The following is a 72,089-nucleotide window of genomic DNA, read 5'->3' as shown; positions in this document are numbered from 1 at the left end:
ATGCCAGCATTTGGCTTATTATAGCGCTTCGGTTAGATTGGCCCCTCCGGAGTCCGTACACCCACAATGGGCACAATTTCTGGCAATCATTTACATTTGGGCTGGATCTGCCCTAGTTCATTTGCATTTAGCTGGATCTGCCCTGGTTTATTTGCATCTCGGTTCATTTGCATTGGGCTGGATTTGCCCTGGTTTATTTGCATCTTTGGGCTGGATATGCCTTGGTTCATTTGCATTTGGGCTGGATGTCACGACCAAATTTTCCCTCTGTGTGACGTCGTGACGGCACCTAGTCTCTACAACTAGGTAAGCCTAATATTACTACGGAATAGTGAAATAAAAATATAAATTTAACCAACTATTCAAAAACACACAACAAATCCCAAAACCCGGAATATCGTGAATCACAAACTACAGAAGGAAAAATCTATTGTCTCTATACATCAGAATCTAACAAGGAAAAATATAGAAGATAATGGACATGAGAATGAGTAGAAGGGGACTCCGAGGTATGCGGATGCGGCAAATATACCTTGAAGTCTCCAAAGCTGTCCCGGCTCGCTGATAGTGCGGCTGATAAGGTGCACCTTGATCTGCACACGAAAAACATGTGCAGAGAGTAGCATGAGTACACCACAATCGGTACCCAGTAAGTGCCAACCCTAACCTCGGTCGAGTAGTGACGAGGTCAGGTAGGGCCCTACTGGAAAATATATAATAAAAACAATATAGAGTGTAATACTGCAATAAAATGAAGGCTGAAATTTAACAACAATGAAATCATAGAAGGTAACAACTTAGTACACAGAAATCACAACAGGGGATCTCTCGAGATACCGTCTCGTAATCCCAAACGTAAATGTACAGGGGAATCTCCCGAAATATCGTTCCGTAGTACCAAAGTAAATATGCAGTACAGGGGGATCTCTCGGAATACCGTTCTGTAGTCCCAAAGTAAATATGCAGAACGAATGATAGAAATACAACTACATCACGAAATTCTTACAATTTAGACTAAGTACCAGTCAGGGAAGAAGTAGAAAATTCACTAAGCATGATGCACAGAATTCACATAAACAATTAAGACACGCAAACATGTTGTATTAGAATAAACATGATAGCTACACATATTGTAATAACTCTATTAAGAATGAAAATAGATTAGTACTCATTAAAATAGTATAACTCGAAATAAAAGGAAAACATGTTGCTGCTCAGTAAGAAAATCGGGTTTTACCACAACTAGCCCGTGTACGTACTCGTCACCTCACGTACACGACGCTCACATATCACAATAGTTCCAAATCATAAGGGAATTTCCTCCACACAAAGTTAGGCAAGCCACTTACCTCGAACCAACCTCAATCAATCGGTAAGAATGCCTTTCCCACGAATATCCTGCTTCGAGTGGCCCAAATCTAGCCAAAAATATTACATCTCATAAATATAGCCATAATAGACTCATCTTATCAATTAAATCAATACTTTAACAAAAAATTCGAAATTCACCCTAAAAGGTCGACCCGGGCCCACGTCTCGAAATCGGATAAAGATTACAAAATCCGAAATCACATTCACTCACTAGTCTAACCATATCAAATTTACTAAAATCCGACACCAAATGGTCCTTCAAATCCACAATTCAAACTTTCCAAATCCCTAGCCTTCAACTCCCAATTTCCACCTCAAATACACACTAACTAGATGGGAAAATAAATGGGGAAGAAAGATTATTGATCAAAAATAAGCACAAGGAACTTACCTCAAGAAATCTCTCTAATATGCTCTAAATAATCGCCCTAAACCAAGTTTTCCAAGTCCAAAATGACAAAAATTACGAAGCCCTTCGGTTTTAACCACTGCCCAGGTATTTCCACACCTGCGGGTGTGGTTGTGTGGCAAAATGTGCGCATCTACGCAGCTCACTTACCTCTTCTTCCTCTGCACTTGCGATAAAAAGGCCGCACCTGCGCATGCGCGCCTGCGGAAATCCCTTCCACTTCTACGGACCTTGCGCACATGCGATGACCCTAACGCATATGCGGGCATCGCAGATGCGGAATTCACCTCGCACCTGCGACCCCTGGCACTCCTCCACTTTTTCGCTTTTGCCCTTGCCTCTCCGCACGTGCGATCCCGCACCTGCGGTCTCTCCACCGCAGGTGCGAAAATACCAGATGCCTGAAGACTTCAGCAACAACACAAATCCAACTTTTTGATCCGTTAAGCACTCAAAATTCACCCGAGCTCCCCGAGACCTCAACCAAATATACCAACCAATCCTAAAACACCATACGAACTTAGTCGAGCCCTCAAATCACATCAAACAACGCTAAAATCACAAATCACCCTCCGATTCAAACTTAATGAACTTGAAACTATACACTTCTACAACCAATGTCGAAACTTAACAAATCACGTCCGATTGACCTCAAATTTTGCACACTGGTCATAATTAACATTACGAACCTTCTCCAACTTCCAGAATCGTAATCCGATCCCAATATCAAAAAGTCCACTACCGGTCAAAATCTCCAAAAATTCAACTTCTGCCATGTTAAGCCTAAATAAGCTACGGGCCTCCAAAACACAATCCGGACATGCCCTTAAGGCAAAAATCACCTAACAGAGCTAACAAAACCAACACAATTCCATTATGGAGTCGTCTTCACATAGTTCCGACTACAGTCCAAATCCTAAGGCTTAAACCTTCATTTAGGGACTAAGAATCCTCAAACACTCCAAAAAAACCAAAACGAAACCTCCTGGAAAGTCACAATAGCAGAAATAGATATGGGAGAAGCAGTAAATAGGGGATCGGGGCTATTACTCTCAAGACGACTGGCCGGTTCGTTACACTGGATCTTCTATGTACAGTACTGAGTGATTGAGTATGAGTGAGAATACGAGACAATGAGATGGAGTACTCTAAAAGGGTGAGTACACTAGTTCATCATTGAGATGCATCGCAGTTGACATGCGTACTTGAGATACATGCATAGAGATGTATTTCCTTCTGCTACCCGGCTTTGGTGACATTCATGATTTCACATGTATATTGACATGTATGCATAGAGATGTATTTTCCTCATGCTATCTGAAAATGAAACATCTTATTTATTATTGAAAGGTTTTTGGGAAAAATCACGGTTTTCAAACTTATTCATATGCTTTTGGTGCTTTCAGTGAAAGATTTGGGATTTACTGTTATACTTGAAAAACATGCTTATCTTTCCGTAACTCTGAACGAGTTGACCATCTTACCTTGGATTTATTTTCATGTACCATTTTATTATTATTGTTATGATTGTTGCTGGTTATTGGAGTTGGACTCTTACCCTTGTCCCAGCTCGTCACTACTTTCAACCTATGGTTAGGTTTGTTACTTATTTAATACATGAGGTCAGTTGTACTCATACTACACTTCTGCACCTTGCATGCAGATGTTGGATGTTGATGTTTCTACGTACGACGGGAGCTGGATCGGAAGATGTACATGCATTCCAGGTATGGGTATCACTTGTCCTTGGTAGCATTAGATTCGAATTCGGTTCAATTATATTTAAAATAGATGTTGTATTTATTTTAATTAAGTTTTGTAAGAATCAAAATCTTGGACATTCATGCTTTGTACTACCAGGCCTTGGGGAGTTGTATAAAATTCAGTTATCTCATCTTTGACTCACATCAGTATTATTACATTTTGTTTTATATTTAATTATCTTACCTAGCGGGTTGGGTTAGGTGTCATCACAACGTTTTGGATTTTGTGTCGTGGCATATATATTCTCTCTCAAACAATTGGCCCCAAACCGTCTGCTTCCCGCCCCCTCTCTTCACCGCTCACTTCTCTTCTTGTTCACAACTTCCCTCCCCATTTCTCTCCTTGTATTTCTTCTTCTATCTCTTCTCTTTCGCTCTCATAGTTTAGCAAATATTCTTGCAAATTATGTAAAAAATTCAGTGGGATGAAAAGGTAATATTGATCTCACATCAGAGAAAATAAGAAGCAAAAACTAAGAGAGAAAAAATACATTTCAATTTTGTTTTTCTTCTCTCTTTTTTTTTATTGGATTGAATGAGTGGGTGTGATTGAAATTGATTGAAAATACCTAAACGAGGCTATATACAGAATTTGAGCAAGATTAGAAGTGATTTAGACTGGTTTCGGGTAAAATAATCAGACCTAAATATCCAATTGCGACATATGTATATCATATTGTATATTGTGTATATCACACCTAGGGTTTTAAGGATGTCTGTATATATCACTTTGTATATCGTGTATACAACACAATTTTGTTATGGACGCCCGTGTATATCACATTGTATATCTTATATATATTATAAATTTTTATAGATATACACAGATACACATGATATATATGAGATATCCTTGATGTACATAGAGATATTCACGGGATACAATAGGGGATAGACATGTGGAGTCATCTTGAACATGGGTTTTCAATCTGAAATGTGTTATACAAAGAAGGAAAATAAAATTTTAATATACGTTTTTGATAAACACATTATTATTATGTTATACACTGTGATATACAAATAATATAATTATTATTGTGTTATCTATATTTGGATATACAGATAAAAAAATTAGAAAAATAATTAAAAAATATTTGGGAGTTTTTCCGGATACTGCTGAAGGAAATGGAACCTAATTTCTAGGATGATGGTTGTTATGAGAGAAGAGAGAGAGGGTTTTAAATATTTTTTTCTATTTTTAAGGAAAATAGTTTTGATGAGGCTTATTTTTAGGATGGTGATTGAACCATTAGAAGAGATAGAATAACTTTAGGACCTAGTTGTCATGCCATGCCAAATGCCCCTTACCCTTCAAGAAACATGAAAAAGTAAAACTCTTGGACTCCAATTGGGTCCCCAAAAGATTTGGGCCCAAATGAGAGTGAGCCAAAGCCCAATGTCTACATGTATAGTCTGGAATTCTGGCTTTTGGTAAATTTGGCCTTTCCTACGTCTAAAAAGTTGAATAATGATTAAATGTCTTTGCACAAACTGCTTAAAGAGTTGGACAAGTGAAATTCTCTTGTTATACTCTCAAGTCCTTGATATTTTGGAATGGAAGGGATCTTTAGAAAAATAGCTATTCATATCTATTGTTTCTTTTTCTAGCCATATGTATAGTTTATACATTGATTATACATATATAATACATAAACTATGCATATATTATATATCTACCGGCTATTTTTAGTTTAAGAGGTTGGATGGGCGACTATTTGGGTTAATTCTTCATCAAACTATACATATGAAAATGTTACAATTATGAAATATTTTGGGTTGTACTGCCTACTTCAGTCTTTGGGCTAAGCATGGTCCCATAGCACTCTTAATCAGGCTTGATCTACTATGGCACCAGGTTACCTGAGTTAGCACGCGAAATATACAACAACAACAATAACAATAACAACAACAACCCAGTATAATATCACGGGTGGGATTTGTAGCAGGTTAGCACCGAAATATGTTTGAGTCAATTGTAGCGGGTTCATTCGAATTTAGTACTTATAATGGAGTGTATATATGTTAAAATCAACGAAAAACTTAATAAATATTAGAATTAAATCATAATTTTAAAAATACAATAAGTTCAGTACTAAAATTTTTAAAGGTCAAACACATCAAGCTATTATTCTGCCTCTAAAAACTTTAACAAGAGCATAGACTAAGGTCTTTTTATTACTTTCAAGCGATGTCCGTTTATTGTATATATGCATATTATTTTTAAAGTAATATTATTTACATACACGTTAGAAGAATTTGTTTATAGTGCACGTACCAATACTTGGACAATCCCAAGTTACAATAGTACTTTGTGATGACTTTTCAATGAGAGAGAGACTTTTGCTTTTAATTCCTAGCATATGGGATTAATTAACGGCTCAATAATAATGGTGATACTCATAGCATTAGCATCGGGTCTTTTTCAAAAAATAAAATAAATGCATCATATAGTTGATAATTGAATAGGTACGTAGTGTGGGACACAAAAGTAAAATTTTAAACCTACCTAGTGCAACAGTAGTATGTAGAAATTATTGAGCATAAGCATAGCGAAATAATTCTCTTCCATTATGTTGTTTTATGCACATAGCTCAACAAACTCCAATATTTTGAGAAAATAATTATTTATTTCTCTAATTATGATCCCTCTATCCAATAGACTATTTTCAATGGCGCAAGCGACAACATTTAAAAATTGAATAAAATAAACAACAAATTGTGATGACATACAATTGGAATCTTATTAATAAAACTTAAGTCAAGAAGTTATTATATTTGGCATTTATGCGCCCATAAAAATATTAAATAGTTCTTCTTCTTTATTAAAAGGCATCGACTAATTCAATGGTCGTAAAAAAAAACAGTTTATTAATTCTTAAAATAAAGTTCGCGGGACTCGATACGATGACCATTAATTCATTAAAAAACATTGTTAGACAGATTTTGACAACTCATGAAAGGTACAGTCAATAAGTGTAACGATCCGGCCGGTCGTTTTGAGAATTTAAGTCCCGTTCGGTGGATAGGGCCCTGAGCAGCTTCGTATTATGTGTATTGACTTGCGTGTGTGGTTGAATTCAGTTACCGGATGATTCAGAATGATTTGGGACACTTAGTCCCTAAATCGGAAGCTTAAGTCTTAGGATTTTGACCGTAGTTGGAACTGTGTGAATACGATTCCGGAATGGAAATCCAGCGGTTCTGTTAGCTCTATTGGGTGATTTTGAACTTAGGAGCGTGTACGGATGGTGAATTTGAGGTATGTAGCTCATTTAGGCTTGAAATGACGAAAGTCGAATTTTCGGAGATTTTGACCGGAAGTGGACTTTTTGATATCGGGGTCAGAATGCGATTCTGAGAGTTGGAACAGCTCTGTAATGTCATTTGGGTCTTGCCTATAAAATTGGACATCATTCAGGGTTGGTTTGATTGGTTTCGGCACGAATTTTCGAAATTGGAAGAATTGAAAGTTGATAAGTTCGATTCGCAGTGCGATTGTATTTTCGACGTTGTTTGATGTGATTTGAGGCCCCGAGCGAGTCTGTGTTAGGTTATAGAACTTTTTTGTGGGTTTAGACGGGGTCCCCGGGGCCTCAGGTGTGTTCCGGGAGGGCTACAAGTCCTTTTCCACTATTTTTTAACTATTGTTCCTACTTTTTGGTGTTCTTCTTCACGATCGCGAAGCGCATTTCGCGTTCGCGAAGTGTTACTGCTGACCACCTCGAGATCCTTCTTCACGTTCGCATTCAACCTATCGTGTTCATGAAGGTTTGCCTTTCCCCTTCACCGCGTTCGCGATTAGCCACCCGCGTTCGCGAAGCTCTTCCTGGCAGGCTCATATTTCTTCTTCGTGTTCGCGTTCGCGTAGGTTCCATCCCTTGTTCTTCGCGTTCGCACTCCGCATTCACGATGCTTTCAGACCTGAGCAGAATATAAGTTTTCCAAATTGAGGGTTAGGCCATTTTTCATCATATTTTGACTTGTAGAGCTCGTTTTTTAGCGATTCTTTATGAGTTTTTCAAGCAAATCGATTGGGTAAATGTTCTTCACCTAGAATTTATTATTTTCATGATGTCATCTTTATTTTTATCATTTAATTTGTGTTTTGAGTTGAGTAAAATAAAGATTTTTGAAGAAAACTTTCAAAATGAAAAATCATGATTTGATGGACGAATTGGTATCGAATTTGATAATTTTAGTATGGTTGAACTCGTATCGGAATGAGTGTTCGGATTTTGTGAAATTTTTCGGGTATCAAGGTGTGAGCCCGGGGATTGACTTTTGGGTCCGATTTTTAGATTTTGATAAAGATTGAGCTTTATGAACCAGAATAGTTTCTTATGAGTTTTATTTGTGCTCTGTAGTTATTTTGATTAGATTTGAGCCGTCCGGAGGCCATTTCACCGAGAAGTTCATTTTTGAGTATCGGTCTGTCTACTTTGAGGTAAGTATCTTGCCTAACTTCGTGTGGGGGGAAATACCCCTTAGGATTTGACTCTTCTATGCTAGTTGTAGTCCGTGTACGCGAGGTGACGTGTACATGCTCATACTTATTTGTGGAAAATTAGACTTTTAGGGTCCTTAGGCTCTTGTATTCACTGAATATGCAGTTGTTCTTGTTATGATTACGCTTCTTAATTACTAGTTTCACCTCTACCTGCTTAATTGGAATTAATTACTTCATGATTCACTCTTATTGTTTATTTGATTCATATGTGCCTTAACTGAAATTGTTACCTTTCTATTGCCATGTTATCCTTTCCCTAACTGCTTATCTTTAATTGAAATTATTACTATCACTTCTGTAATTGTTCAGCCTTAATTGAGGTTAAGGTTACCTTTTCCTCTGCTTCTTCTTATCTGAATTTGTTACTTCTTTTTCCTAATTGCTCAACCTTAAAAGAAGTTAGATATCCTATATTTTGGTTGACTTGTCCTTATTTGGAATTATTCGACTTGTGTTAGCTTCCTCGTTGTCGAACTGTATATTGTGGACCATTGTTACATAGTATTTCCTTTCTTGTTGAGATGTTCTTATTATGACTAGCATTCCCCGATTGTGGCTACTCCTTGTGAATTAGTTCCTCCGTTTCTTTAAGTTCTGGAATCTCTGATTTGACTTATTTGTCGTAACCTTCTATTATTGTCATTGTTGTTGTTGTACGTGTTGTTGTGATGTACGAGGTTTTTGCCATACGGTTGTTGTTATTGTAAAGCACGAAGGGTGATGTCTTGCCATTTGAATTATATTATCATATAAGGGAGAGTGTAAAGCACGAAGGGTGATGTCAGGCCATTTGAGAATGTAAAGCACGAAGGGTGATGTCGTGCCATTTGAGAGTGTAAAGCATGAAGGGTGATGCCGTGCCATTGAGAGTGTAAAAGCACGAAGGGTGATGCCTTGCCATTTTATTTATATTAGCAGGTGAGGATGAGAGTAAAAGCACGAAGGGTGATGTCGTGCCATTATTTTTATATTATCATATATTCATGGCACGAAGGGCGTTTCCTGCAGACGAGGACAAGAGACATACATTATATTGTGATCTTTTTATTGTGTATACATTCATGCCTTCTTTATCTTGATATGTTATTGTGCACTTATGTTTTCTATGTGACTGGTAGTCGTTGTTGCTTATTGTGTGCCTCTCGCTTTATTTCTTTTATTGTTATTGACTTTTCTCCCACCTAGTTGGTATTGTTATATGTTTGCACGGTGAGGAAGAGTATAAATGCACGAAGGGTGTTGCCGTGCCAATTGATTTGGTCTACATATGTATATATTGGGTGAGAGTGAGACAAGGGCACGAAGGTATTGCCGTGCCATTTCATGTGATGCGTTGAATATATTTCTCACACTAGGAAAGTTAAATGAGGTGTCAAATGGTGACTTTTACTTGAAATAAATTATATTCGAAAGATATTTATTTGAAAGAATTATAATAGAAAGATATTTATTTGGAGGAAGTATATTCGAAATATATTTATTGGAAAGGATTATATTCTAGAGACTTTTATTTAAAACTTATAGATAAAAGATGTATATTTGAAAGACTTGATTAATTTGATGTACCTGTGTTTATTATTCGTTTGAGAAATATTTTTGGTGTTCTTGTTGCCTTGATATTTAAATCACTAGTTGATTGGTGTTTCTAGCATTGCTATTTGTTTTCTATTATTTTTGTATGCTATATTGCACATGTTATTTGACTAGTGAGTGTCTTGACTATTCCTCGTCACTACTCCACTGAGGTTAGTCTTGATACTTGCTAGGTACCGTCGTGGTGTACTCATACTATACTTCTGCACATTTTTGTGCAGATCCAGGCATTTTAAAGTCAGTTGATCATTAGCTAGCTGTGCGGATAGTTGCTGTGGAGACTCAAGATAAACCTGTTGCTGCGTCCACAGGCTTCGGAGTCACCATATGATTTGTATTCATATTGTTACTTCATTTCAAACAAGTGTATTTAGAAAATTATCGCAAACTCTGTAGAGCTTATGACTTGTACTACCATTTTGGGAATTGTAAATTTTATAGAGATTTCCATTTAAAAAATTATCAGATATTATTAATTATTGTTGTTGTTCAGAAAATGTTAGGCTTACCTAGTCCCTAAGACTAGGTGCCATCACGATACCCAACAGATGGGAAATTGGGTCGTGACAATAAGTAATGATTAAAGGCTGAATATATACGGAGACACTTAAAGTTGATACGATTTTTCATTTAGGCACCTGAACTTAGGGTCGTTCCTAATGAGCACGTACATTACACGAACTTTGTTCCAATTAGACACTCTTTTGACAATTAGCGAAACTTACAAAGTGTGTACAATACACTCGCTGCTAATATGGCAAATGATGAATAAAATGAGGACATATATCTTTTTGAGTTAAAAAAAAGAGAGGAAAAACTATGTTAAATCTATTCAATAAACAAAATAAAAATAACATTCTCAAAAAGAAAAGAAAAACTTAATTTACACCCAATCAGGAAAGAACACATTTTAAAAAAATAAGACATTGTTGTTTTGGAAATTAGTGTTCTTGGTGTTCTTCACTATCTTCATGTGTGTTCTTGTTTGAACCACGATTTTAATCCAAATTTTTAAGAGAAACTCCTCCAAATTTGTTATAACTTCATCTAAAGATTCCCCACGATGACCTGAAGACAAACCCAACATTAATTTCTCAAACTTTTATCAAATCAAGTAGCCCATTTTAAACCTTCAAGCTTTTTAAAGATCCCATTAATGGTTTTTCGATTTGAAATGCAAAACTCGGACTCATTTCAGTTTTAATCAATAGGGACGATTGCTGGTTCACACTTTCGAGCTAAATCAATGGTAGAGGCACAACAATGGTGAAAGTGGAGGAGGCAATGGTGGTGGAGAGAAAGAAGAAGGAAAAAAAAAGAAAAAAAAAAAGAAAAAATCTATTTTTTGGGCTCTTCCCGCGCCTATATTGGGTGAAACTCACTCTATGTGCCAACTCAGCAAGAAGTGCCTAGTTGGAACAAAGTTCATGTAATGTACGTTCTCACTAGGAACACCCTTAAGTTTGGGTGTCTAAATGAAAAATCGTGCCAATTTTAAGTGTCTCTATATGTATTTAGCCATGAATAAACCTTAATGATAAAAATGTCGCATACATATTCATTAAATATATTAATGAGATTAACCAACAAATCCCAACACATACGCCCCGCTGGTAGAAAAGAAACTCTCCACTGAACATTATAAGGAACACACCTACGTAGATTATTTCACAGGAGATAATCCACCTGTTTAGCCTCAAATTGGCATCTTGCTATACCCTTTCGCATCCACAATGACCACAAAATTACTTAATATTTCTGAGTTTGAACTTATCAACACGACATGAAAATCTACTCCGCTCCACAATTAAACAACATGGCATATCCCTCAACTCACTCACAACTCAAGACTGTACGTCACATCAAAATAGGAATCAATTACTCAATAGCAGACTCTAGAGTCGCAAGTAAACTTTATTCGTCTCATTCAACCTACCTGAACACATCCCGCATTCACATCATACTCATCATATTGTCATTCAACCGACAAGCGACCCACAAATTCCACTCATAGGGATACTACTGACGCATAAGTACAAACTCACAAGTTCTCACATCCGAAACTTCCGAGCTTAAGCTGCGGTCTAACCTTGGACTCAAGTCCTCCAGACTGGCCAATCACCAAAACATAGAATACTCGTCTCGACCATGGAAAGACCACATAGCCTTTCACCATCCAAAAAGAATGACTTTCATTCTAGACAGGTTTGGACAACCGGAAAATGCCGTGTATTGGGTACACTTCTTTAGCAATTTGACTGATGGCAAGGTCCATTGGATGTTCGAGTGGTTCCCTTCTAGCGAGTTCATCATCAGGTCCAGGGATGTTCCTCACTTAGTGCTGATCGGTTTGAGGGGTATCTACCCTTATGCTCCTATCAGGGTCATAAGACAGGCTGAGAGAAAACAAGTCATACCTCGAGTTTCTAAGATGGTTCACTACAAATCAGACTTTCTAAGATGGCATCTGAAGATTATTGTGGAAAAGGATACCGTCGAACCAGATCGGTACCATGTCGGTCATGTGTATTTCTACCTATCATGGTTGGATGATGACATAGCAGGAGAAGTCGAGCCAGGGATTAATCGAGGAAACATGGTCATAGACGAAGCTTCCAAAGCATATGTAAAATACAAGAGGTTGCGCAAGAGAATCCTTGAGTATGAGGCCAGACACTTGGAACAACACAAGGTAGACATGGAATCAATCAATGAATGGAGGGAAATTGCTACAAAATCAACGGAGAGGTTGGAGTACTTAGAGCAGTGCCTGATGGAAATTGAAGGGAATATGAGGAAAAGGATCGTGGATTGGCAGAATGCATAGGGCAATGAAGGAGGACACCTAGCAAGGGCGTATCTGCTGCTGGACATGCGCAACCTGGGGAATGTGATCGATGTGGAAAAGAAGGCCAAGCTTGGAGAGGGTCCCTCCGGGACTAAGTAGATTAGAATTATTATTTACTTGCTTTTCTAGAGTCGTTTTAGAAATTGATTGTAATAAGGCAAATGCCATTAGCAACTCCCTTTTTATTATTGTCGTTTTAGAGGTTTGACTTATTTATTACATTAATGAAATGAGGCAATTATCGGGATTAAGTTTCTCCAAATCTACGTGTCTCTAGGCCTACCTTAGGCACAATGAGGTGCTCAAAATTAGGACGCGAATTTATGATACATGTTTAAATACTGCAAATATCGTTCCCAAAATTCCCTACTGACTTGTTTACCTTTTTGCTTTTTTTCTTTGTTTTGATTATTCCCATCCCCTAAGGTTGGTTCTTGCATACTGACATCATCAGCGTATCATACAAGATCCAGAGGCCCTCCACCTCCTCCTCCTCCAAGTGATCCTAAAAGTAAGGGAAAGGCTAAGATGGATGACATGAGTGGTATCAGGAAAGATAACGCTGCGCATACAGAAGATGTTAAAACTTCAGATGGTCGGAGTACTCCGACACATAATGATTTGGTTCTACGGTTGCAGCAAAAAATACTGGAATTGCAAGGGGAACTTGAGCAGGTCCGTAACTTGACAAACCTCTCCCTCACCTTAAATGTCCCAGATATTAACCAACAGAACACCCAAAACCCAGCACCTCCTCAAAACACACCAAAACAACATCCATAAAATCCTCCCCCACCTCCTCAAAATTCTAACCCTCCACTAGTGCCAACTCCTCCTCAACACCAACATCTTCCGACACAGTATCCACAAACTACTACCTACCATACTTCTCAAAATACACCGCAACCTACCCATAATCCGCAGAATTCAACCAATAATCATCACTATACCCAAATCCCCAGTATCCACCAAAGTAACCCCATATACATAGAAACTTTACCTCACCCCACTCAACAAACCCCATACACACCAAAATCTGACGAGAAGGACATGCTCATCAAGAATATGGCAGAGGAACTTAAGAAGCTCACAAACCGAGTCCAGGGTATCGAAGGGGGTAAAGGCATTGAGGGTTTGAACTATGAAGATCTGTGTATTCAGCTAGACGTAGAACTGCCGGAGGGTTACAAACCTCCTAAGTTCGAGATGTTTGACGGAATAGGTGACCCAAAGGTACATCTAAGGACATACTGTGACAAACTAGTAGGAGTTGGAAAAGATGAAAGGATTTGCAAGAAACTGTTCATGAGAAGCCTCACTGGAGACGCCATATTGTGGTACATAAGCCAAAATCCAATGAAATTGGTCAGTTGGGTAAGCATGGAATCAGATTTCATGGATCTATTCAGGTTTAATACGGAGAATATGCTAGATGTCTTCTATATCTAGAATATCAAGAAGAAGCCAAAATAGACTTTCCGCGAGTATGCTACTCGATGGAGATCGGAAGCTGCAAAAGTAAGGCCGGCATTGGAAGAAGAGCAGATGAACAAGTTCTTCGTCCGGACCCAGGATCCACAATACTACGAAAGATAAATGGTTATCGAGAATCACAAATTCTCCGACATCATCAAATTGGGAAAAAGGATGGAAGAAGGGATCAAGAGCGGAATGGTAACTAAGTTTGAGTCATTACAGGCCACAAATAAAGCTTTGTAGCCAGAGGATATATCCAAGAAGAAAGAAGTAGGGGCCGTGATAGTAGCCCAAGGTCCAAGATCTCCTCTTACATACCAAACACCTTCACCCACATATCAGCCTTCACCTCCCAGATATACACAACACGACACTACCTACCACACTTATAACACCCAACCAGCATATTATCACTCACCGACAGCCCGCCAAAACTATCAGAAACTGAGACCAAATTTCGACCGCAGGCCACCTAGACAATACAACCCTATTGTTGAACCCATCGATCAATTATACGAGAGACTGAAAGCTACTGGATATGTCATCCCTATTCCCATTGTTTCCATGGAAAACTCCTCTAAATGGGTCAATCCAAACAAGACATGTGCCTATCACTCAGGCATGAAAGGTCATACTATTGACGAGTGTCGTACTTTGAAGTATAAGATTCAGAAATTAATTGACACCAAAGTTATACAGGCAAAGGAGGCTGCACCCAATATCCGTAACAATCCTCTCCCAGATCACAGGGGTGGAGGGGTAAACATGATAGAGACCGATGAAGAATGGGACTCAGAGGGGTCAATTGGACTCATTCGATAAGGGGATAATCCTGAAACATCTCCAGTCACTCTCACACCTATCATGGTACATATACAACCACCAGTCGAAGTTGAAGTAGCCACACCGACGTCGTTCAAGGTGGAAGTAACAACGCCTATAGATACACCTACTCCGTTTGAAGTAGAAATGACCACACCCTTCACTGTGACGGTAACACCTACACCATTTTATAAGTCTAAAGCTATACCATGGGATTATGTTGCAGAAGTAAGAAGGAAAGGGAAAAATGGAAGAAACTAGTGCATTATGTTGCAGAAGTAAGAAGGAAAGGGAAAAATGGAAGAAACTAGTGCAGCACAAGGTATGACCAGAACTGGTAGGGTTTACACGCCCGAGCATTTAGGGGGAACAAGTAAAGAAGCCGTTTCCAAGCAGCCCATCATTGAAACCGTCCTGAATGATATTTGTAGAAAGGTGCAAGAAAGGGAGTATTCTGTGGTTGATCATTTGAACAAAACCCCTGCTCAGATATCCATTTTATCACTACTGCAGAATTTCATGAACGCATTGATGAAAGTGTTGAATGAGGCTTTTGTACCCAACAACATTACCAATAGAGATATGGCCAATATGGTAGGACAAGTGTTGGAAAGCCACAAGATCACTTTTCATGAAGATGAGCTACCACCAGAAGGACTAAGTCACAACAGGGCACTGCATATCAAAGTGAAATTCGAGGATAAGTTCATTGCCAGAGTCCTGATAGATGGGGGTTCGAGTCTTAACATATGTCCACTAACCACTCTGAAAAGATTGGGTAAAGTCCTGCACGAGATACGAGCAGGAAGTATAAATGTGAAAGCATCTGATGGGTCTCAAAGGGCCACAATTTGGATGACCAACCTTAGCCTACAGATAGTCCCAACCTGGTTTGATGTTGAGTTTCAAGTGTTGGACATATCTGCTACCAACAATCTATTGTTGGGACGACCTTGGATACATGCCGATGGGGCCGTTGCTTCTACTCTACATCAGGTCATGAAGTTTGAGTGGAACCATCAGGAAGTGATCATCCATGGGGACGGAAGTAATCCCATTTACACCAGTCAAACTGTTTCGGTCATCGAGAATAGAAGGAAGTGGGGTGGAGAAACATACCATCGCATCGAGCGCGTCAACGCAATTAAAAAGGATAAATGGTGGAGCAGTAAGATAGAAGGCATATTGTCATGGACAGGGTATGTGCCTGGCAAAGGTCTCGGCAAGAATCTCCAGGGGATCACCAAACCAATACAGCTAGAGCGTCACGGCATAACCTTTGTGCTTGGGTTTGAATACACCTAGCACAAGTATCAGAATTGGTCGCCACCATGGCGTGGTCCTTATTACCCTATAGAGCAACCGGTACCACATTTGAGCCAGTCATTTCACCAAGATGACATGATGTGGGAGTCCGAAGAAGATGAAGTTCTAGATGGTATAAGAAATCTGTTTCTGGATGATGGAGACATGGATTACAGTGCGATAGTCGAGTAGGAGGAGGAGGAGGAGGAAGGCCTCATTATTCAGACCGTGGAGAAAGGAGCCGTTCTCAAGAATTGGACTGCTACACCATTAAGGGCCCATCGAGTTCCTGGGTAGCCTGGCAATTAGCATCAATTATTTTTAAAAGCAATTTTTATGAGCATTTAAGACGTTTTCAGCATTTTGTTTAAATCATGTTTTATTTTGAAATAATTGCTCGGGTCATCGAGCCGTACCTGTTTGACGTTTTAAAGATTTTTCTAAATGCATCGATTTTTTTAGTATTTATTATTATTCTTTACGTTTGTTTTTATCTACAACATTCTTATTACCTCTCCCGATGAACTTACGACTGTGATATGTAATGAGACAATACAACATAAGGATAATGATTATAGGATCTGGAAGAGGATATAATGCCCGAGGAAATTGTCAGAGAAGTGGAAAACTTTAAAAACAAGACTAAGTCCAATTTGGATGAGACTAAAACAGTTAATCTAGGAGACTCCGAAACAATCAAGGAAACACATGTCAGCATTCACCTGTCACCATCAGAGAAAGAAGAATACACTCGTTTCCTGAAGGAATATGAGGATATCTTTGCATGGTCCTATGATGATATGACCTGTTTGAGAACATCCATAGTGGCTCATAAACTACCTACCAACCCAATGTGTCCGCCAGTAAAGTAGAAGCTCAGAAAGTTCAAGCCAGATATGAGTCTAAAAATCAAAGAAGAAGTCACCAAACAGATCAAAGCTAAGGTTCTCAGAGTGGTTGAATATCCCACTTGGTTGGCTAACATCGTGCCAGTTCCGAAGAAGGATGTGAAAGTCAGAGTATGTGTCGATTATCGAGACCTAAACAGAGTAAGCCCCAAAGATGATTTCCCGTTACCCAACATACACATACTGATCGACAACTGCGCAAATCATGAACTCCAATCCTTTGTGGATTGCTTAGCGGGATATCATCAGATCTGGATGGATAAAAAGGATGCCTAAAAGACAACTTTTATCACATCATGAGGGTTGTACTGCTATAAAATGATGTCGTTCGGTCTGAAGAATGTTGGGGCCACTTATATGAGGGCCATGACAACTATTTTCCATGATATGATACACAAGGAGATAGAGGAATATGTGGACAACGTCATCATCAAATCCAAGAAGAGTACAGGTCACTTAGCAGACTTGAGGAAATTTTTGGATCCGCTACGGAGGTACAATTTGAAATTGAATCCCGCAAAATATACCTTTGGGGTCCCCGTAAGAAAGTTATTAGGGTTCATAGCCAGCCGCCGAGTAATTGAGTTAGACCCATCAAGGGTCAAGACTATCCAGGATTTGCCGCCTCTAAATAAGAAGAAAGACGTGATGAGCTTCTTGGGACGTCTTAATTACATCAGTCACTTCATAGCACAATCAACCATGATCTGTGAGCCGATTTTCAAAATGTTAAAGAAGGATGCCGCAACCAATTGGACTGAAGACTCCCAGAAAGCTTTTGACAGAATCAAAGAATATTTGTCCACACCGCCAGTCCTGGTCCCGCCAGAACCTGGCAGAACACTGCTACTCTATATCTCCGTATGAGATGGGGCTTTCGATTATGTCTTGGGACAACACGACGAGACAAGAAGGAAAGAACATGCCATATACTATTTGAGTAAGAAGATGACACCCTACAAAGCACGGTATTCTTTGCTGGAACGCACCTGTTGTGCTTTGACCTAGATAGCTCAGAAACTGAGGCACTACTTCTGTGCCTATACCACATATCTCATATCAAGGATGGACCCTCTGAAGTACATCTTCCAGAAACCCATGCCTACAGGAAAGCTGGCCAAATGTCAAATATTGTTGAGCGAATTTGACATCATCTATGTAACTCAGAAGGAAGTTAAAGGACAGGCATTAGCAGATCATCTTGCGAAAACTCCTGTATGAGGAGAATATGAGGCTTGCATATTTGGGCTCAATATGGCCGTTACCATGAATATCAAGGAATTACTGGTAATTGACGATTCAGGTTTGCTGGTACATCAGGTGCAGGGAGAATGGGCTACAAAGAATACCAAGATATTACCATATCTATATCATGTGCAAGAGATGATGAAGAGGTTCACGAAGATAGAGTTTAGACATGTCCCGAGAATCCAGAATGAGTTCGCAGACGCATTGGCCACTTTGTCCTCCATGATACAACACCCGGACAAGAACTTCATCGATCCCATTCCGGTGAGAATTCATAATCAGTCGGCTTACTGTGCTCATGTTGAAGAAGAAACAGATGGGAATCCATGGTTCCATGATATCAGGGAATATTTAACAAAAGGAGAATATACAGAGCATGCAAGCCACACCCAGAAATGCACACTTCGGAGGTTGTCTAACTATTTCTTCCAGAGTGGAGGAATTCTATATAGAAGAACTCCAGATCTAGGTCTATTACTGTGTGTTGATGCCAAAGAAGCCTCCAAACTACTTGAAGAGATACACGCTGTAACCTGCGGCCCATATATGAATGGTTTAGTCCTAGCCAAGAAGATACTCAGAGCCGGATACTTTTGGATGACTATGGAAACAGACTGCATCCGGTATGTTCAGAAATGTCATCAGTTCTAGATACACGCAGATATGATACGGGTACCTCCAAATGAACTTAATACAACTAACGCACCTTGGCCTTTTGCTGCTTGTGGAGTGGATGTCATTGGACCAATCGAGCCCACCGTTTCAAACGGGCACAGGTTCATTCTATTGGCCATCGACTATTTCACAAAATGGGTTGAAGCTACATCTTACAAAGTTGTAACCAAGAAAGTCGTCGCAGATTTTGTCAGGGACCGTATTGTTTGTCGATTCGGTGTTCCAGAATCCATCATCACTGACAATGCCGCTAATCTCAATAGTGATCTAATCAAAAGCCATGTGCAAAACCTTCAAGATCAAGCACAAAAACTCCACAGCATACCGACCCCAAATGAATGGAGTTGTGGAAGACGCCAACAAGAACATTAAGAAGATACTAAGGAAGATGGTAGAGAATCACAAGTAGTGGCACGAGAAGTTACCATTTGCCTTATTTGGATACCGTACCATAGTCTGCACGTCAACCGGGGAAACTCCTTACCTATTGGTCTGCGGTACTGAAGCTGTCATCCCCACCGAGGTAGAAATTCCTTCCTTGAGAATTATACAAGAAGCTGAGCTTAGTGATGCGGAATGGATAAGAAGCCGCTAGGAGCAGTTAGCTCTCATTAATGGGAAAAGAATGAATGCGGTGTGTCATGGTTAGCTTTATTAGAACAAAATGTTCAGAGCTTTCAACAAAAGGGTCAAACCTAGACAATTCACATCAGGGCAGCTGGTGCTGAAACGGATCGTTCCACATTAGGATTAAGCCAAAGGAAAATTCTCACCCAACTGGCAAGGGCCTTATATGGTTCACAGGGTACTAACAGGAGGAGCACTCATACTCGCAGAGATGGATGGAGAAATTTTGCCAAAGCCTATTAATTCAAACGCAGTCAAAAGATACTATGTATAAACTTTTTGCATTTCTTCATATGATGTAATTGTGGAGGACCCTCAAAATTCTCACTCAACTGACCTGATTCCCATTTAAGAAGGGATACGTAGGCAACCCTATGGGTTCAATCACAATACAATAAAATTTCATTTACCCCATAATCGGAAACTGGGGCAGAATTTTGAGGAGGACCCTCAAACTTCCGGAGCAAGTTCAGCCAACGACACCGCATGCGAAATAACCAGAAATTTGTCTAGATAACAGGGGTAGAATTTTGAGGAGGACCCTCAAACTTCTATGGAAAGAAGGTCGCAATGTCTCTGATGATGTCACAGTTACCAGTTCATCTAATCAATTTTTAAATTGCATATTACTATGTTTTGAATAACTATACATGCATATTTTTCGAAAACTTTATTCTTAGCCAGATGCTACCCATGGTAACTCATACAGGATTTCAATACGGAACAGAGCAAAGTAAGGAGACAAAGGCACGAACCAACCTCCCCCGCAAAACTCACTATTTTTCCTTGAATGCAGAAACAAGAAATAGTCGCCAGTACGTGCGCACATTAGAATCAATGTCTTCATAACAACAAAGCTACCAAACTTATCTCCAGCTAAGAAATACTCTGCTATCACTTATTATTTATTCATTGCTTGAGACTAAGCATTGTCTCAAAACTTGCATGAGGCTAAGCCTTGCCTCTTCAACTGCGTGAGGCTAAGCCCTGCCTCCTTAATTGCATGAGACTAAGCATTGTCTCAACCTTGCATGAGGCTAACCCCTGCCTCCTTAATTGCATGAGGCTAAGCACTGCCTTCCCACTGCATGAGACTAAGCATTGTCTCAACTTTGCATGAGGCTAAGCCCTGCCTCCTTAATTGCATAAGGATAAGCTCTGCCTTCCCATTGCATGAGACTAAGAAGTGTCTCAAATATTTGCATGAGGCTAAGCCCTGCCTCCTTAATTACATAAGGCTAAACTCTGCCTTCCCATTGCATGAGACTAAGCACTGTCTCAAATCTTTGCATGAGGCTAATCCCTGCCTCCTTAATTGCATAAGCCTAAGCTCTTCCTTTCCATTGCATGAGACTAAGCATTGTCTCAAATCTTTGCATGAGGCTAAGCCCTACCCCCTTAATTGTATAAGGCTAAGCTTTGCCTTCCCATTTTATGAGACTAAGCATTGTCTCAAATCTTTGCATGAGGCTAAGCCCTGCCTCCTTAATTGCATAAGGCTAAGCTCTGCCTTCCCATTGCATGAGACTAAGCATTGTCTCAAATCTTTACATGAGGCTAAGCCTTGCCTCCTTAATTGCATAAGGCTAAGCTCTGCCTTCCCATTGCATGATACTAAGCATTATCTCAAATCTTTGCATGAGCCTAAGCCCTGCATCCTTAATTGCATAAGGCTAAGCACTACCTTCCCATTGCATGAGACTAAGTATTTTCTCAAATCTTTGCATTAGGCTAAGCCATGACTCCTTAATTGCATAAGGCTAAGCATTGCCTTCTCATTGCATGAGACTAAGCATTGTCTCAAATGTTGCATGAGGCTAAGCCCTGCCTCTCAAATTCATAAGGCTAAGCTCTGCTTTCCCCCGTATGAGACCAATCATTGTCTCCCCTTGCATAACCACAAATGTTTCTTTTCCAAAACCTTGCATTATTCTCTTCTCTCGAGGCTAATCTCTGCCTCCGATCTTACACAAGACTAAACCCTGTCTTGTTTCATCTCAAGCATCATGTCTTTGCGTCTCATGGGATGATACATAGCCAAATTTTTCGAGGGCGTCATAGTCCGAAGGCATCATCTTCATAGTCGGAAGACACCATGCCATGGCCTGAAGATCTCTTAATATTGCACATCAGTACTCAAAGGCATCATGGTTTAGAGGCACCATCTTCATATCCCGAGAACATAATTTCATCGCATGCGAATTCCCTATCTCACAACTCATGGCCCAGGACGTCATGGTGTAAGGACATCATCCTCACCGTCCAAAGACGATCCTCCTTTTTCCAGAGGGAATTGCATCATGTTTAAATTTATGTGATAATCTATATGCATGCATCTTATTTTGAATTTGCATGTGATACAGGAAGTAACCATTTTCTTAACGGGAGCAATCTTCGCTCCAGTTTCCATACCCGTTCAAATATCCATAACCATTCTAAGACACATCCATTCCCAATCCTGATTTGTCCTATCCAAAATATTTTGTCTTTTCTTAGTACAACTCCATTAGTTTATTCCACCGTTGGATCCAGAACTACACATGTCCTGATTCCTATAAAACCAGGGATATGTAGGAAGCTGAGAGACCAGGGTGTGGCCTATATTTTTCAAAACACCCCATTCGGTCAAAATCGGTCATCATTTCTGTACTCGACAACTCTTTCATCCTCCCCGGGTAAAGAGGGTCAGCTGTAGATAGCCAATTTTTTTCTCATATTTCTCAAATATATATACTTTCATAATAGTGCATATGCATCATCATTTGATTCACAAGCATATACACGTATTTGTCATAATTTTCCATAATTATTAAAGGCTTTAAATTAATTTATTTCTGCATTTTTATTATATAAATACCTATTAATTACCTTACAAATTATTTTTATGATGATTTTATCTTCTAAACTTATAATTTACACCCATAAAAGGTTTTAAATATTTTAAATGCATTTCGTATAATTACATTTGTATTTTAAAGGCTAAATTGCATATTTTGGAATAATAGCCTATATGCATGTATAATTACATTATTTATGCAAAAGAATAACTTTTTTATATTTTTATAATGTTAAATAATTGTTTTTAATCATTTTTATGCACAAATAATATTTTTTTTATTATTTATCTATTATTGTTTATAAATTATTATTTACTAAAATTGGGTATTTAAAATCTAGCACTAATTTCATAATTAATTTCGGACCTAAACTACCCAAACATAACCCAATCACCCCAAGCCCAGCACCATTAGCCTAGTCCCTTACCCATTTAATGAAAACCCGACCCAATCCCTGCTAAAATCCCAGCCGTTGATAAAAAATGATCAACGACTCATAAACGACCCCTCATTTTCCTTATATCACCCATCTCCCAAACCCTAACCCCATTTCCCCTAATCCTCCGCCTCTATACTCCCTTCCCTCTGAAGAACCCTAGCCCGCCGCCTCTCCAAAATCCTGCCCTAATCCCGTTACTAATGGGATTTTTTTCCCATTTACTTACCATTTCGACATATTTCCTTTATTGGTTGATTCTTTTACGGTATTACTTAGTACTTTCCTAAACATGGAAAGTACCCTACTCTGATTCTTTCCTAATCTATCTACATCTCTTGAATCTGGATGATATTAAGTCCAAACACGTTATTTTGCACCGTGTGAGTCCGATTGGTTTGTATCTTACTGATTCATACTTAACCCTAAGGTTAGGGTTTACAAATTCTCTTTGATTCGAAGCAAAATTGGTTTAAGCTTTAATATTAAGTACTATCTCCTCTATATTCGCCTTGTTATGTATGAATCTGTCTATTTCTGTCGATTATTTTTACTTGCCTTAAATTAGGGTTTCAAATTCTTTTTATTTGAACCAAATCTGGTTCACTTATGTGTTTTATGAATAATATTCATGTTTATGTTCATTTTATACAGTATGCGCTTCTTTTCCTTTATTTTCTGCCGATTTTGTGGAGTTTACCTAAAAACTAGGGTTTCAAATTTTTTCTTCTTTACTGATTGTTTGAATTAATTATATATCCATATTTATGTGTTTAGTTCCTACACTATTTAAACCCCTCCCCACTCCCCTTTGAAGAAAAGGTTTAGAACTCAAATCTTTTCACTCCTAACAATACTACTCTATGCTTTTAATTCCTGGCCGGCTGGAAGCCAAGGCCAGAAGTCCTCAACTGTTTTGCTTCTGTTGGTAACAATTGCTACACTATTGGATTCCTTTTTCCTGTTTCATCTTAACTGGTGAGTTTATTGGATCCTTTGCTATTCCATTATGATTACCTGCTTAATGTGTTACTGTTATCAAACCATGTTACCCCAAATGCTATTACATGTATTTAAGACATGTTGAACTTAGTTTGAATCTGCCTAACTCTGTGTAATTTAGGGCTATTCTTTAGCCTTAAATGCCTTCATACCTTTCCTAAGGATTGTTTAGTTATGTGTGCCTTAACAGATTCATCAGTTTGTTTATTGAACTTGTCACCTTGTGACTTGTTTGGTTCTGTGCTCACTTTGTTATGATACCTCTGCTAAATTATTTAATCAGTTCCTAATACTAATTAGTGTGTTCCTGACCTATTGTTAATCAATGACCTTTCTTTCTGTGACTTAGTCTGATCTGCAGTCTTTGTTATCACTGTGAACATGTTTATGAACTAGTCTTATTAGCATGTAACTCTGTTAACTTCTAAAAACTGAATTTAATCTGCCTAGGTTCAAATGTGCTGCTATTTATTTGTGTTCTATGTGTGATTCTGTACTCCCTAATCCCATCCTACTCTCCTGAATTCTCACTCTTTGCTGGCTGAAAGCCAAAGAAATTTAGGTTCTGTCCCTTGGCCTCCCTACTGTGAGCACAGCTCAGGGCTAATATGAGACCCACGTGAACTCTAACACACTAGGATTTCGTCCCTAGTCTTCTTTGAACTGTTCTAATCATTCTTCTCTAGTGTGAGCCTTGCCCTGGGTTCTTGAAGCCCCTTGGGAACTCTGAAACACTAGAAATTTGGGTTCTATATGCTTATCCTTGAGATATGGGTGAATCATTCACTAATGGTTACTGTATATCTTTGAACATAGGCTTTTGGAGCTACTGTGAGTTTAAGGCCTGGCTTGTCCAGGTGTATTTGGGCCTACTGCAGGCTTCCTCTAGTTTTTAAACCTTGCAATTCATTCATTCAATTCTGGTCTATAATAATTATTTGTAATAACAATTGTGTATTAGTAAATAGGGAAACTGGGTTTATTTTAACATTTGCATGAGAATGGGTAGAAATCCTGCCTATAGGTGTTTACTTTGCTCATTCTGCTATTGTGTTAGATAACATGCCTATAGGTGCTTACTTTGCTCATTCTGCTATTATATGTTAGATAACCTGCCTATAGGTGTTTACTTTATTCAAATACATTCTGCTATTGTATGTTAGATAAACTGCCTATAGGTGTTTATTTTGCTCGAATATGCTCTGTAGATAACCTACCTATAGGTGTTTACTTGCTCGAATAAGCTCTGTGGATAACCTGCCTATTCTACCTTTTAGATACCATGCCTATAGGGAATAAAATACCCAAAGTTCAATTTGCATTACAGCATATTCATCAGGCATCATGATCATAGGATCATTTATAAATCTACATTTTTAGAAGTCATGCCAATAGGGTTCTTAATTGATTGATATGCTATTGTCATACTTGCTCATTTAGTATATAAGAACTAAAACCAGTTTCAATCATCAAGGGTAGGAATCATGTTTATAGGGTAATCACTATCTGTGTTAAGCACTAAAATCAGGCTTTAAAACACTGCCTCGATGAACACCAGCAGAAAGCATGCCTATAGGAACAACTGAGTAGTTCTAAATATCTCTCGCGTTTATTACTGCCAAATACTAAGTAAATCACCTAGACAACATATTTATAGGTTTCAACCCCTTATGCTTATAATCTGTAGACAACTGTGCAGGCACTTAGAAATTACTTCGCATAATTGCTCGCATGATTAAAATCCAGAATCATATAGAAATCATGTCTATAGGGCCTAACGACTTCAATTGTTGAATCTGTCAAAATGTCTAATTTGTTTGCGTGTATTTGCTGCCTATGTGTGGAGGCTAACCTGAGCCCTTATTTGCTTCCTTATTTGCTTTTATATGAAAGTCCGATTTATTTTGTATTTCGCCTAGTGTTTATCATTTTTGAGCAACCTAAGTTAAGTACAGAACTATCCAAAAAATAGACGTCCAAACGCCTCCTTGGTCATAGGCAAAGGACGGGTAGTGCACGCATAAGGTACGATTTAGAATTGATTAGAGCGCTTTAGATAAATAACATAAAGATAGTAATCGGGTAGTAGGAGATGATAGTCTGTACTCGCTGAATAATATGAGTAACACCCCCGTCTTGGGGGAGTTACAGAGTATTATTTATGTTGCACATGCTTCAACTCCATGTCAAATGTTAATTCTTGAATTCCTATAATAATTGTTACGTGCTTATTTGATTTATGTGTCTTAATTGCTACTTGACATTTAGAATATTAAAAATTAAACTGCCTATTTTCTCCCTGATTTCCACAATTAATTGCTACATGTCATTGTTTGTTTCATAAATAAATTATAATTATTGTATGCCTTGATGTTTAATAGTTTATCATTGAACGTGTTATTTATTGGAGTATATTTATTACATTTAAGAGTTGTTAAAATATATGGGGGGATCGGGTTGCACGCCGCAACGAAAATGAAAATAAATATATTGGGGGATCGGGCTGCACGTCGCAACAGACTTATTTAAAAGTTTACATTGGGGGATCAGGTTGCACGCCGCAACAGAGTTGTTGAAAGTTTATATTGGAGATCGGGTTGCACACCGTAACAGACTTATTTTAAAGTTTATATTGTTGGAGCAGGTTGCACGCCACAACGGAAATTGATTGAAATAATAATTGGTTATGACTGACAAGTTGACTTCAACTTTTAAAATGAGTTACGTGGTTTATTTCTATTATTGTTGTTATTATTATTATTGCATACAAGTTAATGTAAGTGACCTGCCTTAGCCTTGTTACTACTTCATCGATGTTAGGCTCGACACTTACTAGTACATAGGGTCGGTTGTACTGATACTATACTCTGCACTTTTTGTGTAGATTTTGGAGTTGATCCAAGCGGCGTACTGTAGATTTGCCCGGATACTGCTACCAGTGGAGACTTGAGGCATAACTGCACAACGTTCGCAGTTCAGAAGTCCCCTTCTATCTTATCTCAGTTGTGTATTATATTTCAAAGAGCTTGAATTTATTTCAGACCTTTATTTGTATCATTCCAGAAGCTCGTGCACTTGTGACTCCACTTCTGGGATGGTATTTAGACATCGTGATAATTATGGATTATTCACTTTATTTTAGACTTTATTTCCACATTTATTTCTTTGTTGTTAATTAATTTAAAATTTTGTTAAAATGAAAAATTATATTCTAACAAGCTTGCCTAGCAAGTGAAATGTTAGCCGCCATCACGGTCCCGAAGGTGGGAATTTTGGGTTGTGACAGTTGGTATCAGAGCACTAGGTTACATAGGTCTCAGTACGTAGATGTTTGTACTTATCTTTCAGAGGCTATGAAGTTTAGGAACAATATCACTTCTGCCTTATCCTGTCGTGCGATTTTATTCTATCATCGATAATTGAACCATTCTATTCTTATTCTCTCGCAGATGGAGAGAACACGTAATACATCTACCGATGGACAGGGACCAGAGCCCCTGGTGGCAACTATGGCTAGGCAACCAATTCAGGTTCCGGAAGGATTCGTAGCTACTCCAGTGCTTCAGGACACTCTAGTCTGTTTGGTAGGTCTTATGGAGGGCATGGCCTAGCATGGTACATTTCCAGTGGCACCAGCCATCTCACAGGCTGGGGGAGGAGCACAAACTCCCACTACTCCCTCTCCAGAGCAGATGGCTCCCCAGAATCAAGCTCCAGCAGTCCCGCCAGTTGGGGTAGTTCAATCAGTTATTGTGACACATGCCGGTTATAGGCCCGCCATGTTTTCTGAGGCCTTATTGAGACTGCATAAGTTTACTATGCTCTTTCCAGTTCACTTCAGTGGTACACCTTCTTAGGACCCACATGTTTATCTTGACTGCTTCCATGAGGTGTTGCGGAACATGGGTATAGTTGAGACCAATGGGGTCAATTTTGCTATATTTCAGATGATGGGTTCCGCCAAAAGGTGGTGGAGATATTATATCTTCACCAGACTAGTTGGGTCGCTTGCATTGACCCCGAAGCAGTTCTCACAGCTATTTCTAGAGAAGTTCCTCCCTATCACTTTGAGAGAGGATTAACGCAAGCAATTTGAGCGTCTCCAGCAGGGAAGTATGACTGTTACTCAATACGAGACCCGTTTTATGGATATAGCCTGACATGACCCGTTTTGTGGATATAGCCTGACATGCTCTCCTTTTACTTCCTACGGAGGGAGAGAGAGTGAGGAGGTTTATTGATGGACTCACTCACCCTATCAGGCATCAGATGGCCAAGGAGACCACAAGTTAGATTTCCTTTCAGGCAGCTGCTAATGTCGCCAGGAGGATCGAGATGGTTCTTGCACAGGAGAGAGGGCAGGGGTGTGATAAGAGGCCTCGTCAGCTTGGTGGGTTCAGTGGTGCCTCGTTTGAGGCGGGGGTAATTCTGGTAGGGGTCATCCTCCCAGTCCGTTTCATTCAGCACTTTAGGTTTCTCACGGTGCTTTATTTATTTTTTCTTGAGAAGAATGCTCTGGTCTGGGGAGTCACGATCCTATTATGCCTTACTCTGGATAGCCATCATTTAGATCACATTCAGCTCCTATCAGTGCATCACCACTCCAGAGTCACTACAGCGGTTATCCGGCCTGTTCGGGCTAGCTTCAGCTTCAGCAGCCATGGCATCAGGATGTATGTTATGAGTGTGGGAACATTGGCCACATCAGGAGGTATTGCCCTAGATTGTCGAGTAACAGATCTCGACAGGATTCTCGTGCCATCATACCAGTACCAGTTTCTTCACCGCCTGCTCATATAGCTAGAGGTAGGGGTCAGGCAGCTAGAGGTAGAGGTCAGGCCATTAGAGGTGGAGGTCAGGCCATTAGAGGTGGAGGCCAGCTAGTTAGAGGCCGTCCCAGAGACGTAGTTCAAAGTGGTAGGGCGCAGCCCCGATTTTATGCTTTTTCAGCAAGGCCTGAGGCCGAGTCATCCGATGTTGTGATCACAGGTATTATTCCAGTTTTCCACAGAGATGCTTCAGTTCTATTTGATCCAGGATCTACTTATTCATGTGTGTCCTCCTATTTTGCTTCGTATTTGGTTGTGCCTCGTGATTCTCTGAGTGCTTCTGTGTGTGTATCTACACCGGAGGGAGACTCTGTTGTAGTAGACCATGTATATCATTCGTGTGTGATTACTGTTGGTAGTCTTAAGACTAGTATGGATCTTCTACTTCTTGATATGGTAGATTTTAATGTCATCTTGGGTATGGATTGGATGCCACCTTATCATGATATATTGGATTGTCATGCCAAGATGGTGACCCTAGCCATGCCAGGGTTACCTCGGTTAGAGTGGAAAGGAACTCCTGGTCATTCTACCAGCAGGGTTATTTCTTATATGAAGGCTCAGCGTATGGTTGAGAAAGGGTGTCTAGCCTATTTGGCTTATATTCGCAATCCCAGTGCGGATGTTCCTTCTATGGACTCAGTACCAGTTGTTCGTGAATTTCGAGAAGTATTTCTTGCAGATTTGTCGGGGATGCCACCCGATAGAGATATTGACTTCTATATTGATTTAGCTCTAAGCACTCAGCCAATTTCTATCCCATCTTACCGTATGTCCCCATCGGAGTTGAAATAATTGAAGGAGCAGTTACAAGACTTGCTTGATCAGGGATTCATTAGACCTAGTGTCTCGCCCTGGGGTGCACCAGTATTATTTGTAAAGAAGAAATATGGTTCAATGCGAATGTGTATAGATTATCGGTAGTTGAACAAGGCTACTATCAAGAACAAGTATCCACTGCCAATAATTGATGACATATTCGATCAACTTCTGGGTGCCAATGTTTTTTCAAAGAACGACTTGAGGTCTGGTTACCATAAGTTGAAGATTAGGGCATTTGATGTCCCTAAGATAGCTTTTTAGACTCGGTATGGGTATTACAAATTCCTAGTAATGTCATTTGGGTTGACAAATGCCCCAACAACATTTATGGACTTGATAAATCGAGTGTTCAAGCCCTATTTGGATTCTTTTGTGGTTGTATTCATTGATAATATCTTGATTTACTCCAGCAGTCGAGAGGAGCATGAGCAGCATCTTCGGAGTGTGCTTCAGACTTTGAAGAATAATCAGTTATATGCTAAATTTTCAAAATTCGAGTTTCGGTTAAACTCAGTTGCCTTTTTGGGGCATGTTGTATCGGCATAAGGCATAAAGGTAGATCAAAAATAGATTGAGGTTGTTCATAATTGGTCTAGACCTACTTCAGTTACAGAGATCCCGAGTTTCCTGGGTTTGACAAGTTATTATCGTCGGTTTGTGGAAGGGTTTTCATCTATAGCAAGCCCATTGACCAGACTGACCCAGAAAGGTGCCCATTCAGATGGTCAGACGAGTGTGAGTTGAGCTTTCTTATGCTCAAGATTTCTCTGACTACGACGCCAATATTGGTATTACCCACAGGTTCAGGATCTTATACGGTATATTTTGATGCATCTCACATTGGTCTTGGTGCAGTATTAATGCAATATTCCAGGGTGATTGCATACGCATCACGACAATTGAAAGTTCACGGGAAGAATTACTCTGTTGATGACTTAGAATTGGCAGCCATTGTTCATGCGCTAAAGATTTGGAGGCATTACCTCTACGGTGCCTCGTGTGAGGTATTTACGTATCATCATAGCCTTCAGTATCTGTTCAAACAATAAGATCTTAATTTGATGCAGAGGAAATGGTTGGAGTTGTTGAAATACTATGATATCACCATTTTGTATCACCCCGGAAAAGCTAATGTGGTGGTCGATGCTTTGAGTAAAAAGGCTGTGAGTATGTGCAACCTTGCTTATATTCCTGTTGGTTAGAGGCTGTTAGCTGCAGATGTCCAGACTTTGTCTAATCCGTTCGCGAGGTTAGATATTTCAGAACCTAGTCGGGTTCTACCTTGCACAGTCGTTCGGTCTTCTTTATAAGAGCGCATCAGAGAGCGGAAGTATGATGATCCTCATTTACTTTTTCTTAAGGACACAGTGCGACACGGTGATGCCAAACAGGTTGTTGTGGGGGAAGATGGAGAAATGCGAATGCAGGGTCATATTTATGTGCCTAATGTGGATGGGCTTCGTGAATTAATTTTGGAAGAGGCCCACAGTTCCAGATATTCTATTCATGCAGTTGCCGCCAAAATGTATCAAGATTTGTGGCAACATTATTGGTAGAGGATAATGAAGAAGGATATAGTTGCATATGTAGCTCAGTGTCTAAATTGTCAACAAATCAAGTACGAGCACGAGATACCTGGTGGTTTGCTTCATAAGTTAGAAATTCCTAAGTGGAAGTAGGAGCGTATCACTATGGATTTTGTTGTTGGGCTCCCACGGACTCAGAGAAAATTTGATGCAGTTTGGGTGATTGTGGACAGGTTGACCAAGTCAGCACATTTCATTCCAGTGGCAGTTACATATTCTTCAGAGCAGTTTGCTAAAATTTACATTCGTATGATTATCCGCCTTCACGGTGGGCCCGTGTCTACTATTTTAGATCGAGGTACGCAATTTACCTCACACTTCTGGAGGTTGTACAACGTGAGTTAGGAACGCAAGTTGAGTTGAGCACATCATTTCATCCATAGACAGACAAACAGTCATAGTGCACCATTCAGATATTAGAAGATATGCTTTGCGCTTGTGTTATAGACTTTGGAGGTTCTTGGGATCTGTTCTTGCCACTTGCAGAGTTCACTTATAATAATAGCTACCAGTTGAGCATTCAGATGGCTCCACATGAAGCATTATACGGAAGGAGATGCCGGTCTCCAGTTGGCTGGTTTGAACCGAGAGAGGCTCGGTTGTTGGGTACCGATTTGGTGCAAGATGCCTTGGATAAGGTTAAGATTATTCAGGATCGACATCGCACAGCTCAGTCTAGGCAAAAGTGTTATGCCGACCGTAATGTTCATGATATTGCATTCATGGTTGGAAAAAGAGTATTACTCCGGGTTTCACCTATGAAAGGTGTAATGAGGTTCGGAAAGAAGGGCAAGTTGAGCCCTAGGTATATAGGACCCTTCGAAATTCTTGAAAGGGTGGGTGAAGTAGCCTACAGGCTTGCACTACCACCTAGTTTATCAGTAGTACATCCGGTGTTTATGTGTCTATGCTACGAAAATATCATGGTGATATGTCCCATGTACTAGATTTCAGCTCAGTCCAGTTGGACAAAGATTTGACTTATGAAGAGGAACCGATAGTTATTCTAGCCTGGCAGGTCCGGCAGTTGAGGTCTAAGAGTTATCCTTCAGTTTGGGTACAATGGAGAGGTCTGCAAGTAGAAGCATCTACCGGGATTCCAAGTCGGACATGCGGAGTAAATATCCACACCTTTTCACCAGCACAGGTACTTTTTTCTAATTTCGTTCGAGGACGAACTTTTGTACATTTGTTTTAGAGGTGGAGAATGTGATAACCCAAAATGTCATCTTTAAATTTATTAATTATTTCTATGTTCTAAGACCTCAAAAAACACTATTCATCATTCCTCGACTTGCGTAAGCAGTCCGTATAATTTTCTAGAAAGTTTTTATATGAAACATTGATCAAAATGAGAAATAGAGCCTTAAAACTCAATTGAGTTGACTTTGGTCAACATTTTGAGCAAATGGATATGGATCAGTGTTTTGACAGTTCCAGTAGGCCCGTATCGTGATTTGGGACTTGGGCGTATGCCCGTAATCAAATTAGGACGTCCCTAGCTCGAGTTATCGCATGTTGTCGAAATCTTGAAGTTTAAGGCTTAATGACTTTAAATAATTAACCAATGTTTGACTTTATTGATGCCGGATCTGTATTTTGGTTCCGGAACTCGGTATAGCTCTATTACTATATTAATGACTTGTATGCCAAATTTGGTGAGAAACGGAGCTGGTTTGACATGATTCGGACGTCCGGTTGTTAAAATAGAAATTCTAAAGTTTTCTTAAAAAATTCATTTGATTTGGGGTCTGATTTGTAGTTCAAGGTTTTATTTTAGTGTTTTGATTGCGCGAGCGAGTTCGTATTAAGTTTTTGGACTGGTGTGCATATATGGTTTGGAACCTCGAGGCCTCGGGTGTAATTCGGATCAGGATCGGCGCATATTGGAACCATGAAACTGCTGAACCTGCTACTACTGGTTTCCTTCTATGCGATCGCGTGACTGTGTCCGTGATCGCGAAGGCTTAATGGTCACGGATGAAATTTGTACGATGCGATCACATAGTGAGGTCTGTGATCGCACAGTTGCAGCAACTAAGTCACCGCGAACGCGAGGGCCAAGCCGCATTCGCGAAGAAGGAATGAGGTAGAAGCTGAAGCACAAAATTTGTGCTACGCGATCGCTCAAGGAAGTTCGCGATCGCAGAAGGCTGAGAAGCTGTGCTTCGCGTTCGTGAGAGCACTGCCTCATTCGCGTAGAGCAAAAGCTGGGCAGCATAAAAATGTGCATTGCGATCGCGAAGCATTGTACGCGATCGCATAGGGTAAAAACCTAGGCAAACAAAACTTAAGTTTTGTAAATGGGATTTTGACCCATTTTATACCATTTTCGATTTTGAGCTCGGGTAAGACGATGTTTGGGCGATTTTCATGGGAAAACATTGAGGGTAAGTGTTCCTTATCCTATACTGATTATATTTCATGATTCCATACTCATTTGCACCATGAATCCGTGAATTTATAGAAGAAAAATATAATTTTTATAAAATCTTCCAAATATGTAAAATGAGGATTTGAAAGCCAATCACACACTAATTTTGGAGGCAAGGGTGTATTAGAAACTTGAATTTGGTTGCGAAGCGGTTGCGAAGCGAGGTAAGTGTCGTGGTTAACCTTGACTTGAGGGAATAAAAACCCTTGAATTATTTGGTACGTCAATTTCATATGTAACGATGTATAGGCAAGGTGACGAGTGCATACACTTTGTCAAATTAATTGTTTGCTTAATCATTTAAACATCTTAAATTATTTTAAGACATGAATTAATTGTTATAATAACTGTTTCTCTCATATTCCATGTCAAATATTAATTCTTGAATTCTTGCAATAATTGTTACATGCTTATTTAATTTATGTGTCTTAATTTCCACTTGACATTTAGCATATTAAAAATTAAACTGCCTATTTTCTCCCTAAGTTTCATAATTAATTGCAACTTATCATTGTTTGTTTCATAAATAGATTATAATTATTGTATGCCTTGATGTTTAATAGTTTTTCATTAAACGTGGTATTTATTGGAGTATGTTTATTACATTTAAGAGTTGTTAAAATATATGGGGGGATCGGGTTGCACGCTGCAACGAAGATGAAAATAAATATATTGGGGGATCGGGTTGCACGCCGCAATTGAATTATTTAAAAGTTTATATTGGGGGATCGGGTTGCACGCCGCAACATAGTTGTTGAAAGTTTATATTGGGGGATCGGGTTGTATGCCGAAACAAACTTATTTTAAAGTTTATATTGTTGGAGTGGGTTGCACGCCATAACATAAATTAATTGAAATAATAATTGGTTATGACTGACAAGTTGACTTCAACTGTTAAAATGAGTTACCTGATTTATTTCTTTTATTGTTGTTATTATTATTATTGCATACAGGTTAATGTAAGTGACCTGCCTTAGCCTCGTCACTACTTCGTCGAGGTTAGGCTCGGTACTTACCAATACATAGGGTCAGTTGTACTAATACTACACTCTGTACTTCTTGTGCAGATTTTGGAGTTGATCCTAGCGACGTACAGAAGATTTTCCCGTGTACTGCTAGTAGTGGAGACTTGAGCTATAACTATACAACGTCCGCAGTTCTAAAGTCTCCTTCTATCTTATCTCAGTTGTGTATTATATTTCAAACAACTTGAATTTATTTAAGACCTTTATTTATATCATTCTAGAAGCTCGTGCACTTGTGACTTCAGTTCTGGGATGGTATTTAGACATCGCGATTATTATGGATTATTCATTTTATTTTATACTTTATTTCTGCATTTGTTTCTTTGTTGTTAATTAATTTATAATTTTGTTAAAATGACAAATTATATTATAACGTTGGCTTGCCTAACAATTGAAATTGTTAGGAGCCATCACGGTCCCGAAGGTGGGAATTTCGGGTCGTGACATACACACTGGTGGAATTGCGTAAGTAATAAGGCTTTTAACTAGCTTAGTGAATCGATTTAAACTGGTAAATATAGTATGTTTTTGTTGGCAGTGAGTAAATCTTTGATTTAGAGTCAGCATATAGGCCGACAAAAAATGCTTTCCCCGTTCAGAAAGCTGAATTCTACCTGTTGGGCCTCCCCTTCATACCTACGTGAGGACTGAAGAACGAGTGAATCTTGCTTTAGGGTTTATGCCCATTGCCGATCATGTGGTCAGTTTTCCCGCTTTCGATTCCGACCAAGATTGACTTATTATTCCTCCACGTCCATTAGTGCAGTTCCTTAGTTCAATAAGTCCATTCCTCAAAACCTATTTTCACAAGTTCCACTGCTCTAATTCCACAATATGGGATTACTGGTTTCACATGCCACCTCTTTCATATAAAAAAAATAGAATTGCAATCTCCATTCTATAGCTGCTTTGATGTCTCGCCTGACTACTTGGTTATAGGGCTATAAGTGAGCAGGGCTTTTGAAAATAGAGAGGTGGAGCAGGTAGGAGATAAATATTAGAAGTGCCCCTCTCTTTTCTTCGGGAAATCGAGTTCGCTGGGCTGGTTCCCTATCCTCGATATGTAACGAAAAGATTGTTTGGTATACCGCATTCATGAAAGCACTTGCCTCTCTGGTGGTCCTTTACCTTTCTAAAAGATAAGAGAAGGGAGGTAGTAGTAGCAGTAGAAGGAGCCCTAAACCCTGAGGATCACTTGACCCCGATCGTTCAATCTCCTGTTATTGCTATCTCGTGTGCGAAGGGTTGCCCGTGCTCCTAATTAAGTCCATCCGGGTCTTAAATTAAGGTTCAGACTAAAATCGGATGTCCTCTCCAATTGGCGAACATAAAAAGAGAAGGTGAAGGAAGGAACTGATTGCATTAGTCTCAGGTGAGGGACATAGCCATGTATTACCAGATTAGGCCGATCATAGAATGCCAATTATTAATTAATAATAAAAGAGGTATAAAATCTTTGCTTTAACAACTTTCAAAGTTGCACTAGCATTAGCAGCAGGAGAAGCACAAGTAGAAAGAACCTCTCTTAGATGTCCATAAAGATGTTATCCAAATTATTCAAAAGGAAGTCGATAAAGATTCATCCCCTGCTCTTAGTGCATTTGAAAGACAAGAATAAAAATATTTTTTTGTAGTGGAATAAAATATTTCTCATTTCCACCTCGAATAGACTTTTTAGTTGTTTCCAATTGAATGTTGTTATGTTGTTTTGAAGGGTGCACTAGTCTCTTGAATCTGATACCAACGGATATCACCAGGCCCTGCCTTAACCTATCCTCAGACCACCCTTCCTCACAAGACTGCTGGTATTGCTAAATGCTCCGTCACGAAGCAAGCTTTCTTGAATACGACATATGTGAAAGTGGCTAAAGAAGTTAGAGGAAGAAAGATGATTAGTGGTTTATGTTTTTAGTTACTTCTTCAGCCTCAATTTATTTGAATTTATTTGACTGGTCACATGTTTGAAAAGCAAGTTTCTTTAGAATTTGTGGTTTTGAACTTGTTATGAGATCTATGTGATTATAAAATTATGCCATTAAACGTAAATAAAAAGGTTAAATTTATTTATTTTTAAATAATAAATGATATAATTCTTTTTAAAACCAATTGAAATGTAAAGAGTATAACATAAAATAAAGAAAGGTTATGACATATTGCTGTAACCTTACAGTTTTAGTCGGTAGAAGAAAAAGTACTCAAAAAGTGATTGACTCAAAGAAAAAAGTACATAGGAATATAATTTGAACTAGCTAATAAAAGTGTTAAAAATGGTACAACGACGCACGATAATCTTCTTGCCAATGAACCATAAGAAATTGACATTGATTTATCAAGATTTTAAGACTTATGGCACTATATTAATTTATTGTCGACTATAGTCCTAACATGGACTATAATTATGTCTTTAAGAGAGTACATTTAGTTGAAGGAAGATGTGAAATAAATTTGATTGTTTTATTATGCAACACAATTGGTGATGTTTAAAGTCTAATAACTAGCTATAAAAAAGTTAATCAGTTATAATGTATAATATGTATTAAGTGGTAGGTTGTTGAATTTTAAATCAAAATGCTTCTTTAGAAAATTCGAACAGGAATCTTGGAACAACAGTAAATATTGTCTTGTGTGGCCAACAATTAACAGGTTCGAGCCATGCAGAAATAACTACTTGTAAAAATACATAGTAAGATTATATACATAATAAACTGGTCCTTTCCTGAATCATGTGCGTAGCAAAAGCTTAGTGCATCGGTAGAATTAAAAAATTTATTTGACACTTTATATATGAAAAAGATTGACAATCATTTACCAAGAAGAGATTTGTAGACAGTTACATAAACAAATGGGCACCATCTCCAAAAGACATGGAGGTAAAAGGATTGTTTTTAGAGAATTTTGGTACTTTTTGTTTTTTGTCAGTAGGAAATATTATTAATAACGTACCAAACATCATCATTACAAAACATAGTAGGTGAATTTTGAGTACTCTCGTACAATCAAATGTGTTTACTTAGATCCCATGTGGTATCTTTAAATCATATTATTAACATGCTAATGTTTGTCCAATTTTTTTTTCTTCCTTAGTTTGGACCACGAATATTGTGGCATCTTATTATGGTGTTTCTTGGCTCAAAGTTAGCCTAAATATTTCTACGTAAAGAAGAAAGAAACACTAAAAAATACTCGACCATACTCTAAAATGCATGTCTCCTTGTGGTATATCTTTGAATGGTATCATGTGCTTAAGTCGTAACAAATATGATATCGGGATCGATTTTCCACCGTGTAATAGTGGTAAAAGCCTTTAAAAAATGCTGAATCTCTAAGAGGGAGTACATGTGTGATTCCAATGTCACGGAGGGGGTTAATACATAAGGGTGCGCAAGTCAAGAAAAATAACTGATAAGCTTCTAAGTAGGTAAAATACGCCCCCGCCCCTTCCAAAAAAAAGGGAACGTTCAACCTTTTTGAAATGTCTCGGTTCCTTGGAATTGACATCTTTCTTTCTTGTGTAAATTTTATTTGATACCAGACTAACTTGACTTACAATAACTTGTAACTTTTTTATATCAAGTGTCACGATCTGAAATTTTCACCTTCAAGATCGTGATTGCGCCTAACATTTCACTTGCTAGGTAAGCCAACGTTAAAATAATCTAAAATATTTTTAAACAAATCAAATAAAACGGAAGTCAATTACTGAAATAAAGTGTGGAACACCATAATAATCGAATCATCAAAATATATCCCCGAATCTGGTGTCACAAGTACACGAGCTTCTAGAATAATAGATAAGATAGAAGGGGACTTCAGAACTGCGGACGTTGTACAGTTATACATCAAGTCTCCTCTGGGTAGCTGAATCCGAGTAAGTCTATGGTACGCCGCTATGGGACCAACTCAAAAATCTGCACAAGAAGTGCAGAGTGTAGTATCAGTACAACCGACCCATGTACACCGTAAGTGTCGAGCCTAACCTCGACGAAGTAGTGACAAGACTATGACAAGACATGTACGCAAACAACCTGTACAAGCATATATACAAATATGAAGCAACAATAACACAATAATAAACAATTTATAAAATTGGGAGGGAACATGCGAAGGGGAATGATATAGAAATTTCAGCATGAGAAGTGTCACGTAGCAACCAATTAATTCATCAATAATAAAATGAGCAACTGATAATATGAAAATGGCACAACACCACTGTTCGTGCACATTCTTCCCATAAATTTATAAATAAATAATAAGATTGGCATGACATCACCCTTCGTGCTTTAACTCTCTTCTAGCACGGCATCGCCCTTCGTGCTTTAACTTTCATCTAGCACGGCATCACCCTTCGTGCTTTTACACTTTTTCTCACCATGACAAGGATAATATAAATAATATAAATGGCACAACATCACCCTTCATGCTTTTACACTCTTCCTTATCATGAAAATAATAATATAAATTCGGAAAAGTATTTAAATGAGGGGATATATACTTATCAATCAATTCAATACCAGAATACCGACCTCACATTCCAAATATTCAACAATAATTAAACCTGTAATAATCTCATGAAAAAAAAAATCAAATAACAATAATAATTCAAGCAGGAATATCATAATTAAATAGGCTATTATTCACAATAAACAAATTTCACCCGCATGCCTTGACTCAACCACAACACATAAGTACTCGTTACCTCACATATACGTTGTACCCACATATTAAATCATTGTCACGCCCCAATTAACCCATGATCAAGAAAAGACGTGATTTCGTTAATTAAACAAAAGGAAGTTCATACATACAACATTAATCCGTTTCATTACCTATTTCGCCTTTAAGTCTCAAAATACACCGATTCTTATAGTCTGAGAGGAACAAGTGATCAAACACAACATATACTTGTTTACATTCCCAACACCCATATACAACCAACATAGTGTCTACGGAGCCTCTAAAGATACAAAAGAGAGTAAATATAGTGCCGACAATAAGGCCCTGTCTATACCACAAATTTGACCACAATATAAACAAAAGGTACAATACAAGACCCCGGAATGAAATGGGACTCTAACAAGAGTCCGCTTAAGCGCACTCGCTTCTGTGGTCCAAGGCCCCTTAGCCCAGGCTGCATCTGCGACCATTGTGTTGCTTCTGCAGTCACGTGTCTGTGATGCCCTGTCCGCTTCAGTGAGGCCAGGCTCGCTTCTGCGAGCTTGAACCTGCGGTAAACACTCCGCAGGTGCGATTGCACATGAAGGCCAAAATTTCAGATTTTCCTTATCTCCAAATTTTGATCCGTTAACCATAAGGAATCCACCCGAGGCCCCCGAGACCTCAACCAAATAAACCAACAAGTCCTAAAGCATCATACGAACTTATTCAAAACGTCAAATCACATCAAATAATGCTAAAACCATGAATCATACCCCTATTCAAGCTTAAGAAACTTAAGAATTTTTAACTTCTACATTCGAAGCCGAAACCTATCAAATCAAGTTCGATTGACCTAAAATTTTGCACACAAGTCATAAATGACATAGTGGACCTATGAAAATTTTCAGAATTGGATTCCGATCCCGATATCAATAAAAGTCAATTTGTGGTCAAACTTTGAAATCTTTAAGCCTTTAAGCTTCTAGTTTTCATCAAATGGCGATAATTCAAGCTAGAGATTTCCGAATTTGATTACGGTTGTACGCCCAAGTCCAAAAATATGATACAGACCCACCAGGCCTGTCAGAACACTGATCTGGATCTGTTTGCTAGAACTATTGATCGAAGTCAACTCAGTTGAGTTTTAAAATATTATTTCGCATTTTTATTAATTTTTCACATAAAAGCTTTTCCGAAAAAAATATACGGACTGTGCACACAAGTTGATGGATGCTAAGTAGTGTTATTCGAGGTCTCAGATCACATAAATGAGTATTAAATTTAAAGATGACTTTTCAGGGCATCACATTCTCCACCTCTAAAACAAACATTCTTCCTAGAACGAAATTTGAAAAAGTAATTGGGCTGGTGAAAAGGTGTGGGTATCTACTCCGCATGCCCGACTCGGACTCCCAGGTAGATGCTTCTATCGGCTGACCATTCCATTGCACTCGAAATAATGGATAACTCTTAGACCTCAATTGTCGGACCTGTCTGGCTAGAATAGCTACCGGCTCCTCCTCATTAGTCAAATCCTTGTCCAATTGGACTGAGCTACAATCTAACACATGGGATGGATCACCATAATATTTCCTAAGCATAGACACATGTAACACCAGATGAAATTCTGATAATCTAGGTGGTAGTGCAAGTGTGTAGGCTACTTCACCCACCCATTCAAGAATTTCAAAGGGTCCGATTTACCTAGGGCTCAACTTGCCCTTCTTTCCGAACCTCATTACACCCTTCATAGGTGAAACCCGGAGCAATACTCTTTCTTCAACCATGAATGCCACATCACGAACTTTACGGTCGGCATAACTCATTTTCCTAGACCGAGCTGTGCGAAGTAGATCCTGAATAATCTTGACCTTATCCAAGGCATCCTGTACCAAATCGGTACCCAACAACCGAGTTTCTCCCGGTTCAAACTAGCAGACTGGCGAACGACACCTCCTTGAGTATAATGCTTCATATGGAGCCATATGAATACTCGACTGGTAGCTGTTATTATAGGCAAACCCCGCAAGTGGAAAAAACGGATCCCAAGAACCTCCAAAGTCTATAAAACAAGCGCGAAGCATATCTTTCAATATCTGAATAGTGCGCTCTGACTGTCCGTAGATGAAATATTGTACTAAACTCTACCTGCATGTCTAACTCATAATGTAAAACCCTCTAGAAGTGAGAGGTGAACTGCGTACCTCGATATGAAATAATAGACACGAGCACACCGTGAAGACGTACAATCTTGCAGATGTAAATATCCGCTAACCGCTCTGAAGAATAGGTAATTGCTACTGGAATGAAATGTGCTGAGTTGGTCAACTTGTCCACAATGACCCATAGTGCGTCAAACTTTCTCTGAGTCCATGGAGGTCCGAAAACAAAATCCATAATGATACGCTCCCACTTCCACTCAGGAATTTCTAACTTCTGAAGCAAACCACCAGGTCTCTGATGCTCCTACTTGACTTGCTGAAAATTTAGACACTGAGCTACATATGTAACTATATCCTTCTTTATTCTCCTCTACCAATAATGTTGCCGCAAATCTTGATACATTTTGGCGGCACCTGGATGAATAGAATACCGGGAACTGTGGGCCTTTTCTAGAATTAATTCATGAAGCCCATCCACATTAGGCACACAAATATGACCATGCATCCGCAGAACTCCATCTTCCCCCATAACAAGATATTTGGAACCACCGTGTCGTACCGTATCCTTACGGAAAAGAAAATGAGGATCATCATATAGTCGCTCTCTGATATGCTTATACAAGGAAGACCGAGCGACTGTGCAAGCTAGAACCTGAGTGGGCGCTGAAATATCTAACCTCACGAACTTATTAGCCAAAGTCTAAACATCTGCAACTAACGATCTCTCACCAACCAGAATATACACAAGGCTACCCATACTCACAGCCTTTCTACTCAAAGCAGCGACCACCACATTGGCATTCCCAGTATGATACAAAATGGTGATATCATAGTTTTCAACAGCTCCAACCATCTTCGCTGCCTCAAATTGAGATCTTTTTGTTTGAATAGATACGGTAGACTACAATGATTAGTAAATACCTCACATGAGACACTGTAAAGGTAATGTCTCCAAATCTTCAGTGCATGAATAATGGATTCCAATTCTAAGTCATGAACATGGTAATTCTTTTCATGAAGCTTCAACTACAGCGACGCATATGCAATCACCCTGCCATATTGCATCAATACTGCACCAAGCCTAACGCGAGATGTATTACAATACACCGTATAAGATTTTGAACCTATGGGTAATACCAACATTGGTGCCATCGTCAAAGTAGTCTTGAGCTTCTGAAAGCTCAACTCACACTCGTCTGACCATCTGAACGGGGCATCCTTTAGGGTTAATTTGGTTAATGAAGATGCTATAGATGAAAACTCCTCCACGAACCGGCGATAATAACCTGCCAACCCAAGGATACTCCAGATCTCTATAGCTGAAGTAAGTCTAGGCCAATTATGAATTGTTTCAACCTTATTAGGATCCATTTTTATTCCTTCTGCCGATACAACATGCCCCCAAAAGGCAACTGAGTCTAACCAAAATTCACATTATGAAAATTTGGCATATAACTGATTATTTTTCAAAGTCTTAAGCACACTCTGAAGATACTGCTCATGCTCATCTTGACTGCTGGAGTACATCAAGATATCATCAATTAATACAACCATAAAAGAATCCAAACAAGGCTTGAATACCCGGTTCATTATATACGTAAATGTTGTTGGGGCATTTGTTAGCCCAAATGACATCACTAGGAATTCGTAATGCCCATACCGAGTCCGGAAAGCTGTCTTAGGGACATCAAATGCCCTAATCTTCAACTGATGGTAACCATACATCAAATCAATCTTTGAAAACACCTTAGCACCCTGAAGTTGATCGAATAAGTCGTCAATTATTGGCAACAAATACTTGTTCTTGATAGTAGCCTTGTTCAATTGCCGATAATATATACACATCTGCATTGAACCATCTTTCTTCTTTACAAATAACACTGGTGCACCCCAAGGCGAGACGCTAGGTCTAATAAATCCCTTATCAAGCAAGTCTTGTAACTGTTCCTTCAATAGCTTTAGTTCTTGCGGGGCCATATGGCTTGGTGGAATAGAAATAGGTTGGGTGCTCGGAGCCAAATTAATACAGAAGTCAATATCTCTGTCGGGTGGCATCCCTGGCAAATCTGCAGGAAATACATCTGGAAACTCACGGACAACTGGGACTGAATCCATAGATGGAACATCCGCACTAGAATTGCGAATATGAGCCAAATAAGCTAGACAACCCTTCTCGACCATACGTCGATCCTTCACATAAGAGATAAACTTGTTTGTAGAATGGCCAAGAATCCCTTTCCACTCTAATTAAGGCAACCCCGGCAAGGCTAAGGTCACTGTTTTGGCATGACAATCCAATATAGAATTATAAGGTGACAACCAATCCATACCCAAGATGACATCAAAATCTACCATATCAAATAGTAGAAGCTCCACTCTAGTCTCAAGACTCCAAATAGTAACCATACACGAATGATAGATATGATGTACCTAAATATCCCACCGGCGGGGACACACACACATGAGCACTCAAAGAATCAAGAGGCATAACCAGATATAAAGCAAAATAAGAGGACACAAAAGAATAAATAGATCCTGCATCAAATAGAACTGAAGCATCTCTATGGAAAAATGGAAAAATACATATGATCATGACATCAAATGACTCGGCCTTAGGCCTAACTGAAAAAGCATCAAATTGGGGATGGGCCCTACCACTCTCAATCACGTCCCTGGGACGGCCTCTAACTGGCTGGCCTCCACCTCTAACGACCTGACCTCCACCTCTAGCTGTGTGACCCCTGCCCCTAGCTGGTTGGGCGGGTGGCGGTACAACTGGTGCTGGAATCATAGCACGAGAACCCTGTTGTTGCATGATGCCCTTAAACCTGGGGCAAAATCTAGCAATGTGCCTCGTATCACCACAAATATAACAGGATCTTGGCTGTTGTGACTCTTGACCCTGGAACTGGCCATGTCGACCTGGATAACTACTCTGATGACTATGGTGCGTAGGTGTACTAATAGGAGCTAGTGGTCCACTGTAAGCTAGCTGGTCAAAACGAGACATATGTGGGCCGCGACCACTTGAAGCACTGTGGGATGCGTGGAGCGCTGGATGAAATAGCCTGGGAGGATGGCCTCTACCAAAATTCCCCTTGCCTCTAGATGAGGAACCACTGAACCCACCGAACTGACGAGGCCTTTTGTCAAACCCCTTCCCTCTTTCCCATGCAAGAACCATCTCGATCCTCTTAGCAACATTAGCAACTGCCTGAAAGGGAATCTCACTTCTAGTCTCCTTGGCCATATGAAGCCTGATAGGGTGAGTGAGTCCATCAATAAACCTCCTCACTCTCTCTCACTCCGTAGGAAGTAAAAGGAGAGCATGCTGGGCTAGATCCACAAAACGGGTCTCGTACTGAGTAAAAGTCATACTGCCCTACTGGAGACGCTCAAATTGCTTGCGGTAATCCTCTCTCAATGTGATAGGGAGGAACTTCTCTATAAATAGCCATGAGAACTGCTCCCAAGTCAATGCATGTGACCCAACTAGTCTGGTCAACATATAATCTCTCCACCACCTCTTGGCGGAACCCGTCATGTGAAATACAGGAAAATCGACCCCATTGGTCTCAACTATACCCATGTTCCGCAATACCTCATGGTAGCAGTCAAGATAATCCTGTGGGTCCTCAGAAGGTGTACTACTGAAGTGAACTGGAAAGAGCTTAGTAAATTTGTCCAACCTCAATAAATCCTCAAAAGACATTATGGGCATATCACTGGCCTGTGCCGCAACAACTAGATGAACTACCCCAACTTGTGGGGCTGCTGGAGCCAGATAATGGGGAGCTATCTACTCCGGAGCTGGAGTAGTGGGAGTTTGTGCTCCTTCCCAGCCTGTGAGATGGCTGGTTCCATTGGAAATGTACCATTCTAAGGCACACCCCCCGTTACGCTCACCAGAATTGGTCCAACGGGTACGTCTAAACTGTAACCTCCTCCTGAGGTTCCACTACGGGTACTGCTACTCGAGCTCAGCCTCAGCCTCGACCTCTATCCCTGGTAATAGTTTCCACCGGGGGCTCTGGTCCCTGTCCATCGGTAGATGTATTTCGTCTTCTCACCATTTATGAAAGAATAAGAATAGAATGGTTCAATCATCGGTGATAGAATAGAATCGCACGACAGAATAAAAAATAAGTGATATTGTTCCTAAACTTCATATCCTATGAAAGATAAGTACAATCATCTATGTACCGATCCTTCAGACTCTACTAAGCTTGCTCGTGACTCGTGAGACCTAAGTAACCTAGTCCTTTGATGCCAACATGTCACGACCCGAAATATCCGCCTTCAGGACCGTGATGGCGCCTAACATTTCACTTGCTAGGCAAGCTAACGTTAAAATCATCTTAACCATTTTTAAATAAATCAAATGAAATGGAAGTCAATTACTGAATTAAAGTGCGGAAGACCATAGCAATCAAATCATCCAAATACATCCCCGAATCGGGTGTCACAAGTGATCGAGCTTCTAGAATAATACAAATAAAAGTTTGAATAAAATTCAAATTGTTTGAAAGATAATACACAACTAGATAAAGATAGAAGGGGACATCAGAACTGCGGACGCTGTGCAATTATATCTCAAGTCTCCTATGGGTAGCTAAATTCGATCAAGTCTATGGTACGCCGCTGGGACCAACTCCAAAATCCGCAAAAGAAGAGCAGAATGTAGTATGAGTACAACCGACCCCATGTACACCGTAAGTGTCAAGCTTAACCTCGACGAAGTAGTAACGGGGCTTTGACAATACACGTATGCAAATAACATGTACAAGCATATACAAATACGAAGCAACCATAACACAATAAATAACACTTTATAAATTTGGGAGGGAACATGTGAAGGGGAATGATATAGAAATTTCAGTAGGAGAAGTGTCACGTTGCAGCCAATTAATTCATCAACAATTAAATGAGCAGCTGATAATATGAAAATGGCACGACACCACCCTTCGTGGTTTTACTCTCATTCTTCCCATAAATTTATAAATAATAAGATTGGCACGGCATCACCCTCCGTGCTTTAACTCTCTTCTGGCACGGTATCACCCTTCGTGATTTAACTCTCTTCTGGCATGGCATCACCCTTCGTGCTTTTACACTCTTTGAAAATGGCACAACATTACTCTTCGTGCTTTTACACTCTTTCTCACCATGACAAGGATAATATAAATAATATAAATGGCACAACATCACCCTTCATACTTTTACATTCTTCCTTATCATGAAGATAATAATATAAGTATTTAAATGTGGGGATATATACTTATCAATCAATTCAATACCAGAATACCGACCTCACCTTCCAAAATATTCAACAATAATTAAACCAGCGATAATCTCATGAAAAAAAATCAAATAACAATAATAACTTAAGAAGGAATATCATAATTAAATAGACAATTATTCACAATAAATAAATTTCACCTGCATGCCTTGACTCAACCACAACGCATAAGTACTCGTCACCTCACATATATGTTGTACCCACACATTAAATCACGTAGCAAATAGAAAAATAAGTCTTACTCCTTCAAGTCAAGGTTAACCACGACACTTACTTCGCTTTGCAACCAACTCAAGATTCCAATACACTTTTTACTCATGAATTATTGTCCGAATTCCTCAAATCTAGTCACAAATAATACAATATACTCAATACGAATTATAGAAACTAATTCTATATGAAAATACTAATTTTTCCAATCAAAATCCAAAATTCAATTCAAAATATCGACAGTGGAGCCCACGTCTCGGAATCCTTCAAAAGTTATAAAATATGAAATCCCATTCAACCACGAGTCCAACCATATAAATTTTACCAAATTCCGACATCAACTCGACCTTCAAATCCCCAAATCTTATTTCCAAATTCCTAGGCCCAAATCCTCGAATTTCACCTCAAAAACACATAATCTAGTCGGAATAATCGATGGTAATTCAATATTATTGACTAACAATTATTACGAGTGACTTACCTCAAGTTCTTTCCATGAATTTTTACTCACAAATCGCCCCAACCCCGTACTTGCAATGTCCAAAATGAGAAAAATCTCGGAACCCCTTTGTTTTTAACACTGCTAGTATTTCCGCATCTGCGATGCACTTGGCCGTATCTGCGGAGGTCGCTTCTGATGTTGATTTGCTTCTGCGGTCCAAGGCCTCTTAGCCGAGGCCGCATCTGCGATGCCCCTTCGGCTTCTGCGGACCATCCGCTTATGCGAGGCCAAACTTGATTCTGCGAGCTCGCACCTGCGGTCAAAGATCCGCAGGTGCGATTGCACCAGAATGCCAAAATTTCAGATTTTCTTAAGTCCAAATTTTGATCCGTTAACCATTCGGAATCCACCCGAGGCCCCCGGGACCTCAACCAAATACACCAACAAGTCCTAAAGCATCATACAAACTTAGTCGAAAGCTCAAATTACATTAAACAATGTTAAAACCACGAATCATACCCCAATTCAAACTTAAGGAACTTAAGAATTTTCAACTTCTACATTCGATGCCGAAACTTATCAAATCAAGTCCGATTGACCTCAAATTTTGCACACAAGTCATAAATGATATAACGGGCCTATAAAAATTTTCAGAATTGGATTTTGACCCCGATATCAATAAAAGTCAATTTGTGGTCAAACTTTGAAATCTTTAAGCCTTTAAGCTTCTAGTTTTCGTCAAATAGCGATAATTCAAGCTAGGGATTTTCGAATTTAATTTCGGTCATACGCCCAAGTACCAAATCACGATACGGACCCACCGAGACTGTCAGAATACTGATCTGGGTTCGTTTGCTAAAAATGTTGATCGAAGTCAATTCAGTTTAGTTTTAAAGCATTATTTCTCATTTTTACAAATTTTCACATAAAAGCTTTTTCGAAAAAAATATACGAACTGCGCACGTAAGTCGAGGAATGCTAAGTAGTGCTATTCGAGGTCTCAAATCACAAAAATGAGTATTAAATTTAAAGATGACATTTCGGGTCATCACATCAAGCCTGATATATAACCTAATACATACAGTAAATCAGTAGTATAATTCATCAATTGAATTACATTTATAATATAAAAATTCTTTAATCTATTAATGTATATATCTTAAAGCTCATATTTGATCTATGGTGATTGGAGCGCGTGAACAATGGGTTCAACTGTTCACGTGCTCTATATATATATATATATATATATATATATATATATATATATATATATATATATATATATATAATATATATATATATATATATATATGTCAAATGTTATTAAAATATTTAAACCCATAATTTCAAAAATGCAGAGCGTTCAAAGATTAAAACCTAAAAACTGAACCATCAAATTAAAATGTTGGGTTAAGTAATTGGAAATATATATATAAAGGAATATATATGTATATATATATATATATATATATATATATATATATATATATATATATATAAAGGAACATATACACTTTAAATCTAGGATCTATCTTTATTCCAAAGACCATAAAACTTAAAAAATAAATATTTCAATCAATTCACTGGTGATAACATCGGTGCAGACAGTTGAGGGACCTAAATGTCAGCTCACTATTCATAGTTTTGTGGAAACTTTTAAGTTTTGTACGTGCAAATTAGATGTGGATCGACCGGCGAATCGATGGCTATTTACATGCATTGCAATAAAAGAGAGAAAAAGACTGCATTTACATAGCCACTTTAGCCGTCCAACCAATTCCTTAAAAGGAGTCTATTATAGAAAAGAAAAGAAGAATTTTTTTTTCATCAAAAAGAAAAATTTCATCAAAAAAAAAAAGAAAAAGAAAAAAAAGAAAGATGACCATATTTCCTTTTCGCTTGAATTTAGGTGACCACTCTAAAATCAAGAGGTTTTTTCCATTACCTTGAGAGATAAGGGAAGGGTAAGAAAGAATAGAAATAATGAGGATTGAACCGTCACTTTTGTATGAGAGAGTTCTGTCAATGACCAAGAGGGACTACTCTTTAAAAATTTATTGAATATGTATAAATTATTAATTTAGAACCTAATAACTCAGAATCCGAAAATAATTAATTTTAAATCGTTACTCCGCCTCTGGCTGCACTTATGAATAAGAGAAGTGACTAGCCTGCTTTCTTAGGTCAAGAAAGGAAAGCACAGTAGAACGAGCATAGCAGGACATGACAACTGTTGCGGAGAAGAAAAAGCTATCAGGCATCAATCCTGTTGTGGAGAAGGAAAATCTATCAGGCATCAATCCAATACAAAGGGGTTTGGTCAAACATCAAAGGGTCGGGAAGAGTGAACGACTATACTTTCTGAGTTAGAACATTAGGAACTTTACATCCAAGAAAGCAATCAAAACAATAATGATGATCAGAGACAGAGACGAGTTTAGTGGAAAAGCTTAGGACATTTTTCTAATAGAGTGGTATATGGTTGTTAAGATAATGGAAAAGAGTGGAGTAGTTATTCATAATGATGAAGATTGAAGGTGACCTTGGATTGGATTGTTTTGCTCTATTTACAAACAATTGTGTCTGCAAAGATGTCTCAAGCAAATTAACTCAGCAAAAGATTCTTTTTATGTTATGTCTAATAATAAACGTAACCTACTAAGGAAGTCGTTCTTATTAAGTCAATGGGAAAATAAGCCTTCTAGCGAAGATGTATGATACAAAGCCTTCGAAAGAATTTTTTTTTTTTCTCGTACAAGTAGCCCCTTAGCGGAAAAATTTTATAATTCAAGTTTCGGGCATAAAATAATTTTTCGCTTAAATAGACGCCTATGAATTTACCTGTTGGAATGGTTAAAGCATTATGTCATTTATTTTGAAAAACTAAAGAGTGTATTGACACCCGAGAGAGATTTGCTTAGCAATTAAATATTGTAGACCCTTTTAACTCATTGTTAATTTTATTAAGCAGTACTAAAATTATATCGACAAGAAATTAATTACTTGGCATGTTGCTTGTATTACTCTTTCGCGTCCTTTTTATCTGTCACTTTAGTGAAAAAATTTGATCCAAAATAGTTGTCACTTTAGAAAATACCGTAAATAAGGAGGTAAGACTTGTCACATCGTTCCAATAGTTTTCTCCCTCTTTATATATATATATATATATATATATATATATATATATATATATATATATATATATGTCTGTACAATTTATAGGTTGACCCACCTGGATGATTCAAACACTATTTCCTTAAGTAATGATAGTGGACATTCAATCTAGGAGTTCTGGCTAGACCAATTTAAGAAATATAAGATTGAATACTTTTCACATTTCTTTTTCCCCCTTCCTCGTGCATATATCTAAAGCAGCCTAATGATTTTGCCAAATATGGGGTTTCTGAATTTTCTTGCCCTTGAGAGTATATAAGCTAGTGATGCTCTTACCCGAGTAGCACGAGCCACGTGAAATTCCGTTTGAATCAACAAGGACCATTGCAGCAAAATACTCTTGAGTGACCAATAGTTAAGTAACCATGAGGGAAGGGTGAAAAGAATCCTCTGGAGGAGTGAAATAGAACATGAAACTGTAAGCTTCCAAGCAGTGGGAGGAACCAGGGCTCTGGCCGCGTGCCTGTTGAAGAATGAGCCGTCAGTGGCTTGGTTAAGGCAACCTGTTGCGGCCAAACGCACACGCAAGTATATACGGTCGTCAAGTAATAGAGTGATAAGATAGAGTGTCGAACCCACGAGGACTTGTTATCAACTATTAACTAAATTAAGCTATTCTAATTATTTAAACAATAATTGAACCCAAAAGTAGTGATGCTAAAGTAATTAAACTAAAAAGAAAATAAATAATGAACTCTGAAGAAACGAAGAATAGATTTTTATGTTATCAATGTAATGAAAACGATCCAGGGTTATGTGATATCTAACATTCCTATTGTATTCTTCAATTGTATTGGCTAACTAAATCATCTAGCTTATTGGTTGATAGGGTTAATATCACGACCCAAAATCCGCATGTCGTGATGGCGCCTATCCCAGTACTAGGCAAGCCGATAACCTTAATTAATCACAATTTGTTTTAAGTTTGAAAATATGATATTTAAATTTAATAGAAAATCCCACAAATACTGATATACACTCCCAAAACCCGGTGTCATTGAGTACATGAGCATCTAGATGACAACATAGTCCGACTGATACAAACACTATCTGGAAATGTAGAACAGTACAAATAACTGAAAGGAAAGAGAGTCAAAGTCTGCGGACGCCAGGCAACTATCTCGATAGTCTCCAACAAATGAAACTCCAAAATCTAGCAACCGTCGTATCCGGAAGTACTTGAATCTGCACACGAAGTGCAGAGTGTAGTATGAGTATAACCGACCCCATGTACTCAATAAGTAACAAGACTAACCTTTGGGCTGAAAGTAGTGACGAGCTCAACAGGTACAGTCCAATATAGAAATAACAATACAGAAATGTATGCAAGCTTTCAAGTACACAGTAAAACTCAATACTAATAAAATAGATCAATTCTGAATGATATGAGGAATATGAAATCTCTGTATCTATATGCCAATGCACATGCTATATGTGATGCACCTCGGTGGAAAAAACCTCGTGCACTCACAATCTCAAAATACTCAATCACTCAGTACTGTATATGGCCAATCTAGCCCAGAAAAGATCCATCTCATATATATATATATATATATATATATATACACACACACACACACACACACATCAACTAATAGTCAGTTACTCAGTACTGTATAAGGTCAATCCAGCCTAGGGGAAGATCCATCCCAATATAAATAATTCAGACAACATCTATGTCCATGGAAGATTCATCCCTCGATATAAATGTGTCATGACCCAAATACCTAACCAGTCGTGATGGCTATCGTGGAACTAGGCAAGCCGATATTCTTAATATGCTTTAAATATATAATAGAAGTGAGCTAAAGAAATTAAACTAACTGAAGGTTTACATAATAACGGGGTAAAAATCCAAAATACCAGTGCGGAATGATAGTCCGACATCGGGGTGTCACTTAGTCATGAGCATCTAACAACCAATCTAGAACAAAGTCTACTACAGTCTGTGCCAAATGCCAATATAAGAGAGAAAAGATAATAAGAAAAGAGAAACAAGGACTGCGGACGTCGAAAGCTACCTCGTAAGTCTCCGATAATCAGCTCGCGCACGAACTCAACGACCGTCAGTACCGTACACACCCGGATCTGCACATAAAGTGCAGGGTGTAGCATGAGAACAACCAACGCAGCAAGTAACAAAAATAAATAATGAGCTGAGAAGGTAGTGATGACTATAGAAATACAATTCATTTTCAATAATTCCAGTAAAAAGTAGACATGCTTTCAAATCCGGCAGTTCAAGTCAAATCAGTTTATACAGTTACAGTACAGGTAATCCGGATATAGAATCATTCAGAAATTTCACAACAATGACAGATAGCAACTAAGTGAATCAACAAAGGAAAAACAAGTACAACCTCTCAGGGCAACAGACACTCAACTCGTCACAACAACTCAATCACTCGGCTCTCAGCCCTCAGTACTCACACTGAATAGGTACCTGCGCTCATTGGGGTGTGCAGAATCCGGAGGGGCTCCTTATCATATCATATCAAGATTCGCACAGACATCTCACGTACTACAATATAGTATCAGAATCCGCACAGACAACTCACGTGCTAAGAATAAACATCATGATTCGCACGGACAATCACGTGCTACGATATCTATACCTCACTACCAGGCCCTCGGCCTCACTCAGTCATGTACCTCTATAGTCTCACGGCCCTCACAAATCATAAAGATCAGCCCAAACAAAATAACATAGTGTATCAACAAGAATCAAGAAGAGACTGAGATATGATGCGCAAGTAAAATCATGACTGAGTACAAGACACCAAATAGCAGTTAATTTAACAAGTACTCGACCGTTGTGGGTCCCAACAGTGATAACATATTAAGAATGATTTCTAACATTATTTGCAGTCAAATCTCTATAATACATAGAGAACATGTAATTAGCAATAGTCTATTCGACTTTACAGTCTCACGGGAAGGACCAAGTCACAATTCCCCACGGTGCACGCCCACATCCCCGTCACCTATCATGTGTGTCACCTCTAAAATAGTCACATCATACCAAAATCCAGGGTTTCATACCCTCACGACCAGATTTAAAACTGTTACTTACCTCAAACTGCGCAAAATCCTACTCCGCAATGCCTTTTCCCCTCGAATCAATCTCCAAACGCCTCGAATCTAACCACAAGCAGTACGATATAATTAATGTAGGCTAAAAGAATCAATTCCACAAGAGAAACATGAAATTATAAGTCAAAATCCAAAATAGGCTCAAATTGGCCCCCGGGCCCACGTATCGAAACTCGACAAAAGTCACAAACACCGAAAGTCTTTTCACTCACAAATCCATCCATACCAAATTTATCAAAATCCAACATCATTTTCCCCTCAAAACCCCCAAAATTCACTCTCCAATTCCCAATCCCTAATATCCCAAATCACACCTCAAAAACTCACTAACTAGGTGTAAAATCAGTGGATAAAACACCATTATTGAAGATAAATAGGCACAAGTAACTTACTTCAGCAAACACTTCAAAATCCTCCTCAAAATCCCCAAAATCCGAGTTCCAAAATGTGAAAAATGGTGAAAAATCTCGAAATCTTCTATTTATAAGTTCTGCCCAGCAAAGTCGCACCTGTGGACCTCCTGTCGCATCTGCTTCGCCGCACCTGTGAAAATTCCATCGCAGGTGCAAATACCACTTAAGTTCCCATATTCCGCATTTCCGGTCACATATTCGCACCTGCGGGCCCTGCCCACTTTTGCGATCCTTCCCACTCAGGCCTTTTTCCGCATCTGCTATTTCGTAGATGCGCTCCTAACCTCGCACTTGCGCTTCCAATCCAATCCAGCCTTGCTCGCATCTGTCTCCTCCTCCTTGCTTCTGTGTGGCCGCACCTGTAGGCTCCCACCGCAGGTGCGAAACACCAGAACACCAGAAGAAACCAGCAATGCCTAAGTCCAAATTTCCTTCCGATGGGCATCCGAAACACCCCTGAGGCCCCCAGGACCTCAACCAAACATACCAAACATTAAAACACCAATTACACCCGGATTCAAGCCTAAAGAATTCCGAAACTTTCAAATTCCACAAACGACGACGTAACCTACCAAACCACATCCGATTCACCTCAAATTTTGCACACAAATCATATTCAATATTACGGAGCTACCCCAACTCCATAATCAGAATCCGACCCCGATATAAAAAAGTCAACCCCCGGTCAAACTTCCCAAAAATTCGACTTTCGCCATTTCAAGCCTAAATTAGCTACATGCCTCAAATTCACAGTCCGAACACACTCTCGAGTCCAAAATCACCCAACGGAGCTAACGGAACCGATGGAACCTTATTCAGGAGTCATTTTCACACACTTCTGACTACGGTAAAAATCTTGAGACTTAAACTTCTGTTTTAGAGACTAAGTGTCCAAAAATACTCCGAAACCAAAAACAAGACCTCCCGATAAGTCACATAAGCAGAAACAGATAGGGGGAAAACAATAAATAGGGGATCAGGGCTAAAACACCCAAAATGACCGGCCGGGTGATTACAAAATGACCCGGGCAAGATCCATGCCTAGGGGAAGATCCATCCCCAAATGTAAAGATTCAGACAAGATCCATGTCGAGGGAAGATCCATCCCACAATATAAAATCAATAGCGCTCATTGTGGGGGGGGGGATGCATACTCCGGAGGGTCTCCTTCAGCCCAAGCGTTATAATAGCCAAATCCAGGCATAAATAAATAAAACATGCTGCGGCGTGCGGCCCAATCCCATATATATCACTCAAAATTTCCAGTCTCCCGAGCTCTCAATGACATGAAAATCAACCCAACATGATGATATGATGTATCAATGAATGGCAACAGAGACTGAGATATGATATGCAAATGATAGATGTGACTGAGTACAAAATTATAATTTAAACAAATAACTCAACAGTAATACGACCTTTGTGCCAAACATATCAGCACATAGCGTAAACATGATCTTTAACATGCGTCTCATCTCAATTTCCTCTAACCCATGGAGGATATGTGAACAACGACATTATTATTTGACTATGCAACTCCACGGAATCAATTAAGTCACAATTTCCATGGTGCACACCCGCACGCCCGTCACCTAGCATGTGCATCACCTCCAAACAATTCACATAACACATAATTCACGGATTCATACCCTCAGAACCAAGTTTAGAAGTGTTACTTACCTCAAACCATGTAATTCTTTATTCGAATATGCCCTCCCTAGTGAATCGGCCTCCGAACGCCTCAAATATAGTCACAATTAATTCGTTTCAGTCAATACAAATTATAGGAATTAATTCCATATGAAAATACTAATTTTCAAACCAAATTCGAAATTAAACTAAAACAATTTTCAGTGAGGCCCCCATCTCAGAACCCAACATAAGTGATAAAATATGAATGCTCATTCAACTACGAGTCCAACCATACCAAATTTACCAAATTCCGACAACAACTCGACCTCCAAATCCTCAAATCTTATTTTCAAATATCTAGGCCCAAATCCTCATATTTCACCTTCAAAACATAATCTAGTCGAAATACTCAACGGTAATCTAATATTATTGACTAACAATGATCATAAGTGACTTACCCCAAGTTTTCCTGTGAATTCTCTCTGAAACATCGCCTCAACCGTATTTGAAATGTTCAAAAATGAGAAAATCTCGTAACCCTGTGGTTTTATACACCGTCGAGAGGTTCTGCACCTGCAGAATTTTTAACCGCTTTTGCGGTCATTTTGTCGCTTCTGCACCTCCTTCGCTTCTATGGATAAGAGTCTGCTTCTACGGATAAGAGTCCGCTTCTGCGGTCCAGTCCCTTCTTAGCCCAGGCCGCATCTGTGACCATTTTGTCGCTTCTGCAGTCGCGCTTCTGCGAGGTTTCATCCGCTTCTGCGATGCCAGGCTCGCTTCTGCGAGCTCGCATCTGCATGATAATTTTCGCAGGTGCGATTTCATCAGTAGGCAGAAACTCCCAGCTTTGTTCCAAGTTCAAATTTGATCCGTTAACCATCCGAAACTCACCCGAGGCCCCAAGGACCTCAACAAATTATACCAAAAAGTTCGAAAATATCATACAAACTTAGTCGAGACCTAAAATCACATCAAACAACGCTAAAAACACGAATCATACCCCAATTCAAGCTTAATAAAACTAAGAAATTCCAACTTCTACATTCTATGCCGAAACCTATCAAATCAATCCGATTGACCTCAAATATTGCACACAAGTTATAAATATCATAATGGACCAATGAAAATTTTTCAGAACCGACCCCGATAATAAAAAGTCAACTCCCCGGTCAAACTTCCAAACTTAAACTTCCTATTTTCGCTATTTCAAGCCTAATTTAACTATGGGCTTCCAAATAATTTTTCGGACACACTCTTAAGTCCAAAATCACCATACGGGGCTATTGGAATCTAAATAAAATACACATCGAGCCGTAACGCTTAAACTCATGAAATGCATGAATATCAACCATAAGCAGACCAAGTGCATAATACAAATCCTGGGGAGACGGGTAGTATCATATGCTATAAAACTCAAGCACAACAAAGGTGCGATATATGATCTGCATCTCGAGAGCCATCTTTCTCACATAACACCACCACTACGCTGGACCTCAACACATTGTACAAATAATCAAGCCATCTCATAACCCACATGGCACAATAGAGTATTACATGAAATAGCTGGCGACGAAATTAACATCCCACGCCTAAATACTCTTCCATAATGAATGCTATTCTGGTGTAGAGTACACATCCACATTTGGACCCATCAACGGACCATAAATCGATTCTGATCATACCATGCTTTGGCAAATAACCTCTCAAGGATCCACAATGACCCTTTTCTGATGACATGCAAGAACAAAAGTCGAATCCGGAACAAACATCCACGATTCACAACCAACTGAATAGAGCGCCTTTTCAGGCCTAAACCCTCATATTAGCGATAGTACAAAAGTCTCCATACCTGATTTCAATCTTTAATCAATCAAGTAACTACATGTCATACTTATACAATCTTCTCGTGGGATACACTCCCACGACCTTCTGCACCAGGTAAGAAGTCTTCACCTCTATACCGCTAACCACTTTAATGTTGTAAAGCAAATCAAGAATCCTCAAATCAGTACACAAAGCCTCTTACACAGGAGCCCAATCTCAGGTGACACTAAAGACAATACCAGCTGATTCTAACCATCTAAATTCTTTCCTGCTTTCCCGAGCTCGTGACATTCTTGTCAACACTGAACCGCAACCTTGATCCTCAACTTTCGATTTCTATGCCACTCACTCCATCTAATACGACAATACGCGAGAGTACAAGAATTCCATAATAACCCCTGGTCCACTAATAGAATAAACACTCCATCATATAGGAACCTTTCACTTAACTCATTTCAGGAGAACCATTGCAACACGCGATCTAATTCTCATAACCGCAGAAAATACACCCCCCAAGTAGTGTTATAAACCAGCATGACCCTTCTGGGATCCATCCAAACATAACATGCCACAATAAATCGAATTCCTCTAAGTAAAATCAATTACAGTAGTCGTCAAGCCTCGCACATACTGCTACAACCACTTGTAAACCTTAACACATTGAAGGAAGTGATAATTTCCACATCATGCTGATTCAACCATTGCTAACAGATCCGACTTCTTCTAATTTACTCTAGACTTGCCTTAGGAATAACAATAGATCTATTCAAAACATGACGAACCAAATTCGCACTCATCCAGAAGAACCCTATTTCACGAGACCACGTTGTCTCAAAACCCACAAACCATCTTATGCCCTCCTTGTGCGCACATTTGCATATTCAACTGGTACACCCATTATGATATGTCCTTTATGAATCCGAAGTTATTATCTCACATTCCTCCAGTGCTACACCGCATAACAATTATAACATAGAACACTCCAAGCCCCTTTCATAATCCGTTGCAATGCTCGATACTTAACCATACTATAGACTCGAAATCCTTAGGCAACACACTTTATTATTATTATTATTATTTGAATCCACTAGGACCATTTTTGAGAGTCACCCACTCTGACTTATTCCCAAATATGATCAAACTCCAAGGCTCTGCTAGCACATGAACGCCCTCTCAAAGAAGCACCCGACTGAATCACCTTTCTTGTGCATCACATCTGCACGAAGAATAAATCCTGAGTCTTCCCAAAGCCTGAACATGAATAACTAAGGCCAATTGTAGCACATATTCCTCAAATCTTTTGCTCAAATAACCATTGATGTTCTCTTTCCTTACTCGTAATAACTGACCAATATGTCGATAACCAGAAACCTCACAAGTAGACAACCATGCAATCTAATCGTAGGCGGTAGGGCTCTCCTACTTAGTTTGAAGCTAGCATTTCATGACCCTGGAACCTACCAAGATTCCCTCTTCCTCACTAACATGACCTCACGCAATCGACCCGCCAAATTCCTCGAAATCTTCTTGTTAACCATTTCATGAACGCTTTGAATCCTTAGCCACATTCACCTGTTCGACCTCATACCGGGTAGCCAATATAATGCTTCGCGGAAGCTTCGTCAACACCACACAACTGTTAACCTGCTCACCAAACATAACTCACCTGTGGAAATTCCATGGCGACATCTTCCAACGACGCTGCACCGAGCACAATTACCACGAAACTAATAAACCATCCTGAGCCGGTTCTCATTCACCAGCTGTACAAGTCCGTTCACTCCTCATGGATATCAACTAAAGGTGCGACAATACGTTCCAATCCAAAGCCATGTTGTATCCTTCTTCATATCAAGCAACTCCTTTCCGTCATATCCAACATTTCTCCGTATAGCAGCCAATATTCCAAATTAAGTTCGTAGACTCTGTCACTGTCCACCACGAGTTCCAAGTCACTCTAAACATTCCTCAACATGTGTAGTTATCCTACCACAGAACCAATATGCTACCTGGCCACTCTCCCACTTTGGTCAGACCCTCTCCTTTAAGCAACTACTCGACTTATGTTTTCTTACACTTGACCTTCTAGAAGTTTAACCACCGCAAGACACCTCCCACATGTCCTTCCTCATCCTTCGCTGTCCAGCTGTTTTCTTAAATCTAAATCCATCTCTGTAGCACTTGGATTAATAGATCGCTACCAACTTTAAACCTCCCCGAAGATCACCTTTCTCGAGCCATCAATACTAGGAACTCTGACTCGATTCTGAACCACAGCATACCGTGATCTCTGATAGCCGCTTCTCCGGCACCATTCCACCATACCAGCCCCCGAAGGCGAATTGAGGAAAACCATAACACCGGCGAACTTAACACATTCAACAAGGACAACGACGCCACATCATAGATGAAAACTTTGCCATGCTCGAAAATACCAAGTTTCGTTACTCAATCAACCCAACCCTGAACATTTATAGTCCGATTGCCTTTCCTCCAGTGGAAATAAAACGCTGAATCTCTGAATCGTGCAATGAGAAAAACCTCATTTCAAGTCATTCACTGCCCCGACACATAGACAAGCATTTTACCATTACATCAATATTATGCTATAACAACTCATGAATCATCATAACAACTAGTGCCCAACTTCAAAACCATATGAATTACTGATACTGAGCTAAAACGACAGGACAACCTTCCGTAAAGTGACGACCATAGCCCAAGCAATTACACATGGAGAAACATCCCGCACCACATCTGTAGTACCATCAAAATTCCTCGATTCCTAATTGATACCAAGTGTTTCATATCGCATAAGATTGAGTAGGAATTAAATAAAGGCACAAGCCTCAAAGGAATCAAATCACATGATGAGGAATCAAGAAGGGAAGTGCTCCTATCAAACATGTATCCTCTCGAAGATAAGTATAAGCATCTCTGTACCGATCCGCAAGACTCTACTAGACTCACTCATGACTCATGAGACCTAAGTGAACCTAGTGCTCTGATACCATATTGTCACAACCCCAAAATCCTTTAAAGGTTGTGATGGAGCCTAACACTGCTATCAGGCAAGCCAACGATAATTACTTAACTTAATTACTCATTTTAGTTTTTTCAAATCGTAATTTCCTTTAATTAAATAGTAAAAGATAGGACTTACGGAGTAAATGATAATATTTCCGCAACTAAAATAATAAACAACCCATAACCACTCCCAAAACCCGGTGTCACAAGTACATGATCATTAACTAGGGAGTAAAATAAAATACATCATCTGTCCGGAATACGAATTAGACAGAAAAGATATAGATAACTCTGAAGGAGACTCTGCTGGTTGCGGATCATAGTATAAAATGCAGCTCACCTAAGTCCCCGCAATAAAAGCACCACTATGCCTACAAGGCCACTAGACATATATGTACTTCCACAAAAATATGTAGAAAGTATAGTATGAGTACGTAAATCAACACGTATCCAGTAAGTATCTAGTCTAACCTCGAAGAAGTAGTGATGAGGGGTCGATTCTGACACTTACTATGGGCTAACAATAAATACAGATAGTATACTTAAGCATGGATTGTATGAAACAATGGTAAACTCAATAACAAGAAGTGAGTGGACAATTCTTTCATTAATAGGAATGTTTTCCAAATTTATTCCCTTCATTTGACAATTTATATCTCAAGCCAAAGAAGCAATATCAATTAAAATTGGTTCCAAAGATTTATCATGCGCAAATTATGCCGAGGTTGTATGGACCAATTCAACATAATATTTAAATTGTGCACTGCCGAGGGTTGAACAACATGAACCATAGATGCTTCTATCTGCTACCGAGGTATTCGACCCGGTCAACAAAAGATAAAATACATGTAAAACAACCAATTCAAGATTTATTTAAGGGGAAATTAATCAAGAAAATACCAATTCTCATTGGGGTCAAGAAAATGATATTTAACCCTTTACAGTTCCTTTAACAAGTTTCAATATGATTCAAGCAATTAAATTAACAAGTAGGTTGAAAACATCGCAAGTTTAATAAGATTTGGGTCCTAGACTACCCGGACATAAGCATAATAGTAGCTACGCATGAACTCTCGTCACCTCGTGCGTACGTGGCCCCCACAAATAGAAGCACACATTAAATAGATTCACCTATGGGGTTAATTCCCTCTTACAAGGTTAGAAAAGAGACTTACCTCGCTCCGAAACTCCATATACAGCTCCAACGCCACTCTAACATGTTGATCCAAAACTATGCAAACAAGGTGCAAACCAATCAAAATGGGCTATAATACCCATAATTAATCAATTTAAATAATTTCCAACTCCGCTCGAAACGTCGGTAAAATTCATCGTCAGGCCCACATGCCCAGATTTCAAAATTCTTCGGAGATAAACTTTACCCATAACACCACGAACGCAAATATATCACTTATTCCAAATTCCATGTCCGATTTCGTGGTCAAAATCCAAAAATACCAATTTTTAGGTTTTTCTTCAAAATTTCAAATTCCTACCAATTTCCATGCTTAAATCCATAGATAAACTAAGTATTTAAGTTACAATAGGTGGGAATCACTTACCTCGTGTTACTTGATGAAAATCCCTTATTTAAGTTCTCCAAAAGTCTCCTAACTAAGTGGTTATGGGCCAAAATCCCGTACTTAAGCAAACCTTCTGCCTAACGATCACCGCACCTGCGGTCGCTCGGCCGCTTCTGTGGTTACACAGGTACGGCCAAATTACCTATAACGACCCGATCGGTCTTTTTGAGTATCACAACCCTTCTTCCCCATTTACTGCTCAACTTTGCTTTATAGCTATTGTACGACTTATCGGGTTAGTTAGTTCGGGTACAGATAGAATTTAGAGTGAAATGAGACACTTAGTCTCTTAAATGGAAAGGTTAAGTTTGAAAAGTCGATCAGATGTTGATCTATATGTAAACGACCTCAGATTTGAATTTTGATGATTCCAGTAGCTCTGTATGTTGATTTTGGACTTAGGAGCGTGTCCGTAAAGTTATTTGGAGGTCCTTAGTGGAATTAGGCTTGAAATGGCGAAAGTTGAATTTTTGGAAAGTTTGACCGGGGAGTTGATTTTTTGATATCGGGGTCGAAATCCTATTTTGTAAATTTGAATAGGTCCGCAATGTGAAATATGACTTGTGTGTAAAATTTAAAGTCAATCGGACGTGATTTGATGTGTTTCGGCACAAGATATAAAATTTGAAGTTTACAAGTTCAATGATTTTGAATGGAAGTGTAATTCATCATTTCGATGTTATTAGGCATGATTTGAGGCCTCGAGTAGGTCCATATTATGTTATGTGACTTGTTGGTATATTTGGACGGGTTCCCGAGTGGCTCAGGTGAGTTTCAGATGAAGTTCAGATCATTTTCATTTCATGTTGCACTGCTGAAGATTTCTGGTTATGGTGTGATCGCACCTGCGGAAATGGGCTTGCAGGTGATATGGTCACAGGTGCGATGATTTTAGTGCAGAAGCGAGATGGATGGAAGCTGAGGATTTTCGCATATGTGATGTCTTTCCCGCAGATGCGGCCTCGCAAATGCGATGATGTCCTCGCAGATGCGCAAACTGGGCAGGCGAGTGAAGTACGCAAATGCTACATTTTACTCACACAAATGGAGGCGCAGGTGCGGAAATATTGTTCGTAGATATGGATTAACTGGACAGAACCCCATAAGTTCGAGGGTTCGCGATATTTCTCATTTTGGACATTGTGGAGCTCGGTTTGGGCAATTTTGGAGAGGAATGTTTCCACACAACTTGGGGTAAGTGTTCTTGACTCCCTTGTGGTTATATTTCATGAATTAATCTTCATTTTTGGTGTAAGATTATCGATTATTCAAGAGAAATAGAAGGAAATTTCTTTAATGTCACAAAACGAATTTTTCGAGTTATGAATACCGATTCGGAGTCGGATTTATGTGAAATTAGTATGGTTGAACTTGTAATTGGATGGGTTGTCGTATTTTGTGAGTTTCATCGGATTCTGAGATATGGTCTCCACAGATGATTTTTGGGGCGTAAATTGGGATTTTGTAGAAAATATTAGTATTTTTATATGGAATTAATTCCTATAATTTTATGGACTGAATCAAGTTAATTTTGACTAGATTCGAGCCGTTCGGAAGTTGTTATGCGAAGAATGGAATTTCTGGAGCATTGTTTAGCTTGCTCGACATTGGGTTCGGCTTGTTCGAGGTAAGTAACTCTTCTAATCTTGGAGCTGAGGGTATGAACCCTGAATATATATATTTTGTGAATTATTGGGAGCTGACGCACATGCTATGTGACGGGCGTGTGGGCGTGCACTATAGAAATTGTAACATAATTGTTTCCGTGGAATTTTTATAGTTAAATAATCTTGGCATTTTCCATGCAGTTTTATGCGTTAAAGAAATTGAGCTGAAAAGCTTGTTAAAAATCATGTTGAGGCTATGTGCCAGTATTATTGGGACCCACAAAGGTCATATTGCTGTGAATTATTTATTTTAAAATGAAAATTCATACTAAGTTATATTCATGTCATTACATATCATATAATCATTTTTGGGCTATTTTCATGACATTATGAGCTCATGAGAGAGGGACTGGAGAGATTGATGACTGAGTAAGAACGAGGGCCTGATTGTGAGGATTATTATGTGGGTTGGGGATGCCCTCCTGCAGCAGGACTTATAGGCTTTATTATAGCACGTGAGTTGTCCCTACGGATCCAGACATTATTATAGCACGTGAGTTGTCCGTGTAGCACGTGAGTTGTCCGTGCGGATCCAAATATTATTATAGTACTTGAGTTGTCCGTGCAGATTATAGCGCTTGGGCTGTAGGAGCCCCTCATGAGTCTGAACACCCCCAGTGAGCGCAAGTACCTACTGAGTGCGAGTGCTGAGTGATAGGGAGGATTGAGTGACTGTGAGGACTGAGTGAAATGATACTCTGAAGTATGCATATTATTTTATCAATGAGTTGCATCGCATTGAGATGCAAGCATAGAGATGTAATTTCCTTATGCTGTACAATATCACATCATTCATGATTTTTCACACATGTAGACAGATAGCCATAGTGATGCATTTGTTTTAGACGAGTTATCTGCAAAGAAAATGAAACATCCCATTTATTGCTGAAAGGATTTGGGAAAATTATTGTTTTTCAAACTTATTCATATTTTTTTTGGAAATTTCAGTAAACGATTTGGTTTTTCACTGATGTACTTGAAAGGAAAAACTATTTTTAGAAATCATGATTTAGCTGAGCATTTTATTTCTGAGTTACTTCTTATATTGTTTACTTTACATTGTTACGGACTGTGGTGGACTATTGGTTTTGGACCTGACCTTGGTAAAAGCTCATCACTGCTTTCAACCTAAGGTTAGGTTTGTTACTTACTCAGTACATGGGTTGGGTTGTACTATTACTACACTTCTGCATATTGCGTGCAGATGTTGGCTGTTGTTGTTGCTTTGCTCGATGGTTGCCGTATTTGAAGATGTACCTGCATCCCTGTTGTAGCTACCTCTTGTTCATAGTAGCCTTAAATTAATAAAAGCTATGTTTATGTACTATTCAAACAGACTATGTATTTATTTCATCTCCGCTTTGCAAACTCTATTCTTAGAAGCTCATGATTTGTACTACCAGTTCTTGAAAAATGTATAAGATTAAGATCTTTATTTACTTAAATTGCTTTAATAATTGTTATTAGAATTGGATAGTTGAAAGTTGGCTTACCTAGCGGGTTGGGTTAGGTGCCATCACGACTAGTTGGATTTTGGTTTGTGACAATACCGCTTCTGCGATCCTCCTTCAGGCCCCTCATTTCCTGCATCTGCGGCCCAGCAGCGCTTCTGCGCCTCCGCTTCTGCGGCTCTTCGTGCGCAGGTGCGGTCGTGCTTCTGCAGAACTTGATCGCATCTGCGGTCCTAATCTCCCCCAGCGAATTCCCACTTCTATGCCCCCTCTTGGCTACTTCTACGAATCTGCACTGCGGCCAAAACCTCGCAGGGGCTGTTACACCAGATACCAGCTGCCTTAGCATTTTCCTTAGTCCAAAAAGTGATCCGTTAAGCATCCAAAACTCACCCGAGGCCCCCGATATCCCAACCAAACATACAAACAAGTCCTAAAAGGTCATACAAACTTAATCAAACCTTTAAATCACATCAAACAATGCTAAAAATATGAATCACCCTCCAATTCAAACTTAATGAACTTTGAAACTTGAAACATCTACAATTGATGTCAAAACCTATCAAATCACGTCCGATTGAATCCAAATTTTTCACACAAGTCATAATCGACATTACAGACCAACTCCAACTTCCTGAATCGGAATCTGACCCCGATATCAAAAAGTCTACTCTCGGTCAAACTTCTCAAAATTATCCAAATTTCCAACTTTTGCCAAATGACCCTAAAATTGACTTACGGGCCTCCAAATCCACTTTCGGGCACCTTCCTAAGGCCATAATCATCATACTGAGCTAATCTAAAACTCGGAATTCCAAACAGACATCGATAACATTGAAATGCATTTAAACCCAAAATTTTGAAATCCTTCCAAAATGTCAACGTTTCACAATAGGGACATACGACCTAGTCCAAAATCGTCGTACGAACCTGTTGGAACCATCAAATCCCAATTTCGAGGTCGTTTATTCAAATGTCAAACATTAGTCGGTTCCTCCAACTTAAAGCTTCCGAATTTAGAATTTTCTTTCGAAATCGACTTCAAACGTCCAGAAACTTAATTCCGGCCACACGTACAAGTTATAATACCTGAAGTAAAGTTACTCATGGCCTCAAACTGCCGAACGTCGTGCTAGGGCTCAAAATGACAGGTCGTGTCGTTACAATTGGAGATCAAGCAGTCAAATAATTATGCACAAAATTGAATAAATAAACCGATATGATAAATAAGAAATCAAAATCAATATCCAAATAACAATAGTCATGAAAGAACCACAACCCTAGAATGTGAAGTTTAGATCCACATAGATATGGTAAACGTAAACCATATAAAGAAATATAAAAATTACTAAGTTTGGTGGAAGAAAAGATGAAACTCGACCTCCATGGCAGCTTTGTGCTTTCCCTTCATCAAAAGTTCCTTTCAAAAACTGCAAAGACCCGACTAGTCGTTTTGAGAATTAGCATCCCGGCCAGAAGCTTAAGATCTCAAGCAACCTCGTAATACTTATTATGACTTGTGTGTGTGGTTTATTTGGTTTACGGATGATTCAGGATCAAATTTGGAGAATAATTATTATTTAAGAAGCTTAAAAAAAAGAGTTGATCGGAGAGTCAACTTTTGAGAAAATGACTCCGAAATGGAATTTTTATGATTCCAATAGCTTCGTATGGTGATTTTGGACTTAGGAGTGTGTCCGAATATTTATTTGAAAGTTCGTGGTTGATTTTGGCTTGAAATGGCAAAAGTTAGAAATAGAAGGTTTGGAAGTTTGATTGGGAGTTGACTTTATTGATATCGGGGACATAATTCACTTTTGGAAATTTTGATAGGTCTATTATGTCATTTATGACTTTTGTGCAAAATTCGAGCTCAATCAGACTTGATTTGACAGATTTCAGCATTGAATGTAGAATTTGGATATTTCTAGAATGTTTCGACATCGTTCTTCAATCATAAGTAGTATCACCTTAATCGAATGATCTCCAAAATTCAGTTTTTATTGAAGCAGTACATCCGTATTGAAATTATGGAGCCATAGCAAAAAGAATCATCGCATTCGGACATCGTATGAGAGAGTTATGCCCATTTCCAAGCGAAATAGAAAAGATTTTGCATCGCCAATTGGTCTCACCCAAATCACACCTAAGTTTGGGGTTGTGAAGCGGTCGATTGCAATAATAATACCCAACTAGGAGTCGGGATCAAATCCACATGGAGCGTATATGGGATTTGGTATATATTCGTATTAAGCACGTAAAGTGTCTAAGATGCACTTCCACAAACTGTGTTTTGATTCTACTTCTAAATTATGCTACGTTTTGCAAATGTAAATCTAGAGAATAATATTTTTGGTGTTGTTTTTGAAGTATGTAAAAGATCTAGGGCTGTGACTTCCACCTAGGTGTTTGACTGATGGGTTGTGGGCTTTAGATCGAGTTTTGTTGGTCGGGGTGTATTATAGCAATCAACACACAATTACCCACTCAATACCTCTCGGTAATAGAGTGGTTTTTCCCAATTTATCTTTCTCAAGTCAAAATGGGTAATCCACAAAATAGTTGATAGATGCTCAAGTTTTACTTGTTAGCCAAATTTTACTATCTCTAGATTCAACCCTTTACTTGGGACTATTAATTTCTTGAGTTCATCCCAATTTCTTGTTAGCCAAGTTTCCTAGACCGGGTCTCTCTTTCTCAAGTAGTGACTAAGTCAAGTAGGCTTGAATCAATATTTGCAACCATTAATTCTACAATTATATCAAGAACTAGGCTAAATATTACACACCAAACCATAATCAATCCCTAAATCAAACACTCATTAGGTACCCACACTATGATTGGGTCACAACCCTAGCTAGAAATTTAGCTACTCATAGTGGGTGATGAAGAAAAGATGATTAAACTCATATTTAATGATAAATAGATGAAAATCCACAGTAAAATTGACAAGCTATGATAAAGTTTCCTAAAACAGTAAAGCAAAACGGCTATCAACTTTCAGATATTCAAAACTTAACCTAATTTTGTGAAAGGAGTCTATTTATACAAAGCTGGAATTTTCGGACAAAATTGCCCTTTAGGAGTTTCCGCGGCCGCACAATTCTGTGTGCGGTCCGCACTTTGCTGCAGCTCTTGACAAGAGTGGTTTCTCCGGCTACACATCTTGTGTCCTGCGGACAACACAATTCTGGGTGAGGTCGTACATCTTGAGTTCTGCGGACCACACAATTCTGGGTGTGGCCACACAGTTGATTTTTGCGGCCGCACAATTATAGTGCGGTCCGCAGATCTTGATTGTCTTGAATTCTCAACTCTCTGAACCTTGACTTCTGCGGTCACACAATTATTGTGCGGTCTGCACTTTGCATTGCAGCACTGTCAAATTTGTTTCTTGTTCTGCGGCCACAGATAGAATTCTACGGTCCGCACTTTAGCCCTTTTTGCTTGATTTTTGTCCTTGTTCAAACTCACTTCTTCATGAGTTGAATTTCATCACTTTGGCTCATTTTCCAATACTCCTGCAAGTAAACACATTTCATTAGTTTTCGAGAATACCTTTAAGCATTTTTGAACTAAAATGAAAGTCAAAAGGCGCAAATAAGTAGTCAAAATCCCCACTTATCAACTCCACCAAACTTAAGCTTTTTCTTGTCCTCAAGAAAATAAGGTAATTCCCACCTACACAAGAAAAAGAGCTATTCCAGCTAAGCTAAGGTGAATCAAACATACATCAATTGGAACCAACAATTATCCACACACTCATAAATCATCAACAAGGCAATGTTTTGAAGGTTAAAGCCCAAATAGCTCTAATGTGACACTTGAGCATCAAGAGTTGACTTTACTCATCATGGAAGTTCGCACTTTCATGTAGATCACTGTGGATCTCAAACTCCTCCTCCTATACTCTCCGTTAGCTCATCTCACTTAAGAATGCGACACTCAATTCAATGATTTGTGAAAAGTTCGATCATCACTCTCAAAAGAATGTCACAAGTATGGCTCTAAGTACCATATGCTTTCCCCTCATGTAAATCACCACTAATGTAAGCTCACTCGACTTGAAATCATGTAGGGAATTTCCGGCATGTAATGAAGGCTTTTAGACTAAAGTAGGAAATGTTGGAATACAACAGGTTCATCTTTCCTTAAGCACTCCATTTTCTCCCCCAAACTTAAGCACTCCACTTTCAAACTCCTTGTCTCTCCCACAAACTTATGTTATCGCCAATTTGCTTCTCATGAGTGTTAAAAAAAGCTCAGGTGCTAAGAGAGGGTCACTACAAAATGGGTAAAGGCTTGTAACATTATTATCAACTAAGAAAGGCTTTAGGCTCAAAAGGGTTGACTAGGGATAACATCATTGGTGGGCCATGAAAAATTTCAAAATGGGCCAAGAAGAGCCTACAATCACTTCTCAAGCCAAGAAAAACTTAGAATTTCGTCTAGAAACACATCCGGGGTAAATTCTAGACCATTCGCACGGGTACTTGGACTTGTAACAAAACATCTCACCTCACACACAGCTGGATTGTTAAATAGGGTATAGGTGAGGGCCCACAACAACCGTATTCAAGATTGAAAATCGCTAATGGTTCAACTAAACCGCTCGATGATTGCCTAAGTCAACACAAGAGTCACACGGTCACTAACTAGAGCCATTTATTTCCAAGAACTTGTTTTTAATCATAAGTGTGTAGCTAAGTGTGTTGGTACCAAGTGAAGCATGTTTGTCCATTTTATTCATTATTACTACTATTTTTACCTAATCATTACAAATGGAATCAATCCCTTAAGAAGGTTGTCACACCATCCATCGTTGGGAAGAGCCACCCGGTTCACACAAAAATCACCTTTGGAAAGAGCAGTGGCATTAAGAAAACTAAAGGTTTATTGATCACTTAAACATACAAATAATCTACCAAATCAACAAGAAGCTATTAAAGTAAATAAGAAGCTAAACTACTAAGAAAAAAAATAAAGAAGCTATGAAGTAACTACTGAAAGCAAAAATGAATATACAAGCCGACAATGGGAAAGAGAATATATACATCAATAGAGAGGGAGGAATATATACACAATGAAAAATAAAATAAAGATAAAAAAGAGTATTATATTTATTACAGGCCAATGTCATATAAAATCAAAATGGACCACCCCTTGAATAAGAATAAGCATTGTTCTGAATGCTTAACAAAAATCAAAATAAGGGAGGGAAGAGAGTAAAGAGAACTCCCTATGTGGTCTCAGTGTGCATGGAAACATCAACACCCTCAGGCTCCTCCAACTGGATCTCATCATCCTCTGCTCGGAGAGTAACGGGGTTTGTGAACATCTGAAGCACTTCCTCACCAGTATGGGCAGCAAGGTCTAGTTCGTCAGACTGGCCAGCAGGTGCCACTGGTGCTGATGGCACTGCTGGGTCTGCTGGTACTGATAGATCTGTATCCATCAGTAAGTCAAATGGAAGATCCCCAACTGCTTTTATCTTGGTCACCATTTTCCTCAACTTGTCCACTAATTTTCTTGAGGCCTGTGATTTCCTCATCTTCTTCACCTATTTACCCAACTCCTCAATAGCGACCTTATGTTCCACCAATGTATCCATGATGGTCTTCTGATTGTCCAAGATCTTCTTCAATGTTTCCTCCACTAACAGAGGAACCCGTGGTGCTGCTGGGGTAGAAGACTGAGCTGCAACAATACTGGATATGTCAAACAGCTTTGCAGTAGCTGTCTGCATCCAGTTGTTGAGACTCGCCAATATCTGGGAGACTCACAGTGCAATGAGTGGATATGTGAAGTAGGAAGGCACTGATACTGATGCTAATAGTCTAGAAGATGGAGGTGGTGGCATGTCAGCTATCTCGGTGGAAGGACCGGTTGTTGTAGAAGGCATAGCCGCTGAATCTGCAACCACCACCGACGGCTCATCAGACTGGACTACGGTAGCAGTTGACTTACCCTTGAGCTTAGGGTCCTTCAAAAAATACCAGAAAAAGGGCTTCTTAGACTGAAACATCGTATCAAAGCTCCTCGGCTCCACCCCTGCATCTATGAGATACTCCGTGAGGGTGTTAGTATACATGTAGGAGCTCTCACCCTATATGACAAGTACTAATATGTTGACCGACATGATGGCACCCACATTGATTGGGTACCCGACCATGATAGATGCCACCAAGACTACCCGGGGTATTGGAAGATTGTTCTCATTTTGGCTTGGGTCTATGCGGCTACACACAAATGTTTGCAATCCTTTTCCTTCAAAGTTGAGGGTAGCTCGTGCAATGGGAACCCCCGTTGTGATCCATGGTGGTTATGGTCCTGGGGCTGCCAAGATCTCTATAACCAAGAGCGAGTTGCATCACCCATTGAAAACTTTTCCAAGTACTAAACTGGCTCCACTTCCTCAAACCTCAAGTAAGTGTTCAGAGTTCTTTGATCAAAATGAACCTTCAAGTTTCTCCCCTTGGTCACTTTAGTACCCTTCTTGATATGTGCCACATTGGCATAGAACTCCCATACTAAATGCTCATTGGCATCCATAACACTCTGAGTGAACCATGTCTACCCCTTTCGCTCCCTGAACTGTTTAGCCACATTTGGATTGAATCTATCCAAATCCTTCAATAGAAAATGTTTCTTAAGTGTGAGCGATCTCTGGGTCCACCACTCTCTGAATTTATTGAATGCCGTCAATCTCTCAAATCTGTCTTCCCAAACTTCCTTCTTTTTTGACCTCTCTAGGCCGGCCACTCTCGTATTACCCCCTCTACCATCATCTGGAATATCATCATCATCAACCACTGTGACTGGTGCAGCGGGAGTGTGTGTAGAAGAGGGTTCTGAACCCTGACTACCTTTATCTGAACCCTCAAAAGAGCTTGCTGGGGTGGAGGGTTCATTTCGTAGTTTGTATCTCCCATG

The sequence above is a fragment of the Nicotiana tomentosiformis genome, chromosome 6 (genome assembly GCF_000390325.3).
Source record: "Nicotiana tomentosiformis chromosome 6, ASM39032v3, whole genome shotgun sequence".
Taxonomy (NCBI): domain Eukaryota; kingdom Viridiplantae; phylum Streptophyta; class Magnoliopsida; order Solanales; family Solanaceae; genus Nicotiana; species Nicotiana tomentosiformis.
Note: the sequence above shows the minus strand (reverse complement) of the source record.